The sequence below is a fragment of the Cucurbita pepo genome, chromosome 20 (genome assembly GCF_057944985.1).
Source record: "Cucurbita pepo subsp. pepo isolate OVF chromosome 20, ASM5794498v1, whole genome shotgun sequence".
Taxonomy (NCBI): Eukaryota; Viridiplantae; Streptophyta; class Magnoliopsida; order Cucurbitales; family Cucurbitaceae; genus Cucurbita; species Cucurbita pepo.
This window is the reverse complement of record NC_141817.1, coordinates 4,706,013-4,777,050: the sequence shown is the minus strand read 5'-3', so window position 1 is coordinate 4,777,050 and position 71,038 is coordinate 4,706,013. Positions and strand designations below refer to the sequence as shown.

Here is a 71,038-nt window from a genome sequence, read left to right as displayed (position 1 = left end):
GAATGCAAAATTGGACATCCATGCCAAGCTGATGCAAAGCTACAAACAAGTGCCAGAATGGTGGTTCTTGATCCTATTATTTGGTAGCACTGTGATATCTCTTCTGATGTCGATTGTGTGGAAGGACATCGTGCAGCTGCCGTGGTGGGGCATGCTATTCGCCTTCGCTATGGCTTGGATTGTCACCCTCCCAATCGGGGTCATTCAAGCGACAACCAACCAGGTAATCGAACGGGAATTAGTAGTAGTAGCACTCGCTCGTCTTTGTTTACGTTCTAAAACAAAAGACTTATAAATCCATATGAAATGTTATGCAGCAACCTGGATATGATATCATAGCACAGTTAATCATTGGTTATATTCTCCCTGGAAAACCAATAGCAAATCTACTTTTCAAGATCTACGGAAGAATCAGCACAGTTCATGCTCTTTCTTTCTTATCTGATCTTAAACTTGGCCATTACATGAAAATCCCACCAAGATGCATGTACACGGCCCAGGTGATCTTTTAGCAAACTTCGATGTTTCTTTTGAGAGTTTATGATCTTGACTGATTCGTGTTTTCTCAGTTAGTCGGGACACTCGTTGCCGGGACGATTAACCTCGCCGTTGCTTGGTGGATGTTAGACAATATAGAGAACATCTGTGATACTGAGGCTCTCCAACCTGATAGTCCATGGACGTGTCCGAAATACCGAGTGACGTTTGATGCATCTGTTATCTGGGGACTAATAGGACCGAGGCGATTGTTTGGACCGGGCGGGTTGTATCGAAACTTGGTGTGGCTGTTCTTGATTGGAGCTGTTCTTCCAGTTCCCATTTGGGCATTGAGTAAAGCTTTCCCCGAAAAGAAATGGATTGCATTGATAAACATACCAGTTATATCCTATGGCTTTGCAGGGATGCCACCAGCAACTCCTACAAACATAGCTAGCTGGCTCATCACTGGTACCATTTTCAACTACTTCGTCTTTCGATACCATAAGCGATGGTGGCAGAAGTACAACTACGTCCTCTCGGCCGCACTCGACGCAGGGACTGCGTTCATGGGCGTGCTGCTTTTCATTGTGCTGCAGAATGGAGGCCATAGCTTGAGGTGGTGGGGATCACAACCCGATCACTGTCCTTTGGCTAAGTGTCCAACCGCTCCCGGGATCGTCGTTAAAGGATGTCCAGTGTTTTAGCTAGATCGTCGAGTCCCGGGACGATGAAACTGATAGTCATTATGTTGTAGAGAGTTAGTTTGAAGTGATTTGGGTAGGGTTTATATATGGCATCATGTTAACTACAAGTTGTGCTATAATATCTTTTAGTGTATGGCAATGGAGAGAGCAAAGCATAAAATAAAATTCTAGTAAAGTTCGCTTCAAGAGACTCAAGCACGGACCGTCGCTGGTTGACGTGAAATTTTGAAATTTAAATGTTTTTTAAAACATACATACATTTAATAACTATCAATTCAAACGGGCCATTTAGTTTAAATTAGACAAGTACACCAGAACATTCAAAATACGACATGACATATCCTACAAAATACTAACACAAAATGACATTGTGCAAAATAATGGATTTATAAAAAGCGTAAAGATCAGTGAGACCAAGACACTTACTTAGTCTGACCCATATAGTCTCGTAGCTTGTGTGCATTCTCGCCTCAACTGCTCCATCTAGGCATCATCTGAAAAAGAATTAAAGTAGCATGGATTATAAAAAATACTCGGTACGTAGTTTTCTTTTAGTTCGGTACTTATCCTTAAGTTTATTCTCATTAAATCATTCATTGTTCAGTGTTACTATAACACGTATGTGTGGAAACAATTTGGATATTAGGCACTCTAAGTACATTAATTATAGTAAATTAGCTAGCATTTTCAAAAGCATGAAAACTTGAATACTAACCTTTTGTAGTTCAAATTTCTTTTTCCTTACGAATCGGTTTCGAACGACCACTAGTGTCTTCTCTACTATTCTCCGGTCTTAGAACGGGATTGTGGAATCCGATGAGTGACTAGACTTGATAGGAATTTAGTATATGTAAATAGAGAGCTTTGAGAGACTTTCTCAATGTTTTTCAAGCAAAAAATTAATGTACCTTGATCACTCTATGTATAGAGTCATATTTGCATGATGTTCATGCAAATATGAGATTACCAAATTTTGACGCTCAAAATTTCACTCAAATTTGTGGGATTATGTGGCAAACATGGGTTAAACCACATATTGACACTCAATATTCCACTAACTCAAACATGATTTTTTCCTGACGTGAAGTCAACCTTTTGATTTTCTTTATTTTAATTCAACAATTAATTTAAATAATTAATTTCAAATCAAAATAATATTAGAGGAGTAATTAAACAATTTAATTAATATTTAACATTAAATAAAATGTCAATCTCAATGAATCCCTATTCATAATTAAAATATTTAAATCTTATTTAAATATCTCTAATTCTCTCTTTTTGTTTAATTCATAATTAAAATAAAATGCGGTTAAATATATCGTATAGATTTAGCGTGTATTCTCTAATATGAATTCAAATACTTTGAACTCACTCGTCACATTGTTCTAAGGTTTAGTCCGATATGAGCTAGAAGAGGGACCTAATGGACCTATAGATCATGGGCTCCAACTATCCGAGATTAACCGGCTAAACTCATTAATCTTGTTAGCCTAGTAGTTGCACTCCCTTTGCTATATATATATATTTCTGTCCATTTGATATACTATGATTAATAAGTCGATCCTTCACAGGTTGTTCGTAACTAGAGCTGGGTCAATTTATCGTTTTTACCCTTTAAGTTACTTCTTGTTCTTTAGTCCCACTGATCCTCTAATGAAAAATTGGTTTGTGGTCCAACCACCAAACCGAATCCCTCTCGGGCCAATGAGAGGGTGGGGCCCCTTGTTCAAGACTTGGAGTTACTACTTAAGGGAACAACCTCTTTACTATCCCTACAAGTGCGTAGGAGTGAATTCTATCTTACATCCTATGTCCCCAACTATTCACCCAGTCTTACCCTTGAAATGAGAGGCTTATTGAGTCGGCGAACTCGGGCCACTCTCACCCATGCAAATCTAAGGATAATTCCGAATACACAGGAGTTCATAGTTAGCTCATGATTAAGATCGAGTTACCTAGGTCATCGAATGAAAAAATCAGTCTCAACAGTAAACGACATTATAAAGCCAGAGTGGTTTTCTTCATGGTCCGATCTTATGCAATACTCATTGCATAGGACGCCCTCACTCACATGTCTCCACATGTATAATTTAGTGATCACATTGTTTATATCATATACCAAAGTAGGTCGCATCCATAGTGTCCTCATAATAAGGTACTTAGCCTTATCCCTGTACTATAAATCATTTTGACTATATACTTGTACTTGATCCATTCTTATGTGTCTACCTATAGTTCAAGTAATCATACTATAGTCAGAGTATTCTTAGTTTATTGGATTTAGATTAATGATCGTAACATTCACTTTATTCAATAACAATCTTTACTCAATAAACATCAATAATAACTTTATTGAAAACAGAATATGTTTTTCTTTACAAACTATGAGTTTTAGGACATAAAACCCAACAGTTCATTCGGTGTCTTATTCATACTTACGAGTTTGTTCCTAAGTTAGCTTTTCTAGGCTATTTCCTAGGTTTCCCTTGTTCACTTAAGCTTGACTTAGGGTCATGGTGCGAAACATCATAAGGGACATAGTATAGTGATCTAAACGTGGTTATCTAGTCATACTTTCAATTTTGTATAATTATGAGTTCATTCCATCATTATCATAAAAATCAAGAATCATAACATTTCAACCGCTTATTTTCAATCAAATCACCTTATTTCAGTTCTAAAATTTAATAACATATTTTCATACATACTATAAGCTCGTCTTAATTTAAATTCTCGAGGTTCTACTTTTGACACTTTTTTGATCTGTTCAGGCCCTCTTAGAACTCCAAGCTTCTTTCCATGAACCTGTAGCAATAAGAATCACCCAATTTCATTATCATATGAGTGATGTATCATTAGAAGAATTCTTAAGCAAACCCACAAAAATTTGCTTTCAATTCGAGTCTAGATCTCCTATTTTCGTGTTCCTTAGCTCAAATCGACCCAATCACTACCAAACATAGGCCCTCACGAACCTTCCCCCCATAGAATCGAGCAAAGTCATATGGGGGTAACTTACAAATCCATGAAAAAACTCACACCGATAACTGTGGGTCTAGCAAATCCATTTCGGCAGCTTTTTCTTCACGATTCGAATACAAAATTCGGATAAACCAACCAAAAATGCTAGAACTAGATTACATTTTAAGATCAAAGATCTAGAAGTAAGATTTGAAATCTTGTTCTAAATAGAGTCACTCCACAATCGAACTTGATCAAGGCTTGATTGAATGGTTTCGCAATCTACCACATAATTGGTTGAAATTTATAAATGACAAAAATGATCTCTATTTCCAAGGATGAAAGTCCGAGAGAACTCAATTCCATTAATAAAAAATACTTTTTAACCTACTAAATTTGTGGGTATTTATAGTCTCTGCACGTAATAACTCCCACTCTTCAAATGTAGTAAAAAAGAAGTGATGGCAATTTTGGGTGGTAACTTCTCACCCCTTTACCCACTTTACCCACAAGAACTTATACAATTAAATAATAAATAAAGTTTTCAAAAAAACTTATCAATCAAGTGCTATCCCATCCTCCATTTCAACCATACAAATGTTGACTTATAGAGCTCTAAATGGTAGTTTCTCAATTGGGTTAGCTTGTGACAAATGAAATGAGGTTGAATCGAGTCTATCCAATTTTGTAAATGAAGAATGAAGGCTTGTTGAATCTTTTGGCCTTGGATCTCGTAATAGATTTAGTTGGAACATTTGGAACACCATGATCCTTGTCACTTTGCTCTTCAATGCTCAAGTCTTTTTGAAGGACTAGAGACTCATAGTCTATGACGGGCATATCTTGTAAGGGCTTGTCCTTTGAATTGCATAGGTGAAAATTATTTTTGTAGCCAATTCAATATGGCTTTTGTGCATATCCATTATTCAACTTTATGGTCTCTCCATCACTTTGCAGGTGAAAGTTTGTGCTAAATCTTCACTCCATCACTTTGCAGGTGAAAGTTTGTGCTAAATCTTCATTGAGTACCCAATGTCTTTTATAAACTTTTCTATAATTTCAACGTGAAATGAGTATCTTAGTCTGATATTATAAACACGGTCTCACCGTGTAACTTGATTATCTCCTCTAGGTACAATCGTGCCCACTTATCTATCAAATAGGTAGTCTTTCTTAAAATGAAGTGTCTTGACTTTGTCAGCCTATCAATGATGACCACCATCTCATTCTACATTGATACGCATTCTAGTCCCTTCCTCGATGCACCACTAGGCATAATGAAGTTCCCAGTCCCATCCGGTATAGTAAGCATTGACGTCGTTACAAGTCTCCATGCTTAGTCTCATATAAATTGATTGTCCCTTCTATGTCAATTGGGTCAAAGACGACTATAATCCTAGAGAAATCCTATATGAACCAATAGTAGTAGCCTACTAGTCTCATAAAGCTACGTACCTTGACCACTATAGTCGGACGAGACTATTCCATTACTGCATTAACCTTAGTCAGGTCCACTACTCTTCCTTCTTTCGATACCATGGGGATCAAGGAAATTACCTTTTGGAGCCAGAACTCGCATGTAACGACCCAAGCCCACCAATAGCAGATCTTGTCATCCCTGGACTTTCTTTTTCGGGTTTCCCTTCAAGGTTTTTAAAACGTGTCTGATAAGAAGAGATTTCCACACCCTTATAAAGAATGTTCCTCTCTCCTCCCCAACCGATGTGGGATCTCATGCGGCATTTTGAAAACTTTCATACTTTTCAGTCACCTCCTGGAATAAAAAACTTGATACCACATGGCCGGCGACAATAGAATTTTCTTAATTCTCTCGTGTATATTAATATTTATTTATTCCAAATTCTTTTTATTCTACATTCAGAAATTTGGTTATTAAAATTGTACGCTTCAAGCCAAGCAAACTTATCTCGCCCTGAACCCTAGTGGTGGGTACACCTCTTTCGTATATATATTAAATTTCAATTCTTTTAAGTCTATCATAGTTATCACAATCTTGAGGATCACTTTCATTTGAACGTGGTTTCCGTTTATTTATGTTCGACTCCATTATTCTACATACAAATCAGAGCTAAAGTATAAAAGTCGGAAGTAGTAAAGTATCTAATTCCCCATAATTCTCGGCAGTGGTTGCAGTTCAAGGCAAAAGCCATTTTGTAGAACTGGGTGCCCACCAAAAGCCCCACAAATTCTCAAGCATGCGCCTACAAAGTGGTTCAACTCCTAAGCTCTAAACACACAATCCCACAAGAACTTGTACGACCTCTCTCATCATTCATGTAAGCTCACAAAGAATAGTCCAACCAACCTAAACTTTTGGGTCGGGTCAAAAAAATCCTTCAACCCAATCCAAACTAAACATTTACGTCTATTATACGGATTCCTGAAATGTGAAATATTGAGGATTTTGTATTAACCAATTTTGTATGAGTTAAGTCGGTTGAAAAAGTCTTTTGGACAAACTCGAAATCTTGGATTGATTGGGTGAAGGGAATGAACTCTTCATCCATGTAGCGGAAGCATTGAGAACCATTTTGATTTTTATTATGAACTAAAACAAAAGCAATAAATACGAAAATAAGAACTCTACCTTTCAAGACTTCTTCAAGTATTCCAACAATGCAAACGTTATTCATATTCCACAAGTTCTTCCTTGCTATTTGTCACGACCCAAAAAAAAAAGTTTAACCTCAAATCGTAACTAATAATGACTATGACGTGTACTGTGTATGCAAGAAATTCAAAGGAAAACATTATTTCAAAAATCAATAATTTATTTCGTAAGGAAAGCGTTTCAATACAAAGGGGTCATATGTGACTAGGTATAGACAAGGAAAGAAAACATGAACGACAAAGTGTACTAATCAGTAAGACCGGACTGACGTCTTGGGACACGCTTCCTCTGCGACAATCCACAACGTTCAACGCGCCCTCTCTTGACCTAATGCCCCACGTACCTGAAAAAGAAAGATATAGTAAGAATGAGTATAAAATTATACTCAGTAAGCCACCTACTTGTAGGCTCTCATCGCATCCTAAACTTAACAAACCACGGACTTTCCTTTGGCTCTAGAACATCTGATTCTGGTCTTAACTCATTAGGGCTTGCCCCTTGGGATTTGTCCCTTAGGGCTTCTTTGGTTCTTAGTCCTTTCATTTATACCCCTAGAATTCCTTTTATGCTAACCTGTGTTGGACTGGTGCCCTACGAGTGGCTACCTCGGCATGGCTATGAGATTACCTGGTGTCTTACCTATGAAGTGAGCTACAACCCCTTAGTCCCAAGGTAATCCCCCTGTATTTGGGAGGGCTACCAACCCTATCCCATCCAGCTAAATGGTCAGTTATGACGTGCGTATCCCGTTCCCCATGCTAAAACGGCTATTGAGCAGTCGTCCTGTTTAGGAACCCGCTGGTCCCCCACGAAGCTATAACATCATCCACACACAAGTTGTCTAAGGGTACTATAGAGGAGGTTCGTATGTCGTGGTAGTTTCTTAGGCTCCTAGGGAAAGGTTAGGTCTATACACTTAGTGACTTGTCACTTTAACCACATATCCCTAGATTTTATCAAACCTATGGGTCATGAAAATTCAAATGAGTATACACAACTATCATCCATCATCATTATACAAAATTCATGTAAAGTAAACATACATGCTCAACGGGGCAATAACATCCATCAACTCCCGGAGCACAGAATTCACAAGTTCCCATCCTCCTCTCAACATAAATTAAACATATATATATATATATATAAAAGAGAAAGCTTAAAACATAATTGCAACACTCAGATGATTCTCATAATACTTCACATAATACATCCATAATCTTAACAAATAAGTTACCTACAATCAAACAAGGAAAGCTACTACCTAAAGTAATTAAACTAGCATGCATGAATTCCAAGCGACTTCTACAAGTATTTCTTCCTAAAGTTCCGTATGGTGACTTACCTGGATGATGCATGCCCTTACTCAGCATTTCCACACAATTAGCGTATCGAAAAGTAGTGATTTTTCCTCAATTAGATCCTATTCCATATAAAATAGAGTTAGGATTGGATTCAGGAGGAAAATAGGGAAAACAAGAGTCCAACAGGACGAAAACGGGCTTACACGCGCTTCCACGCGTCAGGCACGTGCCAGGACAAAGTCACTCGCAGGTTCCACGCGCAAGTGTTACGTGCCCATGATTTTCTGCAGCTGCGAGTCGTTGGTTCGGATCAGGTGGACCGCGGGTCGCTGGGGTTCGTTTCGTCGTGCGAGTACCAGATCAGCCGAGGAACGTTGATCAGGTTGCCTGGCCGCGTGTCGCTGGAAGGTTGGAGCTGCGTCTCCCCAGGCGGCGTTCGACGCGTGTCCGATGGTTGTTGGTGCACGTGGGCCTCTTGCCGGTTGACACGTGGCGCTCCATCGTCTTCTCTCTCCTCCTAGCAGAAAAACGAGGTTTCCGATTAGTTTTCCGATGTTCTTCTCATTTTTCTATCTCTCGATTCTTAATCCAAACCGTAATGACTTCTTCAAAAAAGTTTTAGATCTTACTACAACCTACGTGCCAGTATTTTTTTCTTGATTTTTACTTAATCATACGACGAGTTATGAGCGTCAGAAAGAGGTCCAATAACATCCTTACCGTTCTTGGAAAGATTCTCAGATCTCGATGTTTCGTTCGATTTCCTCACAAAATTAGTGGCGGATCTTTACTAGATGAAGATAGTAAACTTTAACACTCTATTCCCAAACCAAGATCTCAGATCTGGAGAGTAAAGTTCGAGATCTTACCTTGCGGATTTCTCTCGGATCTTGACGGAAGAAGGAACCTTAATAACACGAGTCTTTCTTCTCTCCAAGAAGAAGCTCCAGAGTGTATGTTTCGGTAGAGGATGAATTTTGTTGGTGATTCTCTGACGAGAACTCTGGCGATTTCTCTCGGATCTTGACAGAAGAAGGAACCTTAATAACATGAGTCTTTCTTCTCTCCAAGAAGAAGCTCCAGAATGTAAGTCTTGGTAGAGGATGAATTTCGTTGGTGATTCTCTAACGAGAACTCTAGCGATTCACTTTTCCCTCTCAAGTTTTCTCTCAACTTTCTTTCTCACACTTCTCACCGGGTACTGGAGAATCCTCAAGATCCCTATGATGGGCTGAGTAGCAAAATGCCTCTTTTGCCCCTCTGCCTTTGTTTTTCTTTTTTAGCGTTACACTATGACTCAACATGAACGATTACAAAGTGGGTTGTATCAATAGTGTTACCAAGATAAGGCACCCAACCTTATCCATATAGTCCTTATCCATATACTATAGACTCTCTAGATTATTACTTGAACACTTATCTTCTTGTATGTCAACCACATCTTCAAGATTACATTAACAACCTAAGATTTTCATACCACATAACAATTAAATTACAAATAAAATAATAGATTATTACTTGAACACTTATCTTCGGGTATGTCAACCACATCTTCAAGATTACATTAACAACCTTAGATTTTCATACTAGATAATAATTAAATTACAAATAAAATAATCAAATTCGGTAGATCCTGTTAATAAATAAAAAATATATAACATATTTTCTTTATATTATTTTATAATGATAAAAAATCTAAAAGGAGGAATTGAATTTCCCTCTCTTTTGGGAAATTAGTTTAAGGAACCCAAATTTACCATTTTGAATAATTATTATTAAATTAAAGAAAGTAAAGGATCCATGAAAAAGGCTTTTTCTTCCTCTAAATATCCCCATTTTTAGGAATAAATTATCTAAATTTAACAAATAATAGCTTTATAAATCGCCATTATCTTCTCCCTAAACAATCATCCAATTGCAAAATAAAAGAAACACTGTAAATCTCAAATAAATAAATTAAAAAAAAAAAAAATGAATAAGAAGATCCTTGCAGTGTTTCTTTTGTGCATCGTCATGACCGCCGCATTGGAATTCTTCATCGTCGACGCTGCAGGCAATGATGGGTCGGGAGCTGATCCTATGTCCACTGTCCCACGTCCAAAGAAAACCCTTTTTAAAAGTCTTGCAGATAAAATAAAGGGCCATTTTTAATATATAAAATTTTATTTCTCATATCATTTTTATAATGTAATTTCCTTCTTTTCAATATATAAAATTTGCCCTTCCTTTAACCTAGTCGTTTATTTGAAATTTGTAGTGTGTATATAGTTGAACGGGTTAAGTACGTCGATTAGCTGACCGACGATTACTAGCGATCCCAGGGCATAAGGGGCATGATGACTTGACGTCATCCTCACCTTCCTTCGGCTTATCACTGGCAGTCAACGCTTGACAACTAAGCACGAGGGTTGTGCTCGTTGCAGGGCTTAACATCGCCATTAGACAAATATAAAATGATAATGACTTCACGTCTCAAAACAATGCTAGACAATGTTTAGAACTCCGAGCTTCTTTCCACGAACCTGTAGTAATAAGAATCACCCAATTTCATTTATCATATGAGTGATGAATCATTAGAAGAAGTCTTAAGCAAACCCACAAAAATTTGCTTCCAATTCGAGTCTAGTTCTCCTATTTTCGTGTTCCTTAGCTCAAATCGACCCAACACTACCAAACATATGCCCTCACGGACCTTCCACCCATAGAATTGAGCAAAGTCATATGGGGTAACTTACAAAACTATGAAAAAAACTCACATTGATAACCGTGGGTCCAACAAATCCATTTCGACAGCTGTTTCTTCATGATTCGGATATAAAATTCAAATAAACCAACAAAAAATGTTAGAACTAGATTACATTTATCAAAGATCTAGAAGTAAGATTTGAAATTTTGTTCTAAATTGAGTCGATCGAATTTTGAATGGCTCGCAATGTACCACCACTTACCCACTACATGAATTATAGAATTAAATAATAAATAAAGTTTTCAAATAATTTTTCAATCAATAGAATTAAATAATAAATAAAGTTTTCAAATAATTTTTCAAAGTGCTATATATAGCGATTCCATTCTTCACTTCAACCGTTCAAATGTTCACTTATCAAGCTCTAATTCAAGCTCTAATGGTAGTTTCCGAGCAAATGTTCACTTATGAAGCTCTAAATGGTAGTTCCGATGCAAATGTTCACTTATCAAGCTCTAAATGGGTTAGCTTGTAATAATTGAAATGGAGGTTGAACCGAGCCTATCCAAATGGTAGTTCTCATCAGGTTAACTTGTAACAATTGAAATGGAGGTTGAACCAAGTCTATCCAATTTTGTAGATGAAGAATGAATGCTTAAATCTTTTTAGCCTTGGATCTAATAGATTTAGTTAGAACATTTGGAACACCATAATCCTTATTATCACTGTGCTCTTCATTGCTCAAGTCTTTTTGTACGACTAGAGGCTCATAGTCTATGACTATCTTGTAAGGACTTGTCCTTTGATTTGCATGAGTGAAAATTATTTTTGTAGCTAATTCAATCCTTTATGTCTCTCCATCACTATGAAGGTGAAAGGTTGTGCTAAATCTTCATTGAGTACCAAATGCCTTTTATAAACTTTTCTATAATTTCACCAAACTTTGGTGCTTTAACTCGTTGACTGAACAAACACTTTTTGCTCATATGTTACATTAATTTTGAGGGTTTATGTATTGTGCTTTAACTTGTTCACTAAACAAACACTTATTCATGTATTCTGCTACGTCCCTCATCGTACCGTACAACCAGTAGTAGGTCTTCAGATACTGATACATCTTGGTACTACTTGGATGCATCGTGTACACCAAGTTGTGAGGCTCTGGTAACAACACCCCTTTCAGTTCATCGTCGACTGAAAATCATAACCTGACGTTCCAGAGAAGACTATCATATGAGGTCAATGAAAACTCTCATGTGTGAGCGAATCATAAACTTCGCCCAGGATCCTCTTCCTATGATTTGTTGCCTCAAAGTCGGTTGGATGGTCAAATGGGACAACCTTGTCCTTGCTCCTCTGAACATCACTTCTATCTTGACACTCTCCTTATTAGCCTATATCTCCACCTGCCTCGTGTCAGTGTCGACATGGGCCATCTCCTGCTCACCCATTCGATGGCAACATTCACGTGCCTAGGTGGTAGAGAATGTTCATATCGTAGTCCTTGGTTAACTTCAACCACCTCATGTTCAACTCTTTATTCGTGATCAAATACTTGAGGATCCAGTGATGTATGTAGATCTTCAAGTTAAAGACCACTATAACCAACTTCAAGTCATAAGCGGGTAGTTATTCTCATATTCTTTCAACTATTGGGAGGCATAGGCAATCACTATCTCGTTCTACATTGGTACGCAATCTAGTCCCTTCCTCGACGCACCACTAGGCATAATGAAGTTCCTAGTCCCATCTGGTATAATAAGCATTGGCGTTGTTACCAGTCTCCATGCTCAGTCTCATATAAAACGACTGTCCCTTCTATGTCAACTGGATCAGGGCGACTATAATCCTAGAGAAATTCTATATGAACCAATAGTAGTAGCCTACTAGTCTCAAAAAGCTACGTATCTCGACCACTATAGTCGGACGAGACTATTCCATTACTGCATTAACCTTAGTCCGGTTCCTAGTCCTTAGTCCGGTCCACTACTAGTCCTCTCGACCACTATAGTCGGACGAGACTATTCCATTACTGCATTAACCTTAGTCCGGTTCCTAGTCCTTAGTCCGGTCCACTACTAGTCCTTCTTTCGACACCAAGAGGCTCAAGAAAATTACTTTTTGGAGCCAGAACTCACATGTAAAGGCTCAAGGCCACCAAAGGCAAATATTATCCTCTTTGGGCTTTTTGTTGAGGGATTAAAACGTATCTGCTAAGAAGATGTTTCCATGCCCTTATAAAGAATGTTTCGTTCTCCTCCTCAACCGATGTGGGATCAAACACGACATTTTGAAAACTTTCATACTATTCAGTCGCCTCTTGAAGTCAAAAACTTGATACCACATGGCCTGCGACAGTAGAATTTTCTTAATTCTCTCGTATATATTAATATTTATTTAATCCAAATTCCTTTTATTCTACATTCAAACTTTTGGTTATTAAAATTGTACGCTTCAAGCCAAGCGAACTTATCTCGCCCTGAACCCTAGTGGTGGGTACACTTTATTCATATATAGATTAAATTTCAATTCTTTTAAGTCTTTCTTAGTTATCACATCTTGAGGATCACTTTCATTCGAACGTGGTCTCTGTTTATCTATGTTCGACTCCTTTATTCTACATACAAATCAGAGCTAAAGTATAAAAGTCGGAAGTGGTAAAGTATCTAATTCCCCGTAGTGGTGGCAGTTCAAGGCAAAAGCCATTTTGTAGAACCGGGTGCCCACCAAAAGCCCCACAAATTCACAAGCATGCACCTACAAAGTGATTCAACTTCTGAGCTATAAAGACACACAAAGGTCTTGTAATGTTGAAAACGCTCATAATCCCACAAGAACTTGCATGACCTCTCTCATCATGTAAGCTCATAAAGATTAGTCCAATTTTCCAAGTATCTAAGAGGACGTAGGACCGCAACAGCAATTGCTTCCTAACTTAATGATTAGAGGATTGAAAAAATTCACAAAACGTCGGAATGTGAACTTAAAAGTCTCTTGCTCGAGTGTACAAGTAAATGGAATTCATAATAAAAGTTCACAATGGTTAAATTTCATCCATCATTTAGCGTAAGAACTCAACAAAATCTAGAGCATAACTGAAACGTACATTAAACATGACTGAACGGTAATTGAAATATACTCGTTCTAAAAAATCACTTAGAATCATTGACTTTAGAGATCATATAGAGAGATATGATATTGTAACATTGAGTGAGTTTGGATATATAGTTGACATATATATGTCTCATTCAAGCCAAACTTGGTGTGTTGGTACACGGTTATGCCATTCTATGTTGGTGTATATCCAACCCGACAACCCAAACCAACCCAACCCAAATTATAGGGATTGGGTTGGGTTGGATTATTTTTCCTGAACCCGAAAGGATTGGGTTCGATTTAAGGTTATTAAATAAAAACTTCAAGTTGACCCGAACTAAACATAATATATAAAATATATTATAAATTTTGGGAAGTCACAAGTCTATCATAGTGGTAATGTATTCTTACTAGAAAATTGCATGCACGAGTTTGACTATGACTCTAGCTAAATTCATCTTATTAATATAGTTTATATATTTTGAGTTTCTTTTATATATTTTAAATTTCTCTTCTAACTATATATACAAAAAAAAAAAAAAAAAAAAAAAAAAAAAAAAAAAAAAAAAAAAATCTTCAATATTTCATATTATTTTTTAATATAAATAAACTAATAAACAACTCTTCCTTCACTTTATACTAGGGGTGTACATTCAACCGGATAATTCGGACCAACCCAATCCAAACCATAAACTTGGGTTGGATTAGTTTTTCGGGTTGGTTTGGATTCATTTTTCTGAACCCAAACTGACTCAATTCGGTTTCGGGTTCATGGGGCAAAATTCTCGGGGGGATCCAAGCCAAATAAAAGTATATAAAATATACTAAGAAATTTACAATAATGTTGGGTTTGCGAGGGTGGTTTTTTTGTTTTCACTTAAAAAACAATCATACTCGAGTTCCATCAAACACATTAATTCTTTTTTATTTAGTTTTTTTTTATATTATTTTATTATTTTTAGTTAATTCTTTTTTATTAATTTCTTTTCTTTTTTTATTAATTTCTTTTATATATATCGTTATGTAACACCCCGAGCCCAACAGGTACAATTCGATATCCTTGTGACTAGAACCTCCTTATCCATTGTGAGTTTCTAGATTTTATTGGAGGACTTAGAGTGTGATTTTCATATAGGTCCAGAAGAAAGAAATGCTCGGGATGCATCAAGGAACTTAACTTAGGAATTTTTTTTTTTTTAATGGTAATGTAATCAAAATTTGGGTCAAAGTCAATCAGGGGCAAAAAGGTAATTTTGCCCCACACATACCACCTTGAGGGGGTTTGGACAGACCAAGAAAAGGAAAAGAAAAAAACTAATAATAATAAAAAGTCAAATTTTGTATTTAGGTCTCCTACTAGAGCTACTCAGACCAAGAAGTTAAATATATATCTATTGGACTTGCTGCCTTTATGAGATTTCGTACTCGATGTTTGTATGCTTGCTGGACGATCTTTCTACTGCTTTTATCTATTCATACTATGTTGGTCGACTAGAGGATTTGTGTATCTGCGCTCCGGGTGTTGATGGATGATATCGCCCCGTTGAGCTTGTATGGTTGTATGTGTTGTTAATCATACATAAACTTCTGTTGAATGATTGTGTGAACTTAAGATATGATTGATAAGTTATAGTGTTGTGATATGCCTAGGGTGAACTCTTGCAGGGATTAAGTTGGGTTTAGTTAGGGGACCCTCTTGATGTTATAGTATATGGTGTCTTGAGCAATGCTTAGAGGGAGAGACCCTTTAACCCTGAACTGTTATGGACTTGGAAGTCTTGATTGAGTAAATCTAGAAGCCAGGGCCCCTAACTCAATAGTTTTAACTACCCTTGAGATTTAGAGAACCACATTAGGCCCCCGAAGTGTAGAGAAGTGTAGAGAGATGACCTTTTAGTTGACAGTATCTGGTATAGTGTTCGAGAGCTTGGAAGTCTTGATTGAGTAAATCTAGAAGCCAGGGCCCCTAACTCAATAGTTTTAACTACCCTTGAGATTTAGAGAACCACATTAGGCCCCCGAAGTGTAGAGAGATGACCTTTTAGTTGACAGTATCTGGTATAGTGTTCGAGAGCTGCATTATCACAGAGGGGTGTCGTTCGGGAGCGTCAGTCCCTTGTCGGTCTTTTAGATTTTACTCACCCCGTTTCCCCTTCTTTTTTTCAGGTACCGGTCGAGGTGGGGAGGTGTTCGAGAGCTGCACTATCACAGAGGGGTGTCGTTCGGGAGCGTCAGTCCTTTGTCGGTCTTTTAGATTTTTTTGTATTTTTCTTTCATAATTGTATTTCCAATATTTGACTTTAATTTTGTATTTAATTTTGGTGTCGTTGACTCATTTTTCTTGATTTAAATTTTATGAGATTTTCATCCCCTATTTTATCTTCTTTTAAATTTTATTTGTTTTCGATTTCATCTGTTTAGTCACGATTTGGTTTGTAACGGTCCATATACACCGCTAGCAGATATTGTCCTCTTTGGACTTTCCCTTTCGGGCTTGCCCTCAAGGCTTTAAAACGCATCTGCTAGGGGAAGGTTTCCACACCCTTATAAATGGTGGTTTGTTCTCCTCCCCAACCAATGTGGGACATCACAATCCACCCCCCTTCGGGGCCCAGCGTCCTCGCTGGCACTCTTTCCTTCCTCCAATCGATGTGGGACCGCCCCCAAATCCACCCCCCTTTGAGGCCCAGCGTCCTTACTAGCACATCGCCTCGTGTCTACCCCCTTCGGGGAACAGCGAGAAAGCTGCCACATCGTCCGGTATCTGGCTCTGATACCATTTGGATTGTGATGTCTCACATTGGTTGGGAAGGAGAACAAACCACCATTTATAAGGGTGTAGAAACCTTCCCCTAGCAGACGCATTTTAAAGCCTTGAGGGGAAGCCCGAAAGGGAAAGCCCAAAGAGGACAATATCTGCTAGCGGTGGATCTGGGTCGTTACAGCAAAGAGTCGCCCATGACTGAACGGCAAACCCTCGTCATTTCCAAGTACGCTTGGCCATAAAAGGAGGATTATGTATTGTCAAATATTGAAATTACATTGGTTATCCTGGATGATTTTTTTGTCAATCAAATTAAAGAGATAATGCATGTTGCTTAATATATGAATATGAATATGAATTGTCGAGTATTGATATTTTGAGACTATCGTGTGTGGTTTTATGTACTTGTCAGTCATGCAATAGTGTATAATACACGTTGTAAGAGAAAAAATTTTATGAGGTAATTAATTGTGGATTAGGAACGAAACATGCGAAAGGATGTCTGGCCAAGTAACAAATTGAAGAGGTAAACGTGCTCGAAGCGGGCCGGCAAGGGTACAAGAGAACCCATCTTTGGAGGCCCCACTTCAAGAACAGTCAGTGAATGCGAACCCAAATCCGGGGATAGGAGTTCCCCCATCTGGTCTACCGAGAGCAAACATTGATACTCTGGAAGTACCTAATATGAATGTGATGATGGGGCTGATGCAATCCATAGCACAGACAAATGGGCAATTGGCCCAACTGATCCCGACCTTAGTGCCAAGTGCCAGGCAGGCGACCCATCACAACCGGGGAGACATTGACGCATCAAAAGAAAGCAAATATTTTTGGGCTTTCAAACGTCGGGACCCTGAAGTATTCGAGCGAAAATCCAAGGACCCTGTCGTAGCTGAATTATGGTTGTCGGCTATTGATGAAATTTTTCGACGCATGAAGTGTCTAGAGGAACATAGACTGAGCTGCGTGACCTATTTGTTACGCGAAGATGCTAAACTGTGGTGGCAATCAGCCTCCCGGGCGATTGCTGCAGACGAGGATGACATCACTTGGACGCAGTTTAGGAAAGCATTTCTCTGAAAGTAATTCAAACCAGTGGTGCGATATAAGAAGCAACGCAAATTTCTAAGCATAGAGCAGGGCGACAGGTTAGTAGAGGAGTATGAGTGAGAATTCACCCGTCTGTCCCGTTTCACCCCATTAATGGTCTCAACGGAAGAGCTGAAAGTAGAATGTTTTGTTATGGGTTTGCGGCCCGATGTCCGAGGGACGGTATCAGCTCACGTTCCACCTGACTATGCAACGGCACTCTGACTGGCCGAGACGCTCGATGTTAGGGAATATCCAATAGAAGACACCCAAACCCACTTAAACACGTCGGTTGACCATAAGAGAAAGAGAGAGCAGACGTCACCTACCTCCTCAAAGGTATCTTGGCACCAGGCCAAGAAAAATTTAAACCAAAAGCGTAGGCAACCAAAGGCTTGCCCACAGAACACGCCACGTGACAGACCACGTTGCTCGAACTGTGGGAAACGTCACCTAGGACAGTGCAGGTTTAAGAACAGGGTATGTTTCAACTGTCATCAAGAATGCCACGTTGTCGCACACTGCACCCAAGGGAGAGCAACTAGTACCAATAGACCCCTTGGTAACCAACCGACCTTAAACCTGAGGCCAGCTCCACAACAGGGGCGAATGTATGCTACCACTCATCAGGAGGCAGAAAACTCCAACACTGCAGTCACAGGTACGCTCTCTATTCTTGGGTACTACACACGGGTCTTATTTGATTCAGGATCAACCCACTCTTTTATCTCCACTAATCTTGTAAAAGACGCAAGAGTAGAAGTTAAACCGCTAGGGTACGGGTTGTCTGTGGGTACCCCAGCAGGGGTAAGTATGGAAGCCTTCGAGAGGGTAAAGAATTGTCAGTTGTGTGTGTCAAACCACATGATGGATGTGACCCTGATAGTCCTAGATATGGCCAATTTTAACGTCATCTTAGGGATGGAGTGGTTAGCTAAAAACCATGCATCCATCGATTGCTTCAGCAAGGAGGTGGTGTTCAGACCTCCTAGTCACCCAAGCTTCAAGTTCAAGGGGACCAGGGAGGGAACAGTCTCGAGGATAGTCTCGGCATTAAAGGCAGGGAAGATGTTATCTCAGGATGCTTGGGGGATATTAGCTCATGTGGTGGAATTAGGGCGAACTGAGGCGAGCATTAACTCAGTGCCAATAGTGAGAGAATTCGTGGACGTGTTCCCAGAAGATCTCCCGAGCCTACCCCCAGATCGGGAGACTGAATTCGAAATTGTACTTGAGCCAGGAACAACCCCTATATCTAGAGCCCCGTACAGAATGACCCCTGCTGAACTGAAAGAACTAAAGTAGCAGCTTCAAGAGTTACTAAGCAAAGGCTTTATATGACCAAGTGTGTCTCGTTGGGGAGCCCCAGTGATATTTGTGAAGAAGAAGGACGACTCTATGTGCTTATGCATGGACTATCGGGAACTTAACAAAGTGACAATTAAAAACAAGTATCCTTTACCCCGAATCGCTGACCTGTTCGACCAGTTGCAAGGAGCAATTGTGTTCTCAAAGATTGACTTACGGTCAGGCTACCATCAGTTGAGGATTAAGGAGAGTGATATCTCAAAGACAGCCTTTCGCACAAGGTATGGACATTACGAGTTTAGCATAATGTCGTTTGGCTTGACCAACGCTCCAGCAGCATTTATGGGGTTGATGAACAAAGTGTCCAGAGAATTTTTAGACAACTTCGTGATCGTCTTCATCGATGATATCCTTCTATATTCCAAGACTAGGGAACAACACGAGGAACATCTTCGGAAAGTGCTGACCACTCTGAGAACAAACAAGTTGTTTGCAAAGTTCTCCAAGTGTGCATTCTGGGCAAAACAGGTGGGATTTCTTGGGCATGTAGTTTCAAGCATGGAATCACCATAGACCCAACAAAGATTGAAGCGGTGACGAATTGGCCTCGCCCGACCACAGTGACTGAGGTACGAAGTTTCCTTGGACTAGCAGGGTATTATCAGCGGTTTGTGCAGGATTTCTCCAAGATCGCCACCCCCCCTCACTGAGTTGACTAAGAAAGGAAAGTCGTTCACCTGGAATGATCAATGCGAGGTTAGTTTCAAAGAACTTAAACAGAGGTTAGTAACATCCCCGATACTCACTATACCGTCAGGAGATGGAGGCTTTGTAGTGTACAGTGATGCTTCAAAAAGGGGGTTAGGATGTGTCCTCATGCAACATGGGAAGGTTATCGCCTATGCTTCACGTCAACTAAAAGAATACGAGCGAAACTATCCCACCCACGACCTAGAACTCGCAGCAGTGGTATTTGCATTGAAGATTTGGAGACACTACCTTTATGGAGAAAGGACCCAAATTTTCACTAACCACAAGAGTCTTAAATACTTCTTTACTTAGAAGGAGTTAAACATGAGACAATGCAGGTGGTTGGAGTTGGTTAAAGACTATGACGTGGAGATACTCTATCACCCAGGAAAGGCGAATGTGGTAGCTGATGCGTTAAGCCGAAAATCAGCACACATGTCTGCCCTAATCACTACACAAAAAGCGATCCAGCAGGATCTGGAACGCACCGGTGTAGCGGTGGCCATGGGGGAGGTCGCCGCTCAGTTGGCCCAGTTAATGATACAATCGACCTTGAGGCAACGTCTTATTGAGAAACAACATGGTGATCCAGATTTGGTTGGAAAGAAACGTTTGATAGACGTCAACCAAATAGAGGAGTTTTCATTGACAGCCGATGGGGGGCTCTTATACCATGGGAGGTTGTGTGTGCTAAATGAAGAAGAACTGAAGGTAGAAATCCTAACCGAGGCTCACCACTCGCCATTCGCCCTACATCCTGGCAGTACCAAGATGTATCAAGATTTGAAACGACATTATTGGTGGCAGAATATGAAACATGATGTGGCCAAGTTCATGAGCAAGTGCTTGGTTTGTCAACAAGTCAAAGCCCCAAGGCAGAAGCCGACGGGGCTATTACAACCACTTAGTGTACCTGAATGGAACTGGGAGAACATCACCATGGACTTTATCGTAGGATTACCGAGGACGGCCAGGGGCTACACAGTTATATGGGTTGTAGTTGATAGGCTCACAAAGTCAGCCCACTTCCTCCCAGGGAAGTCCACTTATTCCGTTGATAAATGGGCTCAGTTGTACCTGAAGGAAGTAACAAGATTGCACGGGGTACCGGTATCCATTGTGTTAGATAGGGATCCCCATTTCATATCAAAGTTTTGGAAAAGCCTTCAGAAAGCGTTGGGTACACGGCTAGAGTTTAGTACAGCATTCCACCCACAGACGGATGGGCAAACTGAACGTTTAAACCAGATTCTAGACGACATGTAACGGGCCTGTATGTTGGACTTTGTCGGTAGCTGGGACACACACTTGCATCTCATAGAGTTCGCTTATAACAACAGTTATCAAGCGACGTTGGTTATGGCACCTTTTGAGGCCTTATACGGGAAGAAATGTCGATCCCCAGTGTGTTGGGATGAAGTGGGAGAACGCAAGTTGTTGGGCCCCGACTTAGTGCAAGCAACTAATGAGGCTATCTAGAAAATAAGGACTAAAATGCGTACGGCCCAAAGCAGGCAAAAGAGTTATGCAGATGTGAGGCGAAGAGATTTGGAATTTGAGGTGGGAGACAAAGTATTCCTTAAGGTGACTCCCATGAAAGGCGTTCTTAGGTTCGGGCGCAAAGGGAAGTTAAGCCCACGCTTCATTGGACCATTTGAGATTTTGGAGCGAGTGGGACAAGTAGCTTACCGGTTGGCCCTACCACCTATGCTCTCAGGAGTCCACAATGTGTTCTATGTATCGATGTTGCGACTATACATATCTAACCCATCACATGCGATAGATTTCAAACCTCTACGGTTGGATAAGGGTTTGAACTATGAGGAGGAACCAGTGCAAATTGTGGATAGAGAAGTGAAAACCCTACGTAATCGAGAGATCGCGTTGGTCAAGGTATTATGGTGGAATCACCAGCTGGAAGAAGCCACTTGGGAACGAGAGGAGGAAATGAGGAGCAAGTACTCTAAGCTCTTCAGAGCGGAAAGTAGGTAGATTTAAGTGAAGCTTTCGAGGATGAAAGTTTTTTTTTTGGGGGAATATTATAAGGCCCACGTTTTGGGCCCACGACCCAATAACAAAAAATCAGACTTATAAAAAAATAAGCCCTACGGTTCACTAAGGGAGCAAACCTTTAGCCAGTCGCCGCTCTCCCTTCTTGCTGCCGCCGTCCGCCGCCCCTTCCTTCTCCCTTTTTCATTTTCTTCCTTAACCCGCTGCCACCCAACGCTCACGGTCCCGCAACCGAATGTTCCCACACCGCTCTGCGCCCCTTCCCACATCAGAAAACCTTCGCCCAGCAGCCACATCGCCGCCGCGAGGGAACGACACCATCGTGAACCGTAGGAGGAAAGGTTCAACGCCCTCAAAACCGACCTCAAGAGGGTTAGACGCAGCAAAGGTTCAACGCCTACGTAGGAGGAAGGCTCAGTTCGAGGGGAGCCGGATCGTCGTTGATTAGGAAAGGCCAAGAAAGCAGCTCATCAGGTAAGGGGCACGCCTATTGAAAATAAACGTTTTGTTTTTTTTTAAAATGGGTCGAACTGAATCGTGCAATAGCTAGGTTCTGTGTAATAATCTGAATGCTGAGTACGATCTAATCGCTCTGTGTAATTGTTGGTAACCTGATTGTCGTATAATCTGATTGTTGTTTAACCTGATGGTTGGGAATCTGTTTGTGGTGGAATACAGTTAGGTTGTGTAGTTTGGATAGGTGTAATCAGATTGTTGTGCAATCGTATTTTGGTGTAATTGGATTCTGGTGTAATTGGATTTTGGTGTAATCGGATTCTGGTGTAATCGGATTATAGTGTAATCGGATTCTGGTGTAATCGGATTATAGTGTAATCGGATTCTGGTGTAATCGGATTCTGGTGTAATCGGATTCTGGTGTAATCGGATTCTGGTATAATCGAATTCTGGTGTAATCGGACGGTTGTGTAATCGGACGGTTGAGTAATCGGACGGTTGTGTAATCGGACGGTTGTGTAATCGGACGGTTGAGTAATCGGACGGTTGAGTAATCGGACGGTTGAGTAATCGGACGGTTGTGTAATCGGACGGTTGTGTAAACGGGTTGTGGTGTAAACGGGTTGTGGTGCAAACGGGTTGTGGTGCAAACGGGTTGTGGTGCAAACGGGTTGTGGTGCAAACGGGTTGTGGTGCAAACGGGTTGTGGTGCAAACGGGTTGTGGTGCAAACGGGTTGTGGTGCAAACGGGTTGTGGTGCAAACGGGTTGTGGTGCAAACGGGTTGTGGTGTAATCGAGTTGTGGTGTAATCTGATTGTTGTGTAGCCCGGATAGGTGTCGATTGCCGGCATATTGTGCTTGTAGGTAGCCATGAGTAAGCGGTTGGTGGTAATAGTTACACGCTGTGTGTTTCGGGTAACTAGCCACCAATAGTCACCTTTGGGGGTGATTCTAGAAAACGTCTATCAAGTAAAGGTTACACGCTGTGTGTTTCGGGTAACCAGCAATTGATAGTCAATTGGAGAAAATAAGGAGGTGAGGTCCCTGTGTTAATGGTTACAAGCTGTGTGTTTCGGGTAACCAACTAGGAATAACCACGGGAGTAAAAGTGTCGTTGATGTTGTGGTGGCATTAATCACCTAATGCGTGTATTGGTTTTGGTTGATCGCCTGGTGACGATTCATATGTTGACCCCAATAGGGGAGTTCTTTACTGAGTATGTTTATACTCTTTTTTTAAAATGATTTTCAGGCGAAGCTGTGGCACGGAGGTGACGAGTATGATGCCAAAGTCAGTCACGAGGCGACTCAAGGATTTTTATGTTTTTTTTGTAGTCTCATTTTGTGGGAGAGACGTTTCCGCTCCTTTGTATTAATTTAAACTATGTTGTGGATGTCTAACTAGGCGTTCACATCAGACCTCCTCTCGATTTTAAATTTCCTTTTTCTTTTCAAGAGCTTTAAGCATTGTTTTTTTTATTTTAAAGGGTACCCCATTTCTAATAAAATTCTGTATCATCCTGTTCCAAATAAAATTCTGCATCATTTTCATCCTATTCCTGTTCCAAATAAATCTCATGATTTTCATCCTGTTCCAAATAAATCTCATTATCTTTCGGCCCTAACCGCTTGTTATATGATAAGTTGGGTCGTTACATGGTTTTTCGAAGTCTGGAAAATCGGGTCGTGACACGTTAGTTCTTCTTTATTAGTTTCTTTTATATTATTTTATAATTTTTAATTTTTAGTTTCTTTTTCAAAATATTTTTTATATTATTTTTTTTCTTATTGTTAGTTTCTTTATTTTTAGTCTCGAGTTCGACGCTAATCAAACACGTTATTTTTTTTTTTAATTTCTTTTATATTATTCTATTATTTTTAATTTTTAGTTTCTTTTTCAAAATATTTTTTATACTATTATGTTCTATTAATTTCTTTTCTATTATTTTTTTTATTACTTTCTTTTATATATTTTTTTTTATTTTTCATTTTTTAGTTTCTTTTTCAAAATATTTTATATATTTTTTTTCTATTAAATTTTTTATATTATTTTATTATTTTTTTTAGTAATTCTATTTTATTAGTTTCTTTTATATTATTTTATTATTTTTAATTTTTTTTGTTTCTTTCTCAAAATATTTTTTATATTATTTTTTTCTATTAGTTTCTTTTATATTATTTTATTATTTTTAATTTTTAGTTTCTTCTTCAAAATATTTTAATTTTTAGTTTCTTTTTCAAAATATTTTTTATATTATTTTTTTCTATTAATTTTTTTAGATTATTTTATTATTTTTAATTTTTAGTAATTCTTTTTTATTAGTTTCTTTTAGATTATTTTATTATTTTTAATTTTTAGTAATTCTTTTTTATTAGTTTCTTTTATATTATTTTATTATTTTAATTTTTACATTCTTTTTCAAAATGTTTTTTATATCATTTTTTATTAATTTCTTTTATATTATTTTATTATTTTTAATTTTTAGTTCCTTTTTTATATATTTTTTTAAAATTCCTTAATTTCTTATTAATTTCTTTTATATTATTTTATTATTTTTAATTTTTTTTGTTTCTTTTTTTATATATATTTTAAAATACCAATTTCTTATTAATTTCTTTTGTATTATTTTATTATTTTATTATTTTTAATTTTTAGTTTCTTTTTTATATATATTTTAAAAATATTTTAATATTTAATTTTATTACAAACGTGTTTCTAACCCATTGTTTTATTAATTATGATTTATATTCATTTCTTTTATATTATTTTATTATTTTTAATTTTTAATTTTTAATTTTGTTTAGTTTCTTTTTTATATATATTTTAAAAATACCTTAATATTTAATTTTATTATAAACGTCTTTCTAACAAACAGTGTTTCTGACCAATAATCTTCTAATTTAAGAATATGATTTATGATAAATAAGATCGATAGAAAATTAAGTTTCAATTGATTTAAAGATTTTGTTACAAAATTGAGACAAATAATTTAAAATTCCAATGTATTGTTACAATATTATTATATTACAATTTATATATTTCTTTTATTTCTTCTAATAGTTTAGGGCTCTTTTTTTATTTTATTTTTATTTTTATATCTTTTCGTAAATCTATTTCAATTAAAATATTTTTATAATATTTTTTATTTTAGTTACATACCGTATATTTAAACTAATGATTATTATTATTTTTCTTTTATTTTATGATCTATCATTATGTTTTTCTTAGTTTAACCAATTTTCAATTTCTTAGTTTAACCAATTTTCAATAAATGTTCATATTTTAGTTGTCTTTACTTTTATGACAACGTTGAACTATGTTAATATGTTACAATTTTCTCTAATTGTTCTTGATTGAATTTTTTTTTTTTTTTTATGAATAATTATATTTCTTTTATTTCCTCTACTCGGCTCTCTAACTTCATCATCTCTAGAATAGTCTTAAGTTAAGTCTATTTCAATTAAAATATTTTTATAATATTTTTTTATTTTGGTTAAATATAATATATTTAAACTAATTATTTGTATTGTTTTTTTATTTCATGATCTATCCTTATATTTTTCTTAGTTTAACCAATTCTCAGTCAGTGTTATATTTTAGTTGTCTTTAATTTTATGACAACGTTCAATTATGTTAATTTGTTACAATTTTTGCTCATTGTTCTTGATTGATTTTTTTTTTTTTTTTTTTTGAATAATTATAGATTGATTTATGTTTGTTTGTGAACCTTTATCTAAGATTGTATCTGAATAATTATAAATTGTTGATAAATAAAACTTTAAAAAAAAAAAAAATTTTTTAGCACCCCAACAACCCAACCCAAAAAGAGAGAATTGATTTAGGCATAACTATTAAGCAAATACGGATTTACGTGCATTAATTAACTTAGGTGCATTTTTTGGATCGAGTTGTTCTTCCCCCCTTAATCGAGGCTTGACTCCTTTTCTTTTGGAGTCTTAGTCATTTTTTACTATTCCTTCAAAGAACTAAGTTTAGGACATGGCTCTGATACCATGTTAAATGAACACGACTCTCCACAATGGTATGATATTGTCCACTTTGAGCATAACCTCTCATAGCTTTGCTTTGAGCTTTTCAAAAGACCTCGTACCAATAGAGGTTGTATTTTTTGATTATAAACTCATGATCATTAGGCAACGTGGGACTTTTCTCAGACTCTTCTTTTCATCCAACAATATCAACACCTCTATTCTTAATTTAAAAAATATAAATAAAAACAAAAAACAAAAATTGATTTTAAACCTAATAAATGTATTTATCGATCTTTTTTAAAAAAATTGTATTTTTCATTATATTTTATCTATATATTCAATATATTCAATGTATGTTTTTTGTATTTATTCCACACGTTTTCGTACTTTTGAATAAAAAATAAATAAATATAGTAAATGCTTTTATTAGAATTCTTTTTAAAAGTGAAACAATTAATTTATTTAAAAAGAAAAAAGAAAAGAGAGACGCATCATAAATTTAACATAATTATTTCATTATCTTATCATAACATAACTTTTTTTTTCTTGGACTAGAAAAAATTGAACTAATTAATGAAGTAAAGCCACGTAGACTCCAACGGATCCGATTTTTACGCACAAAACGCACTCCAAACACTCTATTGGAATATAACCACAACGTTTCCTTAATGATTACTGTCGAACGGTAATCCTATGAAGATTGGTGGACGGCGCAAAACGACGTTCGGGATTTACGTCAGCTAGAGTTGAGATAGATGTACCCGATGTTGACAGGTGGAATGGAATGGTGTGTGGAGCCGAGTTGGCAGATGATGTGGCGAGAGAGGGCGTGGAGAACGTTATTCTCACCTTAATAATCTTCTCTATTTATGGATCATTGTTCGAACATAATCACTTAATAAAAATCCATAAATATCAATTAAAATAAAAATGTAAAAAGAAAAAAGTAAGTATAAATATTGAACACATCGCTGACATTTCTGAATCAGCCCTTTGACTTCCTAGTCGTCTTCTTCTTCTTCTTCCTTCAATTCCCTTTCTCTCTGTTTTCCCCATTAACGCCTTCTCAATCTCCTTGGAAACCCCGCCCCACCCAGATTCCTCCGCCGCCGCTGATATGTCCAATGGCGGCGGCGAACTGCCTTCTGAGGAACGGTGCTCGGTGGAGGAGGTGGCTCTGGTGGTGCCCGAAACTGACGACCCGACTCTTCCTGTGATGACTTTTCGATCATGGGTTCTTGGTCTCGTTTCTTGTTGCCTTCTCATTTTCCTCAACACTTTCTTCACTTACCGTTCTCAGCCACTCGCCATCTCCGCCATTCTTATGCAGATCGCTGCTCTCCCAATTGGCCGCTTCATGGCCTCCACTCTCCCAAACAGGGACTTCCATTTCTTTCGATGCAAGTTTAGTCTCAATCCTGGCCCTTTCAATATGAAGGAGCATGTTATTATCACCATTTTTGCTAACTGTGGCATCTCCTATGGCGGCGGCGACGCCTATTCCATCGGCGCCATTACTGTCATGAAAGCTTATTATAAACAGGGCTTGAATTTCTTCTTAGCCCTTCTCATCGTCTTAACTACCCAGGTTTGCATCTTTATGAATGAAAAGGGGCTAATTCAAAAGTTTTGTCCTTTGAATATCGATTTAAGTCAAAAATAATGAACACCCATCTTCTAAAACATCCAGATTGATAAGATCAGGACCCTTTTCTCACATTCCCCTGTTTTGAATCTTTTTCTCTTTGGCTGTTCTTCAGATTTTGGGATATGGATGGGCTGGAATGCTGAGAAGGTACCTGGTAGATCCTGTTGAAATGTGGTGGCCTGCAAATCTGGCACAGGTTTCTCTGTTTAGGTACCCTTTCTTAATCCCTTTTCCAGATTTGGAGCTCAGAGGCTTAGCAGTATTTAACTCTGACATGCTCTGTTTTCTTTGCCCTGTTTTAGAGCCCTTCACGAGACGGAGGACAGATCAAAAGGGATGACAAGGATGAAATTCTTGTTGATCTTCATGGGAGCAAGCTTCGTGTACTACGTTTTTCCAGGTTACTTGTTACAAATCTTATCATTCTTCTCGTGGGTTTGTTGGGTTTGGCCTCGCAGCATCACGGCTCAGCAAATTGGGTCGAGCCAAAGTGGACTTGGGCTCGGTGCTTTCAGCTTTGATTGGGCTGGGATTTCGGCCTACCATGGAAGCCCACTGGTGTCGCCATGGTCCTCAATTCTAAACGTGGGTGTTGGGTTTGTTATGTTCATTTATATCGTCCTCCCTGTTTGCTACTGGAAGTTCAACACCTTCGACGCCCGCAAATTCCCCATTTTCTCTAATAAGCTCTTCACCAGAACAGGCCAGAAATATGATACTACCAAGGTTTTAACTCCCGAATTTGAACTTAATGTTGCTGCTTATAATAACTACGGGAAGCTCTATCTTAGCCCCTTGTTTGCCCTCTCCATTGGATCTGGCTTTGCCAGGTTTACTGCTACTCTTACACATGTCGCATTGTTTCATGGCCGGTATGCTCTTCTCTCTCACTTTTTCTTCTTCTCTTGCCATACCTTCTTGTTTCTTGTTTTAGGTCATTCTAATTCTTTCAAAAGTTCCCATGTAACTCCGTGTCAAATCAACCCATATTTGTTCACACATCAAGTCGTGTTTAATCACAATTAAGTTTAGAGACTAGAGATCGAATACATATATCACTATAGTTATAAACCAAGTTTAAGATTGTGCACTTTTAATGTTCTAGGGACATATGGAAGCAGAGCAGGACAGCAATCAAGAATGCAAAATTGGACATCCATGCCAAGCTGATGCAAAGCTACAAACAAGTGCCAGAATGGTGGTTCTTGATCCTATTATTTGGTAGCACTGTGATATCTCTTCTGATGTCGATTGTGTGGAAGGACATCGTGCAGCTGCCGTGGTGGGGCATGCTATTCGCCTTCGCTATGGCTTGGATTGTCACCCTCCCAATCGGGGTCATTCAAGCGACAACCAACCAGGTAATCGAACGGGAATTAGTAGTAGTAGCACTCGCTCGTCTTTGTTTACGTTCTAAAACAAAAGACTTATAAATCCATATGAAATGTTATGCAGCAACCTGGATATGATATCATAGCACAGTTAATCATTGGTTATATTCTCCCTGGAAAACCAATAGCAAATCTACTTTTCAAGATCTACGGAAGAATCAGCACAGTTCATGCTCTTTCTTTCTTATCTGATCTTAAACTTGGCCATTACATGAAAATCCCACCAAGATGCATGTACACTGCCCAGGTGATCTTTTAGCAAACTTCAATGTTTCTTTTGAGAGTTTACGATCTTGACTGATTCGTGTTTTTTCAGTTAGTCGGGACACTCGTTGCCGGGACGATTAACCTCGCCGTTGCTTGGTGGATGTTAGACAATATAGAGAACATCTGTGATACTGAGGCTCTCCAACCTGATAGTCCATGGACGTGTCCGAAATACCGAGTGACGTTTGATGCATCTGTTATCTGGGGACTAATAGGACCGAGGCGATTGTTTGGACCGGGCGGGTTGTATCGAAACTTGGTGTGGCTGTTCTTGATTGGAGCTGTTCTTCCAGTTCCCATTTGGGCATTGAGTAAAGCTTTCCCCGAAAAGAAATGGATTGCATTGATAAACATACCAGTTATATCCTATGGCTTTGCAGGGATGCCACCAGCAACTCCTACAAACATAGCTAGCTGGCTCATCACTGGTACCATTTTCAACTACTTCGTCTTTCGATACCATAAGCGATGGTGGCAGAAGTACAACTACGTCCTCTCGGCCGCACTCGACGCAGGGACTGCGTTCATGGGCGTGCTGCTTTTCATTGTGCTGCAGAATGGAGGCCATAGCTTGAGGTGGTGGGGATCACAACCCGATCACTGTCCTTTGGCTAAGTGTCCAACCGCTCCCGGGATCGTCGTTAAAGGATGTCCAGTGTTTTAGCTAGATCGTCGAGTCCCAGGACGATGAAACTGATAGTCATTATGTTGTAGAGAGTTAGTTTGAAGTGATTTGGGTAGGGTTTATATATGGCATCATGTTAACTACAAGTTGTGCTCTAATATCTTTTAGTGTATGGAAATGGAGAGAGCAAAACATAAAATAAAATTCTAGTAAAGTTCGCTTCAAGAGACTCGAACACCGATCATTGTTGGCTGATGTGAAATTTTGAAAATACACAATAATTAATTTTTTTTTTAAAAAAAACATATAGACAAGTACACAAGAACATTCAAAGTAGGCCATGACATATCCTACAAAATACTAACACAAAATAACATGGTGCAAAATAATGGATTTATAAAAAGCGTAAAGATCGGTGAGACCAAGACACTTATTTCGCCTGACCCATATAGTCTCGTAGCTTGTGTACGTTCTCGTCTCAACTGCTCCATCTAGGCATCATCTGAAAAGAATTATAGCATGGATTATATAAAATACTCGTTACGTAGTTTGCTTTTAGTTTTGTACTTGTCCTCGAGGTCAATTCCAACCTATAGTTCTCATCATACCTTTATGGTTCTAGTAGGGTTTTAGTTGGCATCACCCTAATAGGCTTCATAATATTATAATCATAAACGGAGGTTGTGACCCTCAATGTTGTCAACACTCCTCTACCTATTTGGTCCTTATTCAATCATGATTAGGGAGTGGTTGGAGACCCCCTAACCACACCCACAAGACGCTCGTTAGGTTATCTCACAAGGTTCATGCATTTTAGAGCTCAATCCTAGTTCTACCAGCTAATAAACATAATAAAATGTTATATAAACCTCCGACAGTCGAGTCATGTTCATGACTAGGGGTTGGTTGGCAAATTCCTAATAGTCCCCCGCGCGTAGGAGTCCCTTGTGAACGCGTGTAGGCATGTGAGTGCCCTGTTTTCACCCGTTTTTCGTCCCGATTCCAGTGCTAATCCTATTTTACTGTGAACTAGGTCTCTGTATAGATAAATCGTAATTTTTGGACTCCGATACGACTGTAATCAAGCTCAGGAAGGCACGCGACATACTGTAAGTAACCATATGGATTTAGGAAGTAATAGTTGTAGGGTGCACTTGGTTTTGCATGCATGCTAAAGCAGATTACCCGTAGGTGGCTACATCCAATGATCCTCTGTACTTAGGAAGTTGAATATATATGTGTTGGACTGGCTGCCTTTATGAGATTTCGTGCTCAATATTTGTTTGCTTGTTGGACTATCTATCTACTGCGTTTATCTGTTCATTCTATGTTAGTGGACTGGAGGATTTGTGTATCTGCGCTCCGGGTGTTGATAGATGATGTCTCCCCGTTGAGCTTGTATGGCTGTATTTGTTGTTATTCATACATAAACTCCTCTTGAATGATTGCGTGAACCTATGATATGGTTGATAAGTTGTAGTGTTGTGTTTTGCCTATGGTGAACTCTGGTAGGAATCGAGTGGGGTTTAGATAGGGGACCCTCCTGACGAAACGGTCCATGTCGTGACCGACACTTAGAGGGAGAGACCCTTTAACCCTTGGCTGTTATGGATTTGTAAGCCTTTATTGAGTGATTCTGGAAACTAGAGCCCCTAACTCAATAATCTACCTACCCTTGAGACAAAGAGAACCACGTTAGGACCTTGAGGTGTAAAGAGAGAACCTCTTAGCCGATCGTAGCTGGTAAGCGTTTGAGTATACTCCACTTCCCTTCCTACTCCGGTGTGGTGCTGTTGAGCTAGGTGAGACGCCAGTTAGGGAGGTGCTACTCTTCCCTTCCTCTCTGGTGTGGTACTGTTGAGCTTGGCGAGACGCTTGTTAGGGAAGTGTTACTCAGTGGTAGATCGACTACTCTGCATGGGGATCCGTCTTATGGTTAGATGTTGATCATGCGGGTAGGTCAAGGTCACCTGCATGATGAGTTCCGTCCTATGGAAGGACGTTGACCATGCAGTGACTAATTCTAGCTGGATTGTACGAGGGGTACATGTAGTTATGAGGGAGCACCTCATCTTCAAACGTTGAGTACCGCTACAAAGGTTAAGTCCTTCTACCCCGATCTGTGAACTGAGAGCATTGAGACTTTAGAGTCCAGAGTATAGTTGGTGGTTCTCTCGTGAACTTGGATGCGATTAAGAGCCTACAAGTAGGTTGCTTACTGAGTATATTTTTATACTCACCTCGTTTCTCTTTTTTTTTTCTTTTCTCAGGTCCGTGAATTTACACTTCATGGCAAAGGGGGTGTTTGGGAGCTTGAAAGTCACGGAGGAATTGTCGTCCCAGGGCGTCTGTCTAGTTTACCTTTGTGTACTTGACATTTATTTCATCATGTACCCCGATCTTTTTTCATTTCCATTTTATACAATGTAACTCTTTTCTACTTGAACGCTTTAATACTCGCGAGGAAATTTTATACTTGAAATTTTTGCATTTCGTTTTTCTTCTACTTTCATGCATTGCATAGTCTGTCGAGTCACACCTGGTAATTTCGATGCGTCGAAATTCTGGGTTGTGACAAACTTGGTATCAGAGCTATCGGGTTATTGGTTCTGTAGACACATTTAGTTAGAGTCGTGTATCCTCTGTGACTTAGCCCGCTGACACGCCCTACCACGATAAGGTAAATCCATGAGACTAAACTCTATGGAAATTGTGAGAATTAAACTTCCCTCTTGCCTAGCTGTGATTTATTGACAACATTATGATCTTGTCTGAAAAAGAAAAAAAAAATTGTGTGTCATTCTATCCACTGACATGTGGACCTTTTCTCGTTCTTCCTAATCTATGTTAGAAAATGTCACCCAAAGAACAAGAGACCAAAGCCACGCGTGGACGGGGTAGGGGTAGACCCCGTAGGACGCTGTTGTTCCGCTACCTGAGGTCGAACAAATCCCACCTCTAGTACATCTACCCCCAGATGTGGATGATGATATGCCTCCTGTTGGGGAAGCAGAAGAGCCACCATCGCCACCTCCCAGGCCGAGGCAAAGAAGGACTGAGGTTACGGACCCTCCTGAGGGAATTCCTCGGGAAACTGTACCGGGTGTGGAGCAGACGGGGGCTTACTCTAGGGATTTCCTAGAGTCCTTTATGAGGTCTACTATGGAAACTCAGGCACAAACCACTCTCATCCTACAGACTTTGATGGCAAATCAGAATCAACAGAATCGGACACGTAGCCCCAGACGTGATGAGAGTGTGACAATTGAGTCCCGTTATCTGAGGGGTTTCCAGAAACTTAACCCACCATCTTTTGAGGGTGGTAAGATAGACCCCGTCGCAGCGGAGGCTTGGTTCGAAGCAATAGAGACAGTCTTTCGGTATATGAACTGCTCCGCTGAATATCAAGTGCACTGTGCGACATTTATGCTGAATGGAGACGCACATTTCTGGTGGAAGACCCCCCACAAGACGTTCAATCCTGGTGAAGGTCTTGTTTTATGGGAGCAATTCAGAGAGGCTTTCCTTCTGAAATATTATCCGGTTGTTTCCGATATCCAGAACTCTACAGCATTCCTCTTGTTGAAACAGGAAGATAGATCAGTGGAGGATTATGATATAGATTCAACAAGTTGGCACGTTTTGCTTCTGAATTTGTGAGTACTGAGAAAATGCGAATCAATCGCTTTATTGCGGGCCTCAGGGATGAGATCCAAGGGTTTGTTGTGGCTCATGATCCTCCAGATTATGCTTCTGCTTTAAAGTTTGCTATACTGATGGATATGCATCGATTGAAAGGCAAGTCCATCGCTGCAGCCCCCATCTATCCCTACAACTTTAGGTCAAAAGAGGAAAACTATTAGACATGGTAGATTTGACAGACGAGCCCGCGGACGTTTTGATCATCGTGTACAGACCGCGGATCAGAATAAAGCACCTTGCCCCAGATGCAACAGGTTTCATGAGGGAGAGTGTTATGCCCTGCGTGGATGTTATGGGTGTAGCCAACCAGGCCACCGAGTTGCTGATTGTCCCCACAGAAATCCACTTGAGGTGAATCGACCTATCGCTCAGTATCAGGGAGGTCGAGGAGGTCGACAACAGCAACAGGGGCGAGCAGTAGCCCATGGCACCGCAGCCAGAATGGCTGAGGAACCCGCCAATGTGGTAACAAGTACGCTACCCATTTATGGGCATTTGGCATTCACTCTGTTTGATTCTGGCTCTACAAACTCTTTTATTTCTGCTGCATTTGCTGAACAAGCTTTGTTAGAATTAGAGCCTTTAGAGAATACCCTTTTGGTATCCATACCATCAGAGAAATTACTTGAGGTCACTCACAGAGTTAGGGCTGCAAAGGTAACTGTATCTGAATGGGAGTTTGAGGCTGACTTAATTGTGTTAGTCATGGTGGATTTTGATATTATTTTGGGTATGGATTGGTTAGGTGCAAATTGAGCCGTTATTGATTGTGAGTCTCGAATGGTAACCTTAAGACATCCTTCAGGGCAGGGCCTAGTTTTCAGGGGGGTCGTCGACTAGGGAGACCCCGGGGGTGATCTCGGCACTGAGGGCTAGGAAAATGATCCATAATAGGGCGTGGGCCTTTCTAGCCAGTGTAACTGTTGATGGGGGAGTCAAGCCCACAATCTCATCAATTCCAGTGGTTAGGGATTTCGAAGATGTTTTTTCTCAAAACCTTCCTGGGTTGCCTCCTAATAGAGAGGTTGATTTTGGAATTGACCTGGAACCTGTAACAGCACCAATATCTAAGGCACCGTACAGAATGGCTCTCGCTGAACTTAAGGAACTAAAAGAGCAAATACAAGAGCTTTTGGACAAGGGGTTCATTCGCCCTAGCGTTTCGCCCTGGGGAGCCCCTGTACTTTTCGTGAAAAAGAAAGATGGGACTCTGCGCTTGTGCATAGACTATCGAGAGCTTAAGAGGGTCACTACCAAAAACAAGTATCCTCTTTCGAGGATAGATGACATGTTCGATCAGCTGCAAGGGGCGTCTGTGTTCTCTAAGATAGATCTGAGATCGGGGTACCATCAATTGAGGATTAGAGAAGAAGACATCCCTAAGACAGCCTTCCGAAGTCGCTACGGACATTACAAGTTTACAGTTATATCTTTTGGCCTCACTAATGCCCCTGTGGTTTTCATGGAGCTTATGAATAGAGTGTTTAAAGATTACCTCAATTCCTTTGTAATAGTATTCATCAATGATATATTGGTATACTCTAAGACCGAAGCATAGCATGAAGATCACTTGCGTTTTTTTTTTTTTTTTTTTTGTTCTCGTTAGTTTTTAGTTTTTTCCTTTTTATGTTAATTTTTTATTTATTTTAGTTTTTAGTTTATTTCTTTTTTTTTATGTTAATTTTTTTTATTTTTAGTATTGATTTTCTTTTTTTAATGTTTTTTTTTTTAGTTTTGAATTTTTTTTTAAAGTTAATTTTTTTTTAGTTTTTAGTTTCTTTTAGTTTTCTTTTTTTTTTTTTTTTTTTTTTTTTTTTTTTTTATGTTAATTTTTTTTATAGTTTGTTGTTAGTTTCCCTTAGTAGGTTTTCTTTTATTATTTTATTTCTTTTTTATTATTATCGTTTTTTTTTTCTTGTTAGTTTTTAGTTTTTTCTTTTTTATGTTAATTTTTTTTTTATTTTTAGTTTTTAGTTTTTTTTAGTTTCTTCTTTTATGTTTTCTTTTATTATTTTAATTCTTTTTTATTATTATCGTTAATTTTTTTAATTATTATTTTTAGTTTTTAGTTTTTTCTTTTTTATGTTAATTTTTTTTAATTTTAGTTTTTAGTTTTATTATTTTAATTCTTTTTTATTATTATTTTTAGTTTTTAGTTTTTTTTAGGTTAATTTTTTTAATTTTAGTTTTTAGTTTTATTATTTTAATTCTTTTTTATTATTATCCTTATTTTTTTTATTTATTTTTAGTTTTTTAGTTTCTTTTATTATGTTAATATTTGTTTTTAATTTTTAGTTTTTAGTTTCTTTTTTTCATGTTAATTTTTTTATTTTTTTATTTTTTTATTTTTAGTTTCATTTTTATTTATATATTTATATATATATATATATTATATTAACATAGTTCAACATTGACACAAATCCAAGGAAGAAAAACAAATTCAATAAAAACATGTATTTAACTAACGTTGAATACATCTTCATTATAGTATCATCTCTAAGTCACCTATGGGTAAGAATTAAAATATTTTTATAATTTTTTTTATTTTGGTTAAATATAGTATATTTAAACTAATCATTTTATTGTTTTTTTATTCACGATGTCTTTGTGTTTTTCCTACTTTAACCAATTCTCAAATAAGTGTTCTTTTTTAGTTGTTTGTAAACTTTCAATCATCTTTGATATAAGATTGTACTGGAATAATTATAAATGGTGGATAAATAAAACTTTTTTTAAAAAAATAATATTTTTTAATAACCCGACAACCCAACCCAAAAAGAGAGTGTGATATGTTTTATCTAGAAGGAAATAGGGATTTAGGGATTTACGATCCTAGAAGCAAATAAGGATCGGGATTTAGGGTTAGTGTTGCTTTAATTTAAGTATGAATGGATGATATGTTTTATCATCCTCAGGGATTTAGGGACCTTTTGAATAATAGTAAACTTATTAAAATGAAACATTTTCGCATAGAGGACGTAAAACATATCTTAGACATTCTCGAAATGGTAATTCACGGAAACAATTATTCCCTAGAAAAGTTTGGAAATAGAGATTCTGTGTGACTACTTTTGGTCATAAGCTCTTATAGTTTTGCTTTAGGCTTCCCAAATATCTCATACCAATAGAGATATCGTTCTTTGCTTATAAACCTATGATCTTCCACTAAATTAATTAACGTGGGACTTACTTCCAATAATAATCCTCAACCAAAATTAATAAATACTCTTAAACTTTCTAAAACAATATTTTTAAACTTTTAAAAGTTTCTTTAACCTTCTTAAAAATTTCAAAAAAATACTCATAAATTTTTAAAAGTGAGCTTAAAACCCTTAAAAAAAAATTTAAAAAATTTTAAAGTTTGTGTTTATATACTAACCTAATGAAAATTTTAAAGTTTAAGGTACTAACACTTTTTAAAGTATCCACTTTAAAAAAATCAAGAATATTATTGGAAATTTTAAAACTATTAAGGGTATTTTTATAAATTTAAAACCTAATAAATGTATTTATTATTGATCTTTTTTAAAAAAAATTGTATTTTATAGTTTTAAGTTTCATTATATTTTATCTATATATTCAATGTACTTATTTATTTATTTATTTATTTATTATTTGTATTTATCCTACACGTTTTAGTACTTTTAAATAAAAAAAATAAATAAACATAGTAAATGTTTTTATTAGGATTCTTTTTAAAAGTGAAGCAATTAATTTGTTCCAAAAGGAAAAAAAAAAAAAAAAGGGAAAAATGACACATCATAAATTTAACATAACAGTTCATATTTCCTTACTTACCGTAAATATAACTTTTTTTTCCTTTACGACAAAAATTCAACTAATTAATGACGTAAAGCCACGTGGACTCCAACAAATCCGTCTTTTACGCACAAAACACACTCCAAACACGAGGCTCATATCTACCTGGCAAACACTCTATTGGAATATAACCACAACGTTTCTTCAATGATTACGGTCGAACGGTAATCTTATGAAGATTGGTGGACGGCGTCAAAACGATGTTGGGGATTTACGACAACTAAAGTTGGGACAACGTGTACCTGATGTTGACAGGTGGAATGGAATAGTGTGTGGAGCCGAGTTGGCGGATGATGTGGCGAGAGAGCACGTGGGGAAGGCGATTTTTGTGTGTTATTCTCACTTTAATAATTTCTATTTATAGATCATTGTTTGAACATAATCACTTAGAAAAAATCCATAAATATCAATTAAAATGAAAATGTATAAATATTGAACATATCGCTGACATTTCTGAATCAGCCCCTTTGACTTCCTAGTCTTCTTCTTCTTCTTTCAATTCCCTTTCTCTCTCATCCTCCTCTGTTTCTCTCTGTTTTCCCTTTAACGCCTTCTCAATGTCCTCGGAAACCCTCTCCCACCCAGATTCCTCTGCCGCTGCTGCTGATATGTCCAATGGCGGCGGCGAACTGCCTTCTGAGGAACGGTGCTCGGTGGAGGAGGTGGCTCTGGTGGTGCCCGAAACTGACGACCCGACTCTTCCTGTGATGACTTTTCGATCATGGGTTCTTGGTCTCGTTTCTTGTTGCCTTCTCATTTTCCTCAACACTTTCTTCACTTACCGTTCTCAGCCACTCGCCATCTCCGCCATTCTTATGCAGATCGCTGCTCTCCCAATTGGCCGCTTCATGGCCTCCACTCTCCCAAACAGGGACTTCCATTTCTTTCGATGCAAGTTTAGTCTCAATCCTGGCCCTTTCAATATGAAGGAGCATGTTATTATCACCATTTTTGCTAACTGTGGCATCTCCTATGGCGGCGGCGACGCCTATTCCATCGGCGCCATTACTGTCATGAAAGCTTATTATAAACAGGGCTTGAATTTCTTCTTAGCCCTTCTCATCGTCTTAACTACCCAGGTTTGCATCTTTATGAATGAAAAGGGGCTAATTCAAAAGTTTTGTCCTTTGAATATCGATTTAACTCAAAAATAATGAACACCCATCTTCTAAAACATCCAGATTGATAAGATCTAGACCCTTTTCTCACATTCCCCTGTTTTGAATCTTTTTCTCTTTGGCTGTTCTTCAGATTTTGGGATATGGATGGGCTGGAATGCTGAGAAGGTACCTGGTAGATCCTGTTGAAATGTGGTGGCCTGCAAATCTGGCACAGGTTTCTCTGTTTAGGTACCCTTTCTTAATCCCTTTTCCAGATTTGTAGCTCAGAGGCTTAGCAGTATTTAACTCTGACATGCTCTGTTTTCTTTGCCCTGTTTTAGAGCCCTTCACGAGACGGAGGACAGATCAAAAGGGATGACAAGGATGAAATTCTTCTTGATCTTCATGGGAGCAAGCTTCGTGTACTACGTTTTTCCAGGTTACTTGTTACAAATCTTATCATTCTTCTCGTGGGTTTGTTGGGTTTGGCCTCGCAGCATCACGGCTCAGCAAATTGGGTCGAGCCAAAGTGGACTTGGGCTCGGTGCTTTCAGCTTTGATTGGGCTGGGATTTCGGCCTACCATGGAAGCCCACTGGTGACGCCATGGTCTTCAATTCTAAATGTGGGTGTTGGGTTTGTGATGTTCATTTATATCATCCTCCCTGTTTGCTACTGGAAGTTTAACACCTTCGACGCCCGCAAATTCCCCATTTTCTCTAATAAGCTCTTCACCAGAACCGGCCATAAATATGATATTACGAAGGTTTTAACCCCCAAATTTGATCTCAATGTTGCTGCTTATAATAACTATTCGAAGCTGTATCTTAGCCCCCTGTTTGCCCTCTCCATTGGATCTGGCTTTGCCAGGTTCACTGCTACTCTCACCCATGTCGCCTTGTTTCATGGACGGTATGCTTTTCTCTCTCACTTTTTCTTCCTCTCTTTCACATTTTATTTCTTTCTCCCATACTTTCTTCTAATTCTTTCAAAATTTGCCATATAACTCGTGTCAAATCAACCCATGTTTGTTCACATATCAAATCGTGTTTAGTCACGATTAAGTTTAGAGACTAGAGATCGAATACATATATCACTATAGTTATAAACGAAGTTTAAGATTGTGAACTTTTAATGTTCTAGGGACATATGGAAGCAGAGCAGGACAGCAATCAAGAATGCAAAACTGGACATCCATGCCAAGCTGATGCAAAACTACAGACAAGTGCCAGAATGGTGGTTCTTGATCCTATTATTTGGTAGCACTGTGATATCTCTTCTGATGTCGATTGTGTGGAAGGACATCGTGCAGCTGCCGTGGTGGGGTATGTTATTTGCCTTCGTTATGGCTTGGATTGTCACCCTCCCAATCGGGGTCATTCAAGCCACAACCAACCAGGTAATCGAATGGGAATTAGTAGTAGTAGCACACGCTCGACTTTGTTTACGTTCTAAAACAAATGACTTATAAATCCATATGGAATTTTATGCAGCAACCTGGATATGATATCATAGCACAGTTCATCATTGGTTATATTCTCCCTGGAAAACCAATAGCAAATCTACTTTTCAAGATCTACGGAAGAATCAGCACAGTTCATGCTCTTTCTTTCTTATCTGATCTTAAACTTGGCCATTACATGAAAATCCCACCAAGATGCATGTACACGGCCCAGGTGATCTTTTAGCAAACTTCGATGTTTCTTTTGAGAGTTTATGATCTTGACTGATTCGTGTTTTCTCAGTTAGTCGGGACACTCGTTGCCGGGACGATTAACCTCGCCGTTGCTTGGTGGATGTTAGACAATATAGAGAACATCTGTGATACTGAGGCTCTCCAACCTGATAGTCCATGGACGTGTCCGAAATACCGAGTGACGTTTGATGCATCTGTTATCTGGGGACTAATAGGACCGAGGCGATTGTTTGGACCGGGCGGGTTGTATCGAAACTTGGTGTGGCTGTTCTTGATTGGAGCTGTTCTTCCAGTTCCCATTTGGGCATTGAGTAAAGCTTTCCCCGAAAAGAAATGGATTGCATTGATAAACATACCAGTTATATCCTATGGCTTTGCAGGGATGCCACCAGCAACTCCTACGAACATAGCTAGTTGGCTCATCACTGGTACCATTTTCAACTACTTCGTCTTCCGATACCATAAGCGATGGTGGCAGAAGTACAACTACGTCCTCTCAGCCGCGCTCGACGCAGGGACAGCATTCATGGGCGTGCTGCTTTTCATTGTGCTGCAGAATGAGGGACATAACTTGAGGTGGTGGGGATCACAACCTGATCACTGTCCTTTGGCTCAGTGTCCAACCGCTCCCGGGATCGTCGTTAAAGGATGTCCAGTGTTTTAGCTAGCTCGTCGAGGCCCTGGACGATGAAACTGGTAGCCATTATGTTACAGAGAGATAGGTTCATGTTCTTGTTTTGTTTATGTTGTTCGTAAATGTTAGTTTGAAATGATTTGGGTAGGCTTTATATAAGGCATCATGTTAGGTACAAGTTGTGTTATATCTTTTAGTGTATGGCAATGGAGAGAGCAAAGCATAAAATAAAAGCTTGAGTTTCTTGTAAAGTTCACTTTAAGAGACTCAAGCACCAACGGTTCTATCGTCGTTGGCTGACACAAAATTAGACAAGTACACTATAATACTCAAAGTACCATATCCTACAAAAAAAAAAAAAAAAAAAAAAAAAAAAAAAAAAAAAAAAAAAAAAAACTAACACAAAAGGACATGAATTATAAAAATACTCGGTAAGTAGCTCAACTTAGAGTCATGACGTGATGTCATAATTTGTCCTTCTTAGCCCTATATGAGCCATCATTTCTAATGGTTCGTTCTCGCTATTCTAAGATAGTTATCTTGGTTAGATGGTTCTATGGTTCTAAGTTATCTTGGTTCGATGTTTTGCTAGTCCCTTTTATCATTATCATCATAATAGACCAATATCTAATAGCTCTTGGAGGCACGTAGGTGTATTTGTGTATGTATGTATATATTATTTTAGTTTTTTACTTATTTCATAATTTTGGACACTCAAGTTTCCTGTTTGAGAGTTCCTAGTCTTGTAATAACTCTAGGTGTCCGGCTCTCATCTCGGTCTCAGGTTGCCTCTTTAGCTACTCACTTTGAGCAAACTAATTTTCTTATTCCATCAGCTCTTCACACACCTTGTGATAAGGCAATCCTAATCCTCACTGCAATGATCCAAGCTTTTGTTGAAACAAGAACTTTTGAATTAGAGAAATTAATACATCCTTCTACAAAATTCGAATCAACCAAGAAACAAGGCTAGAATTAGATTACATTTTAAGATTAAAGATACAGAAGTAAGATTTGGAAACTTAGTTCTAAATTGAATCACTCCACCATCGAACTTGATCAAAACTTGATTGAATGAGTCAGATAATACTTTCTAGAAGAATGGCTTAAAACATAGAAATGACAAAAATTATGCTCAAATTTCTAAGGAAGAAAGTTTCACTTAAGAGCTCAATTTCATTCATATAAAATATGTCTTTTTACATGCTAATTTGTGGGTAAATTAGCATGACTGTTCAAATGACCACTACAAAAGTTGTGGCGATGACGGTAGAGATACTCCGCACTACCCTTCAAATGTTCATTAAAAAAAGTTATGACCATTTTGACAAGTAACTTCCCACCCTTTAACCACTACAATAACTTATGAAATTAAAATAACAAATAAAGTTTTTAAAGAAATTATCAATCAAGTGCTATATATAACGATCTCATCCTCCACTTCAACCGTGCAAATATTCACTTATGAAGCTCCAAAGGGTCATTTCTCAATTGAGTTAGCTTGTAATACATAAAATGGAGGTTAAACCGAGTCTATTGAATTTTGTAGATGAAAAATGAATGCTTGTTGAATCTTCTTGGCCTTGGATAGCATAATAGATTCTGTTGGAATATTTGGAACACCATAATCCTTATCACCTTGTAGTAATTTATGTGGATTGCTCTTCATTGCTCATATCTTCTTGGAGGACTAGAGGCTCATAGTCTATGACATGCGTATTTTGTAAGTGTTCGTCCTTTGATTTGCATGGATGAGAATTGTTTTTGTAGCCAATTCAATATGGCTTTTGTGCAGATCCTTTACACAACTTTATGTTTGTCCATCTGTTTAAGAGTGAAAGGTTGTGCTAAATTTTTCATAATTTCTACATGAAATGGGTATCTCAATCTGATACTATATACACATGCTTTTATGTAACTTGTTATCTCATCCAGGTACAATCGTGCCCACTTATCATACCGTACCACCAGTAGTAGATCTTCAGATCCTGATACATCTTGGTACTACTTGGATACATCGTGTACAACGAGTTGTGAGGCTCTGGTAACAACACCTCTTTTAGTTCATTGTCGACTAGAACACATAAACTATCGTTCTAGAGAAGATTGTCATATGAGGTCAATGAAAATTCATGTCTGAGCGAATCATAAACTTCGCCTAGGGTCCTCTTCCTATGTTGCTATGATTTGTTGCCTTAGAGTTGGTTGGATGGTCAAATGAGCCAACCTTGTCGCTACTCCTCTAACCATCACTGCTATCTCGATCCTCTCCTTGTTAGCATATATCTCAACCTGCCTCGTGTTAGTGTTGACGTGGGCCATTTCCTGCTAAGGGCATTCAACGACTACATTCGCCATGCCTAGGTGATAGAGAATGTCTATATCATAGTCCTTAGCTAACTTCATGTACCTCATGTTCAACTCTTTATTCATGATCAAATACTTGAGGCTCTTGTAATGTATGTAGATCTATATCTTCTCTCCATACAAGTATTATGTCTCGAGATCTTCAGGTCAAAGACCACTCCAACCAACTCCAAGTCATAAGTTGGGTAGTTATTCTCGTATTCTTTCAACTAGTGGGAGGCATAGGCAAGCACGATCTCGTTTTGCATTGGTATGCATCCTAGTCCCTTCCCTGAGCACCACAGTACACAATGAAGTTTCTAGTCCCATCCAATATAGTAAGCATTAGCGCCGTTACCAATCTCTACTTCAGTTTCAAGAAACTTATCACATGCTCGGTCTCATATAAAACAATTGTCCCTTCTATGTCAACTAGGTCGGGCAACTATAATCGGACAAGACTATTCCATTACAGTCTTAATCTTAGTCAGGTCCAGTACATTCCTTCTTTCGACATCATGGGGCTCAAGGAAAATACTTTTTGGAGCCAGAACTCGCATGTAACGACCCAAACCCACCACTAGCAGATATTGTTCTCTGGACTTTTTCTTTCGAGGTTCCCCTCAAGGTTTTTAAAACGTATCTACTCGGGGGAATTTTTCACACCCTTATAAAGAATGTTTCGTTCTCCTCCTCAACCAATGAGGGATCTCACATCGCATTTTGAAAACTTTCATACTATTCAGTAAAACATGATACCATACGGCAGCCACGGTAGAATTTTCTTAGTTTTATTGTACACCCTTGAGCCAAGCAAACTTATCTTACCCTGAACCCTAATCGAGACATAGGTGTGCCCCACGGACACTTTTGTTCGTGGCTCATTTCACCTAAGGCTCGATCGTGAATCATGTTTATGTCTCATTTCCTACCATTCTTCTTTTTCTTTTTTAATTTGGCTACAACTTCCTTATAATACAGGTGTTAGGGTGAAGTAATTTACTTTTGTTCGTGGCTCATTCCGGCAGCATATGGACGACCCATTTACCTAAAAATGTGGGCCGCACTCAGACCCTTTGTGGTGGATCCACCCATTCCGACTATGCTCCGGCCCTACCGCTCACCAACTTTACTCCACTCCGGTCTCCCCCCAAATCTCATTTAAATTAATTATATAAATTATTTTAATTAATTTTAAGCGAACCAAAACTACAATTTCTGAATTAATTTGGGCTCTAAGTGTAATTTCGAAGAAATGGAGGACCGAAAAGCAAAAAACCCGTTCCAACCCTGTGCCATTCTTTACCAGCGGCGGTCCGGTTTCCGCGTCCATTGACCCCTCCTATAAATACCCCTCAAAGCCTCTCCCCGAAGCAATTGCCCTAAAAATTTACCCCATTCCTTCCTTCCTTCGCTTCCCCCTCGATTACCATGAAATCCCGCTCCGCTTCTCTCTTCCTCATCCTTCTCCTCCCACTTCTCGTCGTCGCCACCGCTCGGATGGGGCGTCTAGTCGGCGGCTGGGAGAAGATCAAGGACGTGAAGGATCCGCACATTCAAGAGATCGGAAAGTTCGCGGTGTCTGAGTACAACAAACAATCGAAAGGCGCACTCGAATTCAAGGACGTCGTCAAAGGAGAATCGCAGGTCGTCTCCGGAACGAACTACCGCCTGGTTATCGAGGCCAAGAAAGGTGGATCGATCGGAAAATATCAGGCGTTGGTCTGGGAGAAGGCATGGCAGCATTTCATGGAACTTACGTCCTTCAAGCCTGTTGCTAATTAACCAGTAAAGCCCTAATTTATGATGTGTTTCTTGGAATTTGGTGATTTTCGTATAAATTTCTGGGGAAATCGTTGGTGGATTTTGTTTGTTATCAGATCTATGTGTTCTTCAATAATCTGATCTGTGTTAGTTTGGAAATTTTATATTATTACGAAGATATGTTATAAATGTCTCAAATGCTATTGGATTTCCTATCTGTATAAAAGGGAATAAATAAAATTATGTATACTTTTGTCTATGGAAATGCTTTAGTTTTGAGCAACTTTGAATTAAATACTATTCCGCTTGCAACTTGGTTAGAAAAGACAAGAAAAATTAATGATATGAATTATTAAATACTGATATAGAATCCATCCATGCCCATAACTGATTGTTTTCTTACTTCTTTTTTTTTTTTTTTTTTTGATAAACGTACCCATAACTGTTAATTGAAGTAGATATTTTCCACAACCAATCCCAAGATTTTGATGGATGTTTTCGGATTAGATCGAAACTTTGAATCTTTTTGATCCAGCGAACTCGAACAGCCTAAAATGGGTTTTAAGATTTATGAATATTTATTTCAATTTATGACAACATTTTTTTTTTTAATTTTTTATATTTTGTTGTTCTGGAATATTGCCCTAATTTCGCTCTGTTTACTAATTATTAAAAAAAAAAATTCTTTATTTTTAAAATCAAAATTGAGAGAAGAGAATTATCTCACTTTCAACATTATTGATTATAAATATATTACAACTTCAATGTTAGATTATTTAATATCTTTCATTTTTCTTCCCTTTGAACATTTTAAAAAACTTTAAGATCCATTACTAATAAAATTATTGAAAATTCCATTTAAAATAAGGTAGGTTAAAAGGTATATATATATTATATTATAATTTAAGATTGTTTAGAAAAAAGTGTTCATAAATAATAAATTTATGAATTCACTTGTGGGACATTGGTACGGTGTACATTTAACTCGAACCCTTGAAAATTCGGACCAATCCAACCTAAACTTCTGAACCAACTGGGTTCATATTCTAAATTATAATGTATTTATTATCTATTTGTATTCTAAATTATAATGTATTTATTATCTATTTGTTGCAACGTGTATAAATAGGCCTATTTTAATTAAAATATTTTTATTTATTTTTTATTTTTGTTATATACAATATCTTCATACTAATCGTTTTTTATTGTTTATTTAATTTCATGATCTATCTTTACATTTTTTCTTTAAACTATGTTAATATATTATAATTTTCGTTTTTGATTGAATTTATATATTTATTTATTTATTATTATTTTTTTTTTGTGAATAATTATAGACGGATTTGTGTTTGTTTGTTAACTTTTAATATATTTTATCTAATTATATCCGAATAATTATAAACCGTGAATAAATAAAACTTTTTTAAAAATTTTTTACAACCCAACCCAAAAATAGAGTGTTGGGTTGGGAAAAGTTTGGGGTTGGATGGGATCCAACCAACTCTAACTTTTGGGTTAGGTAAAAAAAATCCATCAACCCAACCCAACCCGAACCATATACACCGTTAGACATTGGTAGGAATTTTGTAAACAATCTATAAAAAGTAACGAGGGAATTAGAATCTCAAGAATAATTTCATGGTTGACTTTACACCGTTGAAAGGGGACAAAATTTCATTGAACACCGTAAACTACACGGGACCCGAACAAAGAATAAGGGAGAAGTTCAATCAATCTAATTAATTATTTAAAAGATAAATTTTTTAAAATATAAATGTTAATGGAATGTTTAAAAATAATAAATAGCTCTAAAAAAAATTATAACAATTGATTGGGTTGTGATCATTATTTAATAATCAAATATATTAGTTAAAAAAATTTAAAACTCGAACAATTAGATTGGATCTAAAATATGTTGCAACCCGATTTAATTCAACTCATGAACACCTCTAATGGTTTTCACCCAATGTGCTTCAAGTAACCTATATATAATTTAATTGATTTAAATACTCGATTAACAAAAAAACCATTTAAAAAATGGAGGGAGTGAACGTTTGGTTCGCATAATGAAAGCATTGTATCGTCATATGTAAGAGTCAACTCTCACCGTTAGGAGATATTGTTCTCTTTTCACTTTCGGGCTTTCACTCAAAATTTTAAAACGTGTTTGCTAGAGATGTTTCTACACTTTTATAAGGAATGTTTCGTTCCCATATCTAATCGATGTGAGATCTCACAATCCACCCACCTTGGAGGCTCAGTGTCCTCGCTGGCACACCGCTCGGTGTCTAGCTCTAATATCATTTGTAACTGTTCAAGCTCACCGCTAGCACATATTGTCCTCTTTGAGCTTTCCCTTCCAGGCTTCCCCTCAAGATTTTAAAAAGCGTCAATAGGGAAATGTTTCCATACTCATATAAAAAATGTTTTATTCTTATCTGCAACGGAAGTGTCATGGTGGAGGACGAGTTTTTTTGAATGTACTTAATGAGGAATAAAGTGGATGACTCCTTTGACCTAATTCAAGGTTCCTATTTATAGAGCATTAATTATGATTTTTGTCCTATTTAAAATAATATATTTTAATATTTAATATATTAAAAAAAATATTTTTTATTTAACCGTTTTTAAATATCAGTAGATATTTAACAAATTTAAATTTTATTCAAATTTCAAATATATAAATACGTTTCTCTAATGTATTAATTTGAACACTTCACTAAATATATTTCGAGCATATAAAGGTGCGTCTTAGCTCATGTGGTGAGTATTTCTTGCATGTTCGACCTCCATTTACTCACACATAAGGATTGGTTTGCACGAACAAAAAAGAAAAATGCAGCTAATTCTTCATTTTCAGGTACAAAGGGACACGATGACCACAACAAGGAAAATAGAGGTTGTGAGTATGGTCGCAGTAGTGACCACAGACGTAGTGTCAGAGGAAGTCGTGACAATATCTTAAAAATTCATGACGATGCCAACCCCTGGAAAGACAAGAGCATAATCAAGTGTTACAAAAATACTGACATTATGCGATAGAGTGCCGCAACGAGGAAAGCGATGAGGTGGCAAGTCTCACATTCACAGATGATGAATAGTCCACAAATGATGGTGAGAATACCACTTCCTTTAATAAGAGCCACCCCCTTCCTTGACGCCCTCTATCCCACTCTCTAGACGACATGATTCTATGACTAACATGTAACCCTTCCTAAGTCTGCTACTTCTATACAGGTCATCCCATATACAAGTCAGGTAACACATCAATAAGCATATAAACAAGTCAAGTATCATACTCAATCAGGCCATAAAGTTTCATGTTAAGTTGCATTTAATCATATCAAGAAATCATAGCACATAAAGAGTCAATAACGTCCTTTTTTTTTTTTTTTTTTTTTTATCTTATACAGGACATACCTGACGGTGATAGGGCATCAACGGTGGGACCATGAAACATGTCAAGCCTACATCGTAGGCTAGTCTACAAGATCTGTAACCTAGAGTTCTGATACAAACTATAACGATCATAGATTTCTACTTACCTAGAGTCGCTATTATCATCATAACGAAATCATTTCTATGCGAAAATAAGCATTCAAACTTCATAAAACATAAATTTCATCTTAAAACACAATCATGGACTTACGTGTTCGAAAACATCTTTAAAACAACACAACAATAAACTAAATGAACATTTAAATTAAAAACTTCATATTCTAACCTAAGTCTAAAAAAATAAATGTGACTACCCTATGCATGTGTCGTGGTCTCAAATTGTGATGTGTTGTTAGCCGTACAGGAATGTCTTGGCTTTACCTGAAATAGAAGTAGCATGTGCCTTGAGTATTTTAAGAAATATTCAATAAGTGATCCCACTATTGGAGTTAAATGCAAACACATACAATTTCATGATTGAGACTTATCATAACCATCTATATTCCTTAGGCAGCTATTCCAAACGGGCTAATTGGATGTGTATTTACTATTCTACACACGGTCCACATGTACGAGTATGGACCCACCAGTTAGTTTGCACACCTCTTGGGCCCATTTCTTATCGGGCGAGTATTCTCTAGTAGCTGTTAATGTCGGACACATGTTTAGAAATAGCGACCATGGTAGCATTAAGTTAAACATGATGATCGTTTTCCTACTGACTGTCGCAACATTATGATAATCATAATGATTGTTCCCTCCCTTGTAACGTACAAGTTTGTCCCGCAAAACCCTAATTCCTTCTCTCTCATTTTCCCTTGTTTCTTTTATTTTCCTCTTCCTCAATATTAGATTTAGTAATTTATAGACCATTCATTAGAAAAAAAATATCAAAATGACCGTTTTGCTCTTTAAGGTTGACTTTGACTTTTTTTTTTTTTTTTTTTTTTTTTTTTTTTTTTATGTTATAAAATGGTATATTATCAAATATTTTTCCAATATCAATTAAGCAATAAATTATGAAATTCATAATTTATAATTTATTTAAATTATAAAAAGTTAATAATAACCCTTTTATTTTTTTAAGTTTTTTTTAACTAGAATCAAATCAAAATTTTGAAATAATAATTAATTCGAAATCACTCATTAAATCGAAGTATATTTAATCTTTAAATATTTTTTAAAAAAAATCACGAACTCATTTCACATCAATTTAAAAATACGCGACACATTTAAATTTTTTATTAATAAATCTATAAAATTAAAAAAATGTCAAATAAATAAAAAATTTATCTACAGAGATGTTCTTATTCGTGACATAGATCAGTATGATTCGACATAATTACACGAAAAATTAACCATTTATTTGAAAATTTGAAAATAATTTTTTAATTGAAATTTATTTTTTTAAAAGTCAACCAAATATACATATGGGGAAATTCATTAACTCAGTTGCCATCAAAATTACTAAATTACAAATTTAATCCATAAAATTTTAGAATTTTTTTTTAAGATTTAAAATTGATAACGAATCCAAATCTTGTAATCTTTTTAGATTTGTGTTTATTTAATCTTGGGAATATTAAAAACATAAATAAATTTTTTTAATTTTCAATTTTAAAAAATTGGTAAACAATATATATATGATAAAAATACAAAAAAGTTTGAATAATTTAATAGTTGAAGATATTTTAGATATAAATTAAAAAGAAAAGTTGGAAGGATTGAGTTTGTAAATTTGGAAATTTGTAGGGACAGGATTCAAGTTAAACCAAAATTCAGGCGTGTTAATTTTCTTAATGCTCATAAGAACATGAAAATTAAAAGAAAAGGATGAGAGGAAGGTTGAAGAAATTGTGCACGATCTGATCTGATATTTTCCAGCATCGTCTGTGTAAAGCCCAAAAATCTGGTCCATTGAAGAGGCGACAAGGGAGCATCACAAAACCCTTTGATCTTGATTTCCCCCATCATTTACTGCAGATTTTCACACACAATTAGCCAAAATAGGAAGCTGTGTATCCAAGCCCTCTCCATCACGGGGAGCCTCGTCGGTGGTGCAGAGGCTCTCTCAAAATCAAAATCAAAATCAAAATCAGCTACTGCGGCAATTGCAACCACAACCACAATCACAATCACAATCACAACCGTCGCAATCGGCGTCCGTTTTGGATTCCCAGAATCCGACCAAGATGAAGAGCCTCTTCAAGCCGAAGCCACGGACTCCCGTCGATGTTGTCCGCCAGACCCGCGATCTTCTTATGTATACTGACCGGAGCCCTGAGACTAAGGAGAGCAAGCGCGAGGAAAAGGTCCGATCCCCCCCCGTTTTTTTTTTTTTTACTTCCCAGTTGGGGTTTCTACTTTAGATTTCCTTCTTCTTGTTTAAATGTTTCTATTATTCTGTTCTGTCTCTCAAGGAATTGGGATCGTATCGAATTTTTGTGAATTCTTTTGCCCTTTTTGCCTTTTTGTGAATTTCTGTGAATTGTTGATTTTTGATTTACTGGTGTCCCTAATGTCTAAGTAGGCAGCTAGATGCACTCAATGATGGTTTCATTTTGCTTTGCTTTTAGTTTTTAGCCATTTTTATCGATGTACAAAATAATTGTGTCATTTTGTTATATAATGGTGTGTCTGGATTAAAGTTATCCAATTATTAGTAGCCTGATTTCTTCCCATCATTCAAGATTAGATAATGGTTGTAATTACATTTCTCCTGGATGGATCTCATTTTTGGATCATGGGGTGAGGAAGTTCTGTAAGCACTGCCTCCTGGAAGATGGGGTTTTTTGAGGGGGGAGGGCGAGTTTTCTGTTGTTGCTTTCGTTTATTTTTTGATGGTGAAGCGGGTGGAACTGTTGGAGATTCGTATCGAAGCCATGCCTTGGGTTTCACAATCTCATCAGCTACAACTTAGTGTTTCTTCATAAATGGTTGTTGTTTCTTTAGTATAGGACTTCTTGTGCCCAAGATTGTCGTGACTGTCTTAGAAAACCATCCCCCATCCTTTGTAATCTGTATTTGATTTAGTAGAATGTATCTTTTCAAGACTCTTCTCATTAGATCCTTTTTGTTTATTCGCTTGTTTTATTGGAAGTGTTATCTTTTTGCTTCACTCACCCCTATTCATACCTTGCCCTTCTCTTTTATTTAGTTTTGAGTGAAATCTTAATGAAGAAAAGTTAAGAGTTTTTGGCCCCTCCTAACCTCACTTAGGGGTGTCCTTTATCTTTAGTGTAGCAACTATAGAGTATGAAGTCTGGCTTTCTGTAGCACTTCTCCAGAGTCTCTTTCTCAGTCCTTGGATTCTTGACATCCAACAATGTAGTGTTGAATTGAAAGATTGGCCATAAGATACAGCGAGGGTTGTTCTCTAGAGCGATTTAAATTTGATCAAATTCAATGCAAATATGTGAATGATCTAAGAAATTAGAAAGAAAAAAAGAAATATAAAATAATTTTAGAAAAAATTCAAGAGTGTTTTGCCGGTTGAGAATGGTCTAATATTTAGAAAGAATAAGTGATTTGATGTGCTTTAACAACATCTTTATGGAGATGCCTAATTTATTATTATTTTCTTATAAACTGATTTCTGGAGAATATCTTATGATATTTCTTATTCTTTTATATTTGGAAAGTTATTTAATCATCTGTATGCCTCATACCATAGATAGGTGTTATAGAGTTTGTTGTCATTGAAACTTGATTCTATGTTAGTGCTAATTTTCAAATTAAACTTAAGGACATGTTGTTTGCTATCTAGTGTACCGGGGAACTCTTTTCGTATATTTTTGTTTTTCAAATTGAATAAATTTCTAACTGTATCTGTGCACTATGCATTTTTCAGCAGATGTTGGAATTAAGTAAAAACGTTAGGGAGTTGAAATCAATACTTTATGGCAACAGTGAGTCTGAACCAGTTGCAGAAGCATGTGCACAGCTAACCCAGGAGTTTTTCAGAGAGAATACACTTCGGCTGCTCATTAATTGTCTTCCTAAATTGAACTTGGAGGTAAGCGGCACGGGGCTAATTGGTTTGTTCAGCTTTCAAATCACCATTGAATTATTTTGCTTGTTTTATTTTTGTGGTTTCTTGTTGATACACTTCTGAGATTCCACATTGATGTACTTGGAGGTGAGCAGAATGGGAGATGGAAAGAAAATTTCTTATTTAGATTTCCATATTAAAGTTTTCGTTCGATCATTTTGTTTATATGTTCTTAAGTTTGTGGTTTCTTGTTGCTACCATTTTTAGTTTCCAATTTGATGTTACATGTTGTGACATGTGTAACATCTTGTAGACAAGAAAAGATGCTACTCAAGTAGTTGCAAATCTACAGAGGCAACAAGTTCAGTCCAGATTGATTGCATCTGATTATTTGGAAGCAAACATTGATCTGATGGATATCTTAATAGCAGGGTAACCAACTGATGAATTTTATTTTTCTTGTCATGATTCTTTATTATGGGATTTCGCTGAATGGCATGATGTTTCTTGTCCCTCTCTCGAACTGCTTTTCTTGACTACATTTTTTTTTTATCATGGCTTACAAAATGAAATCGTATTTGCTTAACATCTGAAATTTAAATAGACAATGACTGCTGCTGTTCATGCTTATCCGTTCTTTGATTTTGTTTTATCCTAAAGCCATGGCTATTTGATGTAGAAAGGGCTCTCTCTCACACACTGTCACATGCAAATACTCAAAAGTGTATGCGTGCTATGGATGAGATCAGCCAGAATTATCTGAATATGGCAGCCATTATTTTATGGCGACTTGTTGGTGCATAGATTTGTTATAACTTGAAAGATATCTTGAATTCCACTATTTTGGTAATCCTAATGAAACTGGTGGATTGCTTTTTTTTGGCTATACGGTTGTTTTTTCAAAAACGAAACACCAGTACCTTGAATTTTCACCCGTACCTTGAATTTTTTTCCTTCTCTCCGGTTGTTCTATGTAGTTTCTTTTATTGTTGTTGATCATTGATGTGTGGTTCATATACAGTCTTTCCTTAACCCATCTTGAGTACCTTACCTAATCTGCATCACAATCCAAGGAATACATGATTTTCAAGAACCCTTGAATACTACTATCGATTGAGATTGGTAAATAGTACATTCTCTTTTATTTTGAACAAACTCTTGAATGTATTTTCCCCTCTTTATTGAATCATAGCATGAATAGAGGCCCTTATTGCATCATTCATTGTGAAACTTTTTGTGTACTTTCCTATATTAATTATTTTATGCTCCTCTTTTTTTAACATTTATAGTTTTCATGAAATAATTTCTGTATTAGGTATTATCTCATAGTGGTCTCTCTCTCCTTTTCTTTTTACATTTTACAGTTATGAAAATACAGACATGGCTTTACACTATGGCGCCATGCTGCGGGAATGCATACGTCACCAAAGTGTTGCTAAGTAAGTTCTATTGTTACTATCGGTCAATATGAGTACTCTTGTGCCAGAACATTCTATTATCATTGACTTGTTTCCACTTGTAAGTGGGTACTATTTGTATGTTATCATTATAAAACAATGAATGATCTTTCTTGCCATATCTGAGAAAATTACATGTAGATGGTTCGTGTATAATTAAAATGAAATGTGGGCTTGCTATATCATTTCAGCTTCACAAATGATACTTAGTAGTGCAGTAATCAGTCTTTGCCCTTTCGAATAAACATGCTGTAGTTTCTATAGCCTTCTGAAATTTTGTGAATGGATCAATCATATTGAATGAAGCTATATTGATAATCAGAAGTACAAAATATCATGATTATTATATTCACTTTTATACCGATCAACCAACAGTTTGTTATCAATGAAAATCTACTAGAATTTAGAAGTTCTGCTGTCATTTTAGACTTCAAAAGTACTTTCCTTTTTAAGTTTCCTCATATTTTCGTCAACATAATGTCAATATATGTCTGACAAATTTTTAGGTTCTTTGATTTTCATCTTAACTATTAATGTGGATTCTCCTTAAGTTATGAAAGGTTTTCTGATTATTTGTAGGTATGTTTTGGAATCGCAGCACATGAAAAAGTTCTTCGATTATATTCAGCTTCCAAACTTCGACATTGCTGCAGATGCTGCTGCAACTTTTAAGGTCGAAAGACACTTCTTTTTGTTGCTTCCCCTTTCATCTCACTTTTGGTGCCCTTATGTTCCTCCTCTCTCTCTGTGAGATCCCACATCGGTTGGGGTGGAGAACGAAACATTCTTTATAAGGGTGTGGAAACCTCTCCCTAGCAGACACGTTTTAAAAACCTTGAGGGGAAGCCCAAAAGGGAAAACCCAAAGAGGACAATATCTGCTGGGGTGGGCTTGGGCTGTTACTCTCTCTCTCTCTTTTAGTAATACTGAGTCCTCGTACATGCTACCATGACAAAGATAAATAAATGAAGTAAAAAAAAAAAAAAAAAAGAAGGGAAGAGAGAAAGAGGGCATAACTGGAATGGGCATTCAATTGATACATGTTGGTTGGCGATAAAAGAATTGATTCTCTGTTAAGGAAACACATCATGTTCGAGCTTTGTTTTGTACTATTCGTTGTAATGCATAGTTAGGCGTGTTGCATCTCTACGAGAAATGTTATGGTGATGCTATATTATACTTTGTTGCAGGAATTGTTGACAAGGCATAAATCTACGGTAGCTGAATTTCTTTCCAAGAATTATGACTGGGTAATGTGTCTTTTCTTCCTTGAAGCGTATCATGACTTTACTCTTTGGCTCCAGTCGTTCTTTTTCCATTTATGGTATCTTCATTTCATTGTGAAGTTTATTTGAAAATGCTACTTTATTTCGTAGTTACGTCTTTTGGACGGTTGAGATCTAAAATCTGTATCACCTTTTTCCTTTACTGCATTACTTTATTTCGTATTGATGCTAAATTTTTCTCTGGAATTTTTGCTTTTCTGGATGTTTGTGTTTTATTCTTTATAAACTGCAGTTCTCACATCTTATACATAGGGTGCCACTTGTGTTTAATATTTTGCCTCTGGCCTTCTTTTCACTCGTTCAGTTTTTTGCGGAGTACAATTTGAAGTTACTCGAGTCAACTAATTACATTACGAGACGGCAAGCAGTGAAGGTACGGTTACTTAGAACTCTAAAATCTTTCTAAACGTAACACTGATATCGAAATGGGGATATCGGATATCTATGGAAGAAATGTATATGCATTTGCAAGCAAGCAATTAATAGAGTTCAATGCCACTCGACATAATACTTTTGACAATTTAAAATTATCGCCTTTATTCGTGCTCTCTTTCTTGCATATCCGCTTTGCAGTGCTTGATTTCCTCTCCCCAATCTCAACATAGTTTTCCTATTGGTGTCGTGTATCGTTTTACATTTATCTCAGTCTAGACTCTAGAAAACAATAATGTTGTTTGTTATCATGTACGGATTAGTTGGACCGCAATTTTTGTTTCGAACCCTGCACATATCATAATTTTCTGCAGATATCGACTTATATGTGAAGATTGTGTTGTATTATCACTTTTATATTTGTTGAACTGTGTGCAACCCTGATAACCACAGCTATTTCTCAACTTTATTTGTTCAGCTGTTGGGGGATATACTGCTGGATAGGTCAAATTCAGCTGTGATGACACGTTATGTGAGTTCTAGGGACAATTTGAGAATTGTCATGAATCTTCTCAGAGTAAGATCTTGATCTTGTGGTTCATATTTCTTCTTAAACTGTTCTAAACTGCTCCTGTGAAATCTCAGTTTATGTTCTAAGATGTTTATGCACCGAACACTGTAAAATAGTAAATTCCTTAACTCGTGCAGGAGTCGAGCAAGAGCATACAGCTAGAAGCATTTCATGTTTTTAAGGTAATGCTCTCAACTTGGTCTCTAAGACTGACTAACCTTATGGTGATCGTCGGATTTCATGTTTTTAAATCAACAGCTGTTCGTTGCAAATCAAAACAAACCCGCCGACATTGTTGGCATTCTCGTTACGAACCGGAGCAAGCTTCTAAGGCTGTTTGCTGATTTCAAAACTGATAAAGGTACAACAACAACATAATCTTTGCACCATTGATTCTTGGCTTTGTTTGTTCTTGTGTTCTTCAACTCTACTCTGCTTTTATCACAGAGGATGGACAGTTTGAGGCTGACAAAGCTCATGTTGTTAGAGAAATTGCTGCCCTTGAACCCAAAGGTCCTTGAGAAACAAACAAAGAGGGGAGAGGGGGATTCTTATATGAATGTCTTGTATTTTTCTTTTTGTTTTGTTCTATTTTCCATCCAGTTTGGATATCAATTATACTCGATGATCAGCTCTGAAATTGATGACACTTTCATTACATGTTTTACAACACTAATAATGGGCTTTATATATATTTTCGCCTTTTCTATGTATTCTAATGGGCTTCACAACATGTATGTATATTAAAGACACTGATTGTGCACGTTATATAAATAAAAAATTTATTCTGTTAGATAGATGAGCACTATGTTCATGCATCATAGATTTGATGTTTGGAAATAAAGAATGTAGCATTGGGTATCATAATGTTTCAATTAGTATATAACCTTTCTATTTTTCATTTTCTTTCTTATCTTATCAAATTTTTGTTTATTTGAATACAACCCAATAAGGGTGGACATGGGTCGGATTGGGTTGGGAGAATATTTTGGACAAACCTAAATGTTAGGGTTCATTGAATTGATAACCCAATTCAACTAGAAAATTTTCAAAACCCAACTCAAAATTTACTAAAAAATACGTCTAAAATACTTCTAAATTTAAAAAATGCCTCTAAATTTTTAAAAGTTACGTTGTATATGGATCAAAACTGCTTACTTATACGACATCTCCATACACTCGATATCGAACTTAGGCCTGCCATCTGAAAAAAATAAAATTAAAATAAAAAAAAGCTTCTTCAACCACTCCCCCCATAATTTCTCTCCACTTCTACCCTCAAAACTCTCCCAACCACCAACCAACTTTTCTTCCCCTTTCCCCTCTCATACTCCAAAAAAACTACCATTAAAAAAAAAAAAAAAGTTGTCAAGGATATGCAATTTTCACACAACTCTTTCAACTTGATTTGAAAATGTGTGGTTCAATCATTCCCTCCCTTCCTCTTCAAGGTTTTGTTAGCTTTTTCCTTCCATTATGTACTCTTTTTAAGAATTAGACGAAAGTTTTTAATATGGTAGTATAGGATAGAACGTCGACTAAGGCCAATCAAGTAAGTAGTCTTACTATCGGCATGGTTAGAATTGATATTGTGTGTTGACACGTGCCCCGTGGTTCTGCACGTGTCATATATAATAGGTGTGAATTGCTTATGAAACGATATGACTATGTTATGATATGTGAATGGTATGATAACACTTGTGGTATGATGCGTTCGATGATACGTTTGAGATAGGATATGAGAAGGATGTGATAAACGTAATGTGACAATATGATTAAGATATGTTCATGAAACAATATGGTTAGGTTATGTATACAAAATGATATGATTATGATAGGTTTGATAAAACGATATGTTTAGGATACGTTATAAGATGATATTGCTAGTATATGTTTGGGAAACGATATGACTAAGATATGTTCATGAAACGATATGACTTTGATATGTATAAGAACGATAAAACTACAAGTTTAGCAAACGATATGACTAGGGTATGCATATGGAACGAAATGACTATGAAGTGTTTACGAAATGATATGACTATGATACGATATGAGAATGATATGATTATGTTATGGTACGATGTGTTTGTTGAATTAATATGTTTGTGATATGATATGTTGAAGGCATGCGTGAGATATGTTATGTGACTAATATGATATATGCATGATGTGGGCTGTTATGTCTGAAAACATGAAAATGTTATGATGTGATATATGAGTGACATAATTGATATGATATGATTGAGATGCAAAATGACGAGCTAGCATGAAATACAATTCCGGTGTACACATGAAAGATATGAGAAATAATATGATATGAAGGAAAACGCCAGTGAGGTTGTATTAAATGATAATGAAAATAAAAAAATGTTGAGACTTCATGGATTATTGTGTGCTCATGTATTGGGGGATACCCGTTCTTATTTACGATAGTACGGACGCGTACGCTACAAGACAGGGGAACAATCATTATATTTATCATAATGCTGCTGTAAGGGTCGCTATTCCTAACGAGTGTCTGACATCAACAACTACCAGAGAATGCTTGCCGCCTGACTAGAAAGGGGCTCGAAAGTGTGCGAACCGACTTGTTGGTCCATATACTTGCATGTGTGGATCGTGTGTAGGGAAATTAAGTACACATCCAATTGTCTGTTAAAATAGCTGTCGTAGGAAAATAGACTGTGTGGACTATGTAGGGAAATTAAGTACACATCTAATTGTCTGATAGGATAGCTACGGTAGGAAAATAGACGTATGATAGGTCCCATTCATGATTATATGTGTTTGCATTTAACCCCAATAGTGAGGTTATTTACTGAGTATTTATTAGAATACTCAAGCCATGTGCTACTTCTATTTCAGGTAAAGGATGTCAGACATTCCTATACAACCCAAGCCCCTCATTTTCTTCATCGCATCTCATTCCTCTCTCTACTTCTCCATCTCCTTCTCCCTACCATCCTTCACCAATTTGGAGACTAAAAAGAAAGAAGAAGGAACTGAACAAAGCTCTCGATCAAAGCTACACCACCTTTGGCTGTTGAGTCCACGCACTAGCAATGCCCACGACCTAGACTGCTCCAGCCACACTGCAATTGTCAAACCAGCCCAACGATCTATGCAATCTAACCTAGATGCACCTCAAACCTGTTGGATTTCGATAATCGGCCAGAGAAATCCTTTCTTTTCGGTGAGAGGAAATTGTCGAGGTTGTTGGAAGAAAAATAAAATGCGTAAAATAACAGAGAGAAGTCTGAAAGTTTGACTGCTCTTCAAAATCAGGTTTGAAATCTTGCAAACAGATTTCCTATTTAAATATAACCTATCCTAAAAATGGGTGGAGAGGACCAATTGAATCTGTGCCACTAAAAATGGGTGGAGAGGACCAATTGAATCTGTGCCACTTCCTAGATAATTGCCGTCTAAGAATTAGCTAATACATTCGATGTGTTTGTCAAATGGTCAAACGGAGAATTAAATGTAAACGTGTGAATCTAAATAAGGAAAAACAAAGGTTTTATCTAACAATCTCCTCCTAAAACCTGTGTTATATCTAACAATCTCCTCCTAAAACCTGTGTTATATCTGCCTTATGGTTTTATCTAACAATCTCCTCCTAAAACCTGTGTTATATCTAACAATCTCCTCCTAAAACCTGTGTTATATCTGCCTTATTTCGTTTCGTTTGAACTCCGTTTTGAGCCCTATGGCTCGGTGTTCCTGGCGGCATGTCCTCCAGACTCCACGTCTTGTTCGGCCGCCTCTTCTTCGAGTTGGCGCGCCGCCAGTCCAGGTGGTACAAAGGTTATATCTAACAATCTCCTCCTAAAACCTGTGTTATATCTAACAATCTCCTCCTAAAACCTGTGTTATATCTAACAATCTCCTCCTAAAACCTGTGTTATATCTAACAATCTCCTCCTAAAACCTGTGTTATATCTGCCTTATTTCGTTTCGTTTGAACTCCGTTTTGAGCCCTATTGCTCGGTGTTCCTGGCGGCATGTCCTCCAGACTCCTCCAGACTCCACGTCTTGTTCGGCCGCCTCTTCTTCGAGTTGGCGCGCCGCCAGTCCAGGTGGTAACAAAGGTTTTATCTAACAATCTCCCCCTAAAACCTGAGGTGGTACAAAGGTTTTATCTAACAATCTCCCCCTAAAAAACCTGTGTTATATCTAACAATCTCCTCCTAAAACCTGTGTTATATCACAATCTCCTCATCTGCCTTATTTCGTTTCGTTTGAAATCCGTTTTGAGCCCTATGGCTCGGTGTTCCTGGCGGCATGTCCTCCAGACTCCACATCTTGTTACCGCCTTTGCGGCTGGAGGGCCCATTGCTCTCGCCGGTGTCGTCACGGAGCTTTAGGCGTGCAAGCCATTCCTCCTCAGTGAGGAGTAGACGACTCGTTGTCTCCCTAATCACTCGCTCAACGACAACTCGACGCCCGTCATCATGGCGTCGGCCTCTTCGTGGTGGTGATGGAGATGCCTGCACTTGACGGCGACGTGGAGGAGTGAGCGCGCCTACTCGGGATGGACCCCACGATGTGCTTATTTTCGCCCTTTGCATTTTCTTCTACTCGAACCTGAGATCTGTGTGTTGTTAGGTCGACACTCTAACCACTTGAGCTATTCAACTTGATTGTTGATAGGATGGCTCCTCCGCAATGATATACACCGATGGCTTCAACTTGGCTGATACCACTTGTTGGATTTGCGAGGAAAATCCTTTCTTTTCGGTGAGAGGAAATTGTCGAGGTTGTTGGAAGAAAAATAAAATGCGTAAAATAACAGAGAGAAGGTCTGATTGTCGAGGTTGTTGGAAGAAAAATAAAATGCGTAAAATAACAGAGAGAAGGTCTGAAAGTTTGACTGCTCTTCAAAATCAGGTTATGAAATCTTGCAAACAGATTTCCTATTTAAATATAACTTATCCTAAAAATGGGTGGAGAGTGGCCAACTGAATCTGTGCCACTTCCTAGATAATTGCGGTCTAAGAATTAGCTAATACATTCGACGTATTTGTCAAATGGTCAAACGGAGAATTAAATGTAAACGTGTGAATCTAAATAAGGAAAAACAAAGGTTTTATCTAACAAAACCCAGTAGCTACCCATTGCTAGTAACCGAAACCGACCCGACCCATAATCCCATGTTGTGGGCCAAACATAGGTTGAATTGAACTTCAATGAGCAGATTAAGACTTGTACCAAGAATAATTAGTCGCTTCGACTTAGGCCAATCAAGTGGTTTTACTATTGGACATCCATGGACTTGGTTTGATGATTTGTATGTTGTATGAATGACATGTACATTGTGGCCTTTGTACGTGTCATATTTTTATGATGTTATGCCTGTATGATTATGCTATGTTATGAAATTTTGTTATGATATAAATGTTATATGATGTACGTACTTCCAAATGTTACACCATGTGTATTATGTTAACATGTTCACATCATGCCTATGAGACATTGATAAATCATGTGTGTTAACAATTAAAGATATGTCCAGTATATGTATGCTTGTCTCATAGGGATGCCATGTCACGAAAAAAAGTGAGATATGAGTGGCATTTTAAGTATGTACCATGATTTGAAATTATGAAATCTCATGCATTTTGTATGTCATGTGCATCAGGATACTTCATTGATTATGATTAGTACGGATGCGTACACCATGATATTATACGTGTTTTTTCCCTCTGTGGCTTCTAATATCGTGAATGTGCGCTAACCCGTAGTTAGGCCCAGAGGTACATGTTAGGATCGCTCAACAACGCACACACTCGATCTAGATGAATACAAAGAACAGGATAGAGAAAATGCAAGAAGAATATTGGCTAAAGGTTTTGTATTGATGATTATAGATATGTACCGTAAGAAAGAATATAGAAAGTACATTTTCAAAGCTCTGTCTGAGGATATATATAGTTCAGCTTACTACATATATGTAATAGCCGAAAAATAAATAAAGAAATAAACAAATAATAATAAAAAAAAACTTTATAAAATTTTTTTTTTAAAAATAATAATAATAATAAATAAATAAATTAATTAAAATTAGAATTTAAAAAAAAAAAAAATCATTCCCCACCTCTCTCCACTAACCCTTCCCACAATTATCTCTCCTCAACCCATTCCACCTGCCAAAAAAAAAAAAAGAGAAAGAAACCGAAAAACAACAGAAAAACAACAATGGTCAGATCTGACAAGAAGTAGAATGGCTATTGCAGATTTAGAGATTTTCGTCAGTTATTACGGTAAAATCCTATCTCAGATTTTCTTTTCTTTATAGTTATGGTAATAAGAAATTAACCGTATGTAATAATCAGATCCCATATACAATTATTAGATTTTTGTTAGCATTTTAATTATACAAAATAAGGTTATAAGTTAGATTCAATAAAATTTTAGGTGGCAAATCTATAAACTAAAAGATCCTAAGCCTGTACTTAAAATTGGTCAGTAATATCTGTTTTAACAATTGAAAAACCTATTTACAGAATGAAAAAAATGAGAAAGAGAGAGGGAGGGAGATTGAGGAAAGATTTGTTAAACAGTATTTAACAATAAAAGGAAATATCAGACGACAGACAGTGAGCTCCTTTCAATTTTAAAACCTATTACTGAAAAAGATTAGAGAGAGAGAGAGGGAGAGTAAGGAAAGATTTGTTAAACAGTATTTAACAATAATAGGAAATATCAGACCAGCTCCTTTCAATTTTGTGTAACAGAAAACATTCAGAATTTTCATCAGAGGCAGTGAGCTTCTTTAAATTTTGTCCAACAGAAAAGATCAAGAATTTTAAGATGGCAATGTAAATTAGAGTAATAATTTTATAGAGATAAAACTTGAAACTGATGTCATGAGCTCATATAGGTTGACTCGGATTTCAAAGGACGGAATCGAACTTTCATTAAAGATATATTTGTGACAACGACTTAAGCTATCCAGGTAAGTGACCTTACTATCGGCATGATTATTTTTTGATGTTGACACGTGCCCTGTGGTTCTGCACGTGTCATATATATTGATATGTGTGAATTGTCTGTGGATCGATATGCTTCCTATATGTTATGTTATGTTATATAATATGTGGATTGTATGATAATAATTATGGTACGATGTGCTCTAGGAGATGTTTGAGATAGGGTACGAGAAGGATGCACAAAACAAAATGTAACGATAGGAGTAAGATACGTTCACGAAACGTTAAGGTTAGGTTACATACCGGAGTTCTATGGATAGGAGAGATTGATGAAAGAATACGGTTAGGTTATGGGTAGAAAGGGATAGGTTTGTGATAGATTGATAGAACGATGGCGTTAGGATACGTTCTGGTGATGATACGACTAAGGTACGTCGGTAATGATATGTCTGTGATAGGTATAAGAACGTTAAGGCTATGGTAAGTTAGAGAACGATATGACTATGAAGTATTTACGTTATGACTTGGTTATGATATGATACATTGTATGCTAGATTATTGTGCCTAAGTACGAAATCATGTGAACGTGAATGTATGTTATTTATGCTGCTTAGTTGATGTGATATGAATGCATGTGATGATGTGTGGCCTTGTACGATTATGGCTTGTTGTATGGGTATTGAAATGTAACTGAATGAATTGTATGACATGAAATACGGTAAATTGCATGATACATAACCCCGCTAGGAATATGTATGATATGTAACGAAATGAGAATGAGAATGACATGTAAGCATGAAAACGTGACACGGGGTTATGTTCATTAAATGATGACTGTAGGACTAGTGGGACCTCATGCATATTGTTTGATCATGCATTTGGGGGGATACCCCTATCCCATCACGAGGGTACGGACGCGTACATCCAAATGGCAGGACAACGATCGTTATGCCCTGCATAGCACTGCCGTGAGGGTTTTAGTTTTAACGGGTCCCGGTGGGCCCCCAGAGCATGCCCACCGGCTAGGGACTGTGGCCCAGCGGTGTGCGAACTAGCTGGTGAGCTCATACTCGCACGTATGGGCTGCGTGTAGAGTATATGGTACACGTCCATGATTACCTGTTAGGATTACACCGTAGGGAAAACGAAACGAAACGAAACGAAACGAAACGAAATGAAATGAAATGAAATGAAACGAAATGAAAGATAGGTCCCATCATTTCATTGCATGTGATTGTTGCATTTAACCCCAATAGTGGGTCACTTACTGAGTATTTCTTTAAATACTCAGGCCATGTGCTACTACATTTTTCAGGTTAAGGCAAGACATTCCTGTACGGCTGACGATGGCATCGCAACTCGAGATCATGGCACATGCATAGGATAGTGGTATTTATTTTCTTAGACTTAGGATAGAATAGGATGTTTTAAACTTAAACGCTTATTTATTTTATTTCGGGTCTTTTGTTGTGTCGTTTTACATATGTTTTCGAAACACGTAAGTCCATGGCTGTGTTTTTAAGTTAAAGGTTATGTTTTATGGAATTTAAATGAAGTCTTCCGTATTCAATGTTTATGGTATGTATACAGTATCGACCTTAAATTAAGTAGAAAATTTTGGGTCGTTACAATATACCTTTACCTGATATAGCTTTTTACTATACATAGCTATTTACTATTTATGACAATTTACTTTACATGTCATTTATCATATATAACTTTACAATGTATAACTGACTAAGCTATAAATAAGCATTAGGCTATGGTCTCGCTTGGAGACTGATCCAGTCAGTCAAGAATTTCATTCTCAAACGATCATGAGCATCTTCACTGCACTATACACATTGAGGCTTTGCACATCCTCAATATTCCAACATCAACACATTTTGTCAACATGTTTGCTGGATTCTTTGCACCCTCTAGCTTCTCCAAACACATCACCATCTTTCACTAACCTACAAGTGAAATGGTATCACCTTCTATGTTTTGTCTTTAAATGATAGATCGGGTTCCTCACCAACTGTATGGCACTCTCACTATCTCTAGCCCAATTCTTCTAGATAGTCAGTCATCCATGTCGTCTCCTTTCCAGCTTCAGCTATTGCCACGTACTCAGCCTCAGTACAACGCATTTTTGAAGTCTAGACATCCCATCATCCATGGCTTGCTCCCACTTGGTTGTATCATCCAACTGTAGGGCCTCATCAAAGGGCTATGGTTCCCTTTCATTAGCAACATATAGAGTAATTAAGGTACATACATATCTAGTACTCTGATAGTATTGGATGATCTTCTCAACACCGGTTCAGGTGTCACTTGCTTTACCGTTGGTTCCTCTGCAACAGTCTTAGGAGTTTCTTGAGTATCTGCTACAACATCACTAGGTGATTTTTTCCGCAACTCAACCTTAACTCCCACTTGGTTCGTTGTCTTGGAACCTTGCTCCACATATGGTTCTTCAGCAGTTGTCTCGGGAGTTTCATAAATATCTGCTATACCATCACTAAGTGAGTTTTCCTACAATTCAAGCTCAACTCCCACCTACTTCGTGGTATTGGAACCTTGCTCCACATCTGGTTCCTCAGCAATAGTCTCTGGAGTTTCATGAGTGTCTGCTACAACATCACTTGGTGAGTTTCCCTACAACTCAAGATCAACTCCCACTTGCTTTGTTGTTTTGGAACCTTGCTCTACATCTATATGGATCATTTACAACCGCACTTTCTTCAATTCTCTGGCAGTCCTTGTGAAGCTAACTCGTTTTTGCTTGCTCATAACGCAGTTCTCACAACGACCCACATCAATAGATTTTAGACCTTCTAAAACTCCTTTCGTAGCCATCATCTTCATTCCTTTCACGCTCATATGTCCAAGTCTATTGTGCCATAGACTTGAATTTGAAGCACTCTCAGCACCAACAACCATGTTCATACACCCTGCAGTGGTGTATAAAGTTCTACATTTTATGCCATGTGCTACCACCATAGCACCCTTCATAATCTTCCACGAACTCTTCCCTAACTCTATTGCATAACCTGTGCTATCCAACTGACCAATAGAGATCAGGTTCTTTTTGAGACCAGGAATATATCTGACATCCTTTAATGTTCACTGATTTCCTGCCAGAGTTTTTATGCAGACATCCCCTTTTCCTTTAATCTCCAAATCTTTGTTGTCGGCAAGATACACCTTCTCGAAATTTCCAGACTTGAAATTTCGGAACAACTCTTTATTTGGAGACGAATGAAAATATGCACCTGAATCCAAAATCCAGGATTCAATCGAACTGTCCACGCTGAGGATTAGACCATCCACAATGTCTTCTGCTAAATTTATAGAATCATCATCATCTCCAGATTTGTGATTCTGCTTCCTCTTTGGTCTTGTACAATCTGTCCGAGAGTGATCTTTTTCTCCACAATTCCAACACGTTAGGTTTGGTCTATTTGATTTTTCTCGATTCTTTGATTTTGATCGCCCTTTGTTTGGGCCCTTCGGTTTACTTCTTCCCCGTTGGTCAATACTGAGAGCACTACTAGATGAATTTCCAATTTCTCGTTTGCGAATACTTTTGCTGAGAATTACATCTCGAATTTCATCAAACTTCAGTTTATCAGATCCTCGAGAACTGCTGATTGCGGCAACAACAGTATCCCACGACTCGGGTAAAGATGACATCAAAATCAATGCTTTAATTTCATCCTCGAAATTAATTTCCACCGAACTCAGTTGACTTACGATCATGTTGAATTCATTTATATGATCAACAATAGATCCTCCTTCAGACATCTGTAGATTAAACAATCTCCGCAACAAATACACCTTGGTCATAGCCGACAGTTTTTCGTACATATTCGACAGCGTTTTCAACAGATCTGACGTTGTCTTCTCCTTGATGTTGTTGAACGCCACGTTTCTAGATAATGTCAACCGAATCAACCCTAAGGCCTGTCGATCCTTAAGCTTCCTCTGTTCCGTAGTCATGGTATCCGGCTTCACCCCCAATAGGGATTCGTGAAAATCTTTCTCGTACAGATAATCTTCAATCTACATCTTCTAGAAACCGAAATCGGATCCATCGAACTTCTTAATTTCAATCTTTAAACTTTCCATCTTCACAGATCGTTTTGAATTTTACCTTGCTTTGATACAAGTTGTTAGGATCGCTCAACAACACACACACTCGATCTAGATGAACACAAAGAACAGGATAGAGAAAATGCAAGGAGAATATTGGCTAAAGGTTTTGTAATGATGACTACAGATATGTACAGTAAGAGAGAATACAGAGAATACAAAAAGTACATTTTCAAAGCTCTGTCGGAGGAGATATATATATATAGTACAACTTACTATATATATAGCTTTACCAAATATAACTATGTAGGGTATATAACTATCTACCATATATAGCTTTTTAATATACATAGCTGTTTACTCTTTATGACAATTTACTTTATATCAATTTACTCTATATATAATTTACCCTATATAGCTTTACTGTGTATAATCGACTAAGCTATAAATAAACATCAGTGTCCATAACCTAACAGTACATGTACGAGCCGGTTAGTGGGTCCATGTGCACAAACATGGACTATGTGTAAAGAAGTACTATACATTCAACCTTGTCTTGATTAGAAAGTTGAGACTAAGAAATTTTTTTATGAAAAGATAGGTCTTACCATGATTACATTTCCCAACTCCAACATTGGGGATGATTATGAGTATTAAATACTCAAGCCACGTGTTACTTATTTTTCAGATAAAGTTAAGATACCCATGTACGAATTATTGTGTCTTTCTGAAGGCCATGGATACAAAGTCAGGGTAGTCACATTTGGGGTTAATGTTGTAGCCCTTAAGTTGGATTAGGGCGTTAACATTATTTTAAAACTTTTTTTTATTTCGATTTCGTTGTTTATTAACATCATTGTTGTTTCAAATGAACTTTTATACACATTTAATTCTATGACAATGTTTTAATAAATCGTTGTAAAGGATTTCCGCACTTGGTAGTCAAGACATGCATGTAGTAGCAACCTTATTACGTGTATTGTAACATTATATTACTTGTAATTTCTCACAAGAATCTTCACAAAAATAAATGGAACGTTTCACGGTGATAGAAATTAAAATAAGACACGGGTATGGGAAGACTTTCCTAACCCTATCCCACCTTGTAAACATCTCTAAGTGAGTCCAAAAAAACATCTCAATTTGATTTTTTTTTTTTTTTTTAGAAAATGTGATATTATCAGAAATATTTTGTTTTTTCAATTAGGCTCAGAAGGAAATTTCTTAAATTTTTTTCTTTAATATTTAATTTTCATTATAATTATGTAATGCATGTTTTGATCATTTAAATTTTGTATGATACATTTTATTTAAGTCTTCTATTTTAACATACACGTTGGGTTCATGATTTACCTTAAAATTATAAAATTAATTTTATTTATTATGACATTAATTATTTTAGATTTATTTTATGTATTTACCCTTTCATATGACTTATTTTTTTTATTTTATTTACCAAGACAACTTTATCTCAATTATATATATACACATATATATCTATATACATATCTATATCTATATCTATATATACATATAGATATACATATAGATATATCAGTCTTTTCTTTCTGTGTGTAATCGGAGTGTAGCACCTCTCTTTATGGGCCTCCTCCACAGATGTAACAAAAAGTGAAATTCTGTCTGTCTATAAGCTTGTGACTGGATCCGCTAGCGCTGGTTCGATTCCTGTCGAAAAATGAAACGATCTACAAGGACTTTATGCTTCTCATCCATTCTTTGAGTGAGTCGGGTCATCGCATCGGTTGGCTTGCTTCACCGGTCTGGCTCATCGACTGATTAATGACTAAAGCGGAGTCGTAGAGGTTCTGACTTTTCAATGGATGGAAGTTGAGCTCGTCGTGCTGCCCGTGACGTGAGTGATTGTTGACCCTGCCCCTTTCTTCTTTCTATCTATCTATAAAAGTTGATCATATAATTCTTTTATTCAAAGACATATATCTTATTCAACAAAATTATACTTGTATTAGGTTTTAAACCATACATAAGGTTGATCGAGATTCCAAGCATTCATAACATAATATAATAAAGATAGAAAATTAGAAAGACACACAGTCTTTGATAAGAAGCAAGAAGTCTAGCTGGGGACGTTAAAGAAGTTGATAAGGTTGTTCTTGTTGTTGAGGTCAGTGAACACAAGGGTGCCATAGGTTCGGCTATCAGTCCCCTCAAGAGCTGTCAATCGAAGGTTATAGTTTGTCCCGGCCACAATTTGCATTTCTCCACTAATCACTTTTTGGAACTGGAGTTGAGTTTTTGTTTGTTTATTGTGTTCGTTCACTGCGAACTCACCTAAACCTTGAATCTCGGGGTCATCTATGTTTTTTATTGGTTTGTAGCTGCCCAATAAATCTAAACGTTGGGTTGTCACCGCGAGTGACGATAGCGATAGGACGTAGACGAGAAGAGAAGCCATGAAGAAAAGAACCTTAGCCATGGTGATGAAGTTGGAAGATGATGAAGAGTATTTGGTGAGTTGTTGAAGGAGAAGGTTGGTGGGTATTGGGTATTTATAGGAATGGATAAATGTATGAATGGAGAAGAGATTACAATTTTTTAAAAATAGTTAATTCATATTCTTTTTATAGGTTTACTAATAAAGTTTAATTCTATAACGTAATAGTTAGTGCTATATAAAAAGTAAAGAATAAAAGAATCATTTATGGTCTTACCTAGAATTAATTAAATAAGGTAGCAGCAGTTACTACCTTAAATATATAAATAAAATGTTAAATAAAAAGTTAATTATAGTCCTTGAATGTACACAGTAAAACAAACTCTTTTAATTTTAATTTGGAATAAATTAGAAAATAAACTAAATCCAATAGAATTATAACAACAAAAAATAATAATAAATAAAAAATAAAATATAGCAATCTTATCCAAGCTGCTCACTAACTCTCATTCTTCTTTCAATTATCTCTCTTCAAAACTCAGTCACCAAGAATGTATCCGTTATTCCATAAAAAAAAATGCAAATCTAGGGAAAGATGATACAGATTTAGTTATAGAGATTTTTCTTTGTTATTATGAAAAGTCATATTTGAGATATCTTTTTTCTTTACCTAATCGTGTTACAAGATCTCATTTTCTGTATAATTTACCGAGAGAAATTTTGGTTTATTATTATGGTGAGTTATATTGGGATCTCCTTTACTTTATATAATCCATTGTGTTACAATAGAATCAAATATGTTTTTCATTAATGAATCAATAAGATTTTAGTTAGAAAAAAAAAAAAAAAGAAAAAAAAAAGAAAAAAAAAAAGAAAAAAGAAATTTGGAAATAAGAATTGTTATTATGATAATTATATTTCAAATCTCTTTTATTTTATACTTTATACCGTCTTGTATTACAATAAAATCAAATCTCTTTCATCCCCGATCAGATTTTAGTTAGCATTATATTAGTTTTAGTACATGGTAACAAGTTTAAAAAAAGAAAAATACAATAAGATTTAAAAATAAGAATTGATTAACCCAAAAAAAAATATATATATATATGAAAGGAGAGGAAAAGGAAAAATTTAAATTTAGAGTAAATACATGGTGTAAAAGGGAATTAAAAGATAAAATGGAGGAAATATGGTGAAGAAACTCTATCAAATTCTTTCATATAACTTAACAATATCTTCCCTAAAACAATAATAATTGAGAAGGTATATATATATAT

At 36.9% G+C, this 71,038-nt stretch overlaps 7 protein-coding genes across 9 annotated transcripts in view; all 7 read left to right on the top strand.

Annotated features, from left to right (window-relative positions):
- LOC111784302 (oligopeptide transporter 3-like) overlaps positions 1-1,374 on the top strand; it is a 3,164-nt gene extending 1,790 nt beyond the window's left edge. The window contains exons 4-6 of the mRNA XM_023665041.2: positions 1-223; positions 318-500; positions 570-1,374. The exon at positions 1-223 is cut by the window's left edge and continues 33 nt beyond it. Of these exons, the coding sequence (XP_023520809.2) occupies positions 1-223; positions 318-500; positions 570-1,184 (1,021 nt within the window). The 3' untranslated portion in view covers positions 1,185-1,374. The remainder of the gene's footprint in view (positions 224-317; positions 501-569) is intronic.
- Positions 1,375-21,250: 19,876 nt separating this feature from the next.
- Positions 21,251-21,763, top strand: LOC147786409 (uncharacterized). The gene has a single exon (XM_087120759.1). It carries the CDS (start codon positions 21,266-21,268, stop codon positions 21,761-21,763), a length of 498 nt encoding a protein of 165 aa, XP_086976885.1. The 5' UTR covers positions 21,251-21,265.
- Positions 21,764-27,261: 5,498 nt separating this feature from the next.
- On the top strand, positions 27,262-30,347 carry LOC147786408 (oligopeptide transporter 3-like). Its single transcript, XM_087120420.1, has 6 exons — positions 27,262-27,818; positions 27,991-28,088; positions 28,181-28,750; positions 28,984-29,239; positions 29,334-29,516; positions 29,586-30,347. The coding sequence occupies exons 1-6, from the start codon at positions 27,348-27,350 to the stop codon at positions 30,198-30,200; spliced, it is 2,193 nt and encodes a 730-aa protein (XP_086976546.1). The 5' UTR covers positions 27,262-27,347; the 3' UTR covers positions 30,201-30,347.
- A 2,805-nt stretch (positions 30,348-33,152) lies between these two features.
- LOC111784307 (uncharacterized) lies at positions 33,153-34,619 on the top strand. The gene is made up of 3 exons (XM_087120758.1): positions 33,153-33,817; positions 33,865-33,959; positions 34,003-34,619. Exons 1-3 carry the CDS (start codon positions 33,153-33,155, stop codon positions 34,617-34,619), a joined length of 1,377 nt encoding a protein of 458 aa, XP_086976884.1.
- A 3,535-nt stretch (positions 34,620-38,154) lies between these two features.
- On the top strand, positions 38,155-41,367 carry LOC147786407 (oligopeptide transporter 3-like). The gene is made up of 6 exons (XM_087120414.1): positions 38,155-38,761; positions 38,934-39,031; positions 39,124-39,693; positions 39,925-40,180; positions 40,275-40,457; positions 40,527-41,367. The coding sequence occupies exons 1-6, from the start codon at positions 38,240-38,242 to the stop codon at positions 41,139-41,141; spliced, it is 2,244 nt and encodes a 747-aa protein (XP_086976540.1). The 5' UTR covers positions 38,155-38,239; the 3' UTR covers positions 41,142-41,367.
- A 3,455-nt stretch (positions 41,368-44,822) lies between these two features.
- On the top strand, positions 44,823-45,480 carry LOC111784305 (cysteine proteinase inhibitor 5-like). Its single transcript, XM_023665046.2, has one exon. It carries the CDS (start codon positions 44,889-44,891, stop codon positions 45,240-45,242), a length of 354 nt encoding a protein of 117 aa, XP_023520814.2. The 5' UTR covers positions 44,823-44,888; the 3' UTR covers positions 45,243-45,480.
- A 4,973-nt stretch (positions 45,481-50,453) lies between these two features.
- Positions 50,454-57,129, top strand: LOC111784303 (putative MO25-like protein At5g47540). Of its 3 annotated transcripts, none has more exons than XM_023665043.2 (11): positions 50,454-50,971; positions 52,510-52,674; positions 52,964-53,082; positions 54,015-54,089; positions 54,687-54,780; positions 55,298-55,357; positions 55,698-55,766; positions 56,244-56,342; positions 56,474-56,518; positions 56,595-56,697; positions 56,784-57,129. In XM_023665043.2, exons 1-11 carry the CDS (start codon positions 50,852-50,854, stop codon positions 56,855-56,857), a joined length of 1,023 nt encoding a protein of 340 aa, XP_023520811.1. In that variant the 5' UTR covers positions 50,454-50,851; the 3' UTR covers positions 56,858-57,129. The 3 variants fall into 3 exon arrangements, with proteins under 3 accessions (XP_023520811.1, XP_023520812.1, XP_023520813.1); XM_023665044.2 differs by having other exon boundaries at positions 50,455-50,971; positions 52,513-52,674; XM_023665045.2 differs by lacking the exon at positions 50,454-50,971 and adding an exon at positions 51,402-51,595.
- The last annotated feature ends 13,909 nt before the right edge of the window (positions 57,130-71,038 follow it).

What these genes read in the sequence shown, in the direction of transcription:
- LOC147786407 (XM_087120414.1), top strand. Translation starts at nt 38,240, where the DNA reads ATGTCCTCGGAAACCCTCTCCCACCCAGATTCCTCTGCCGCTGCTGCT. An exon ending in GTCGCCTTGTTTCATGGACG is followed by an intron (nt 39,694 to 39,924) that starts GTATGCTTTTCT and finishes TTAATGTTCTAG; the next exon opens with GGACATATGGAAGCAGAGCA. An exon ending in TTCAAGCCACAACCAACCAG is followed by an intron (nt 40,181 to 40,274) that starts GTAATCGAATGG and finishes AATTTTATGCAG; the next exon opens with CAACCTGGATATGATATCAT.
- LOC147786409 (XM_087120759.1), top strand. Translation starts at nt 21,266, where the DNA reads ATGCGTACGGCCCAAAGCAGGCAAAAGAGTTATGCAGATGTGAGGCGA.
- LOC111784307 (XM_087120758.1), top strand. Translation starts at nt 33,153, where the DNA reads ATGCCTCCTGTTGGGGAAGCAGAAGAGCCACCATCGCCACCTCCCAGG. An exon ending in CACGTTTTGCTTCTGAATTT is followed by an intron (nt 33,818 to 33,864) that starts GTGAGTACTGAG and finishes TGCGGGCCTCAG; the next exon opens with GGATGAGATCCAAGGGTTTG. An exon ending in GGATATGCATCGATTGAAAG is followed by an intron (nt 33,960 to 34,002) that starts GCAAGTCCATCG and finishes CTACAACTTTAG; the next exon opens with GTCAAAAGAGGAAAACTATT.
- LOC111784303 (XM_023665043.2), top strand. Translation starts at nt 50,852, where the DNA reads ATGAAGAGCCTCTTCAAGCCGAAGCCACGGACTCCCGTCGATGTTGTC. An exon ending in ATGCTGCTGCAACTTTTAAG is followed by an intron (nt 54,781 to 55,297) that starts GTCGAAAGACAC and finishes ACTTTGTTGCAG; the next exon opens with GAATTGTTGACAAGGCATAA. An exon ending in TTGTCATGAATCTTCTCAGA is followed by an intron (nt 56,343 to 56,473) that starts GTAAGATCTTGA and finishes TAACTCGTGCAG; the next exon opens with GAGTCGAGCAAGAGCATACA.
- LOC111784305 (XM_023665046.2), top strand. Translation starts at nt 44,889, where the DNA reads ATGAAATCCCGCTCCGCTTCTCTCTTCCTCATCCTTCTCCTCCCACTT.
- LOC147786408 (XM_087120420.1), top strand. Translation starts at nt 27,348, where the DNA reads ATGTCCAATGGCGGCGGCGAACTGCCTTCTGAGGAACGGTGCTCGGTG. An exon ending in GCACAGGTTTCTCTGTTTAG is followed by an intron (nt 28,089 to 28,180) that starts GTACCCTTTCTT and finishes GCCCTGTTTTAG; the next exon opens with AGCCCTTCACGAGACGGAGG. An exon ending in GTCGCATTGTTTCATGGCCG is followed by an intron (nt 28,751 to 28,983) that starts GTATGCTCTTCT and finishes TTAATGTTCTAG; the next exon opens with GGACATATGGAAGCAGAGCA.